Below are 72089 nucleotides of genomic sequence, written 5' to 3' on the forward strand. Positions count from 1 at the left end.
TGGTGGTTTTTCTTTTTATATTGGTCATTTCTCTCTTCTTTCTTTTTTTCTTAATCTGTCCAGCTTAGACATTTTCAGTTTTACTGGTCTTTACAAGGAACAGCTTTTGGTATTATTGGGTTTTATCTCTTTTTGCTCTTTTCTATTTTATTGATTTATACTTTTTATTCTTTCTTTTTACTTTGAGTTTATTTTACTCTTTTAGTTTCGAATGCAAAGTTTAGATGATTGAATTAAATGTATATTTTCTTTTCTACTATATGGCTTTAAGCTATAAATCTCTCCCTAAGAACTGCTTTAGATAGAGTCAACAGCTTTTGACAGGCTGTTATTATTATCAGTCATTAAAGATATATTCTAATTTATCTGGTTTGGTTTTTTTTTGTTTTTTTTTTGTTTTTGCGGTACACGGGCCTCTCACTGTTGTGGCCTCTCCCGTTGTGGAGCACAGGCTCCGGACACGCAGGCTCAGGGGCCATGGCTCATGGGGTCTAGCCACTCCGTGGCATGTGGGATCTTCCTGGACTGGGGCACGAACCCATGTCCCCTGCATTGGCAGGTGGACTCTCAACCACCGCGCTGCCAGGGAAGCCCCTACCTGGATTCTTTTAAAAATTGTGAGTTAAGTGTGTTTAAATATCAAATATTAGGGGATTTTCTAGATATTCTGTTATTGATTTTCAAGTTAATACCATTGTTATCAGAATGAGTTCAATAATTTTAAGTGTATTGAAACTTGTTTATGGAACAATATATGGTCTATCTTGAACAATGTTCAAGTTTGTCTTCTGCAGTGTGCAACTGCTGTTACACAGATGCAGTGAATTTCAAACAATGTATTTTTCAGCCCTACACATTCCATTTATTTTTATATTTTTCACTTCTCTCCTCATTGCGTTCATGTTTCCCTCAAATTCTTGAACATATTTACACTAGCTGTTTATATTTATTTCCTATTGCTGTGACACAACTACCACACATTTAGTGACTTAAAACAATACTCATTTATCTCACAGATCTTTAGGTACTCAAGGCGGCTTGGCTGGGATCTCTCCTGAGGCTCTTCTTACAGAACTGAAGTCAGAGTGTCAGCCAGGCTGAGCTGTTATCTGGAAGCTCTGGGAAAAATCCGTGTCCAAGGTTATTTAGCTTGTCAGTAGAATTCAGTTACTTACAACTGTAGGGACGACATCCTTGTCTTCTCTTGCCGTTATCCAGGGGCCAGACAGCTGCTAGGGCCACTCTCAGACCCTTCCAGATGGCTCCTTCCCTCTCAGCAATAGAGAACCTCCTTCATGTTGAATCCTTCTCACACTTAGGATCTCTCTGACATACTCTTTTGTGACCAGCCAAAGAAAAGTCTTATTTTAAGGACTTACGTGATTAGGTTAGGCTCACCTGGAGAATCTCTCTCAAAGGCAACCGATTAATAACCTCAACTACACCTGCAAAATCCCATTCACTATATAATTATGGGGGCTATTTTAGAATTCTGTCACACTGTTTTTTTTGTATTTGTGCTGATTCTAAAATCTGTCATTTCTAGATCTGTTTTTATTGACTAGTTTTTCCTCCTGCCTTTTCACATGCCTTATAATTTTTATTGGATTCTGTACAGTGTAAAAATAATGTGGTTGTGTCTTCATTTCACTGTCTTCCTTTAAAAAGCATTGAATCTTGTTTTAGCAGATGTTAGGTTACTTGCAGGTCAGCTAGAACCTTTCCAGGTTGGTTTTTAAGACTTTTTCCAGTGGGTATTTAGCCCTGCTGTTAAAGTGTAACGTTTCTGGGACTCTACTAATTTGTCCGAGTCCTCAGAAAGATTTCTCCCCTCCAGAGGGTTAGCACTTCAGTGTCTCCCAGTGCTGTGTGAGCTCTGTTACAGTTCCCTAATAGTTGTTATTTTCCTAGGGTCCCATATCCTCATCCTATGTTTTCCCAGTTTAGTGTTGAGCCAAAATTCAAGGGACTACCATACATATTTCTAGCCCTCTTTCTCTGTGTACCTCCTGTCTATCTTGTACTCTTGCCTGCAAGTTGCAGCTTCCTGAGTCTCTCTGAACTCTGATCTCTGTTTTCTCAAATTAGCCCATTGACCATGCTCAGCCTGGGTCTGAAAAGTGGCACCAGGCAGGAACATTCATAGGGCTTGCCTCATTTGTTCCCCCTCCTTTGGGGAACACAGTCCTGAGCTCTTAGCTGCCCAGTGTCTTAAAAGGGTTGTTTAAGTTATTCTAATTTTCTAATGATTAGCTTTGAGAGGAAAATTCTGGGGCCAATTACTCCATAATGGCTAGAAGCAGGAGTCCTCAACTGAGATTGATTGACTGAATGAATGTCTACAAGAGCTTACCTGCTACCTTCTCCCCACAGAAATGAGACTTGATCCCACTTCTGATTTTATTTTAATGGGGTGGAGGGTTGAGGAACTAAAGAATCAAAATCATTATAGGATAGGGACTTCCCTGGTGGTGCAGTGGTTAAGAACCCACCTGCCAATGCAGGGGACATGGGTTCAATCCCTGGTCCAGGAAGATCCCACATGCCCTGGAGCAACTAAGCCCGTGCGCCACAACTACTGAGCCTGTGCTCTAGAGCCCGTGAGCCACAACTACTGAAGCCCGCACGCGTAGAGCCCGTGCTCCACAACAAAAGAAGCCACCGCAGTGAGAAGCCAGCACACTGCAATGGAGGGTAGCCCCTGCTTGCCGTAACTAGAGAAAGCCTGCACACAGCAACGAAGACCCAACACAGTCAAAAATAAATAAAATAAAAAATAATTTTTAAAATGCTGTGAATTCACAACACAATGATAAAAAAATTTTTTTTAATCATTGTAAGATAAATAACTTGCATGGGGAAGATACTAGTATCAACTTACGTTAAATAATTTCAAAGCAGATACGATCTTGAGAAATGGGCCCACATCACAAAGAATCAAGATATGCAAAGAATATGAGTAATTACCCTGAGGAATATTGTTTGAATATTAAATGAGATGTGAATATTAAAAAATGATAGATGGTCTAAAATTCCATTTAATTCGATTAGTGGAATTAAGTATGGTAGATGGTCTCGTAAGACATTCCCCAGAGAGAACTTACCAATAATTTAAACATTTTATGTTCAGTTGTTCACCGGACATACCCAGAACGTGATTCATCCAAGAGGAATAGTTCTGGAAACACTGCTGATAGGGATTAGTGTCTAATACATAGACAGACAACAGATGAGCTCTGTTTCTGCACCCAAGAGCTAGGTGGCAGAGGGGTTGAAACATAGATTTTGAAGATAGAGTTCCTGACTTCAAATTGAGCTCTGTGCTTCCTAGCTTTATGTCCTTGGCAAGTCTCTTAAGAACACTGTACCTCAATTTCTTCATCTGAAAAATAGGGGTGATGAATAATAATACCTGCCGTTTATGTGTTGGGGATGAGATAAATCCTTAGTTTATTATGAGGATTAAATAAATCAACATGTGTAAACCATTCAAGCAGTACCTGGGGCATAGTAAGTTCCAGATAAGTGTTAGCTATTACAATAGCTATTGTATATATTACAATAGCTTCAGATACTGGATTACTTGAATATCATAAACATTTAGGGTTTAACAGATTTGTTACATATAGACGTTGTGTCATGGATTTAAAAGACCATAGCAAGCAGGCAGCGGCGGGCGGAGCGACCGAGGGGCGGCGAGGGCTGGGCGGCGGGTGCGGGGGTCCCTGCTTCCTCGCGGTAAAAGGCTGGGGTTCGCCAGAGACGCCAGGTTGCTCCGCGTTGCCAGGTTACCGAACGCGTGCCCCGCGCCCGCTCTTCCGCCCGGGCCTCCCTCGGCGCCGCCTGAGCCGCGATGCGGGCTGCGCGGGGCGCCGGGTCCGCGGAAGCCTGGGTCGGGGGCTGCGTGAGGGACTCTCGTCGCGCGTGGACGCTGCGCGAGCGCGCGGGGGACGTAGGGCGCCGAGCTGGGGCTCCCCGGCGCTCCGGCTCCGCTCAGGGCGCCCGCTCAGTGGCCTCCGGCGCGAGGCCCCCTTTGTGGTCAAGATGGCGGCGCCCAAGCGAGCTGCGTCGAGGTGAGCTGGAGCTGGGCCAGGAGAGGGCCGAGTCGGCCACGTCCAGGACTTGGACCCTGGGCTCGTCTCCCGTCTCCCGGGGAGCGGCGGGTGAGTGGGGGCGGCCGCGCGTAGGTTCCTCTCATGGGGTGGTCAGCTCTTCGTGCGTCCGCATACTTCTGTCGCCTGATAGTCAGATCTGGGGTGGCCCAGGCTGGAGGCGAGGGTGCTTGACTGCGGAAACCTGAGGGGTTTAAGGACTCTGTTGGGATCGTTTCAGACCCCAGCAAGAAGCTGAGCAAGTTTTCTCCTCTCTTCCCGGCTAAATTTTCTCCCTTCTCTAAAGACGCCAGCTTTTCTGAATCACCTTGTTACCCGGGGGATACAGTTGGTGGTTCTGACCGTGGAACGTAGGACCCGGCGCGGGGAAGCCTGAGCTGGTTCTAGTTACTTCGTTTGCAAAGCACTTGTCTTGTCTTTGGAATCTTTGTGTATGTAACCAACGTTGGGAAGAGCCAGCGTTTTCTCCTCCAAAACACTGCGAGGGGTAACTTTATACGTAAGAAACAAGTGGGCGTTCACATCCATCTCTTTTCCAAGCACTGAGTTTTGGTTGTGTTTCCTTTCTTTAAGTTTGTCTCGTTCTGAAGTGATAACAAAACAAACAAACAAAAAAAAGACCATAGCCAATTACACAAAGTATACTCTAGTCTCAGTCCTGCCATTAATTAGCTTAAGTCATTTAATTTTTCGAGGCCTCATTTTTCTCATGTGATGTTTTTTCTTTGAAAAAGTATAGTTTCTAGAAGTCTCTAATCTCTGTGTCATAGTTCAGCTTGGAGAAAACCTGTTCTTATCCAAACTCCATGACATTGTATTTCCAGCTCCAACTTTGGACTTTGAGTGAGTTGGGGGCAACTTTTTAAGGATATTTTCACACAGCTTTTTAAGTTAATATCAGTCTAGCTGACTTGTCATACTCAGACTTTCTCCCATATTCTTTTACCAGTGTGTTCCTTAGTCATATATATAAAGACTGTTGTGGGAAAAATGACCTCCTGGGTCAGCTTACTGCATGGTCATCGACACAGGGCAGGGAGTAAGATTCTGTGGATTTTACAGAAGCAGATACAGGTTTCATTATTCATGTCCTCCTTCCTTTCATCTTACAAAAACAGCAGGCTTTTCTTGGAGAACTGCCAGATAATGCCATCCTGCCTCCTCACGGGCCCCGGGGATGAGTCGCCCAGGGACTGAACTTCAGTAAAGCAGGTGATTGGCTCATGGGTAGGCATATGACCTCGGCTGAGTCTATCAGACTCCTCCCCAGGACTTTTCTCTCAGAGCAAAATGGAAGAATTGTCTTTTCTCTCTGGAATTTCTAAGCTGGGGAGATATGACTCTGGGACTCGCAGTGACCATCCAGCACAAGAAGAGACTTTCTGTAAAATAAAGTCTTGCAGAGGTAAGCAGGGCTGAGTGATGGAGAGAGAGCTGGAACCCTGCTGATACTCTGGAACTTCCAGATCCAGCTGTATCTGAATATTGGCTGCATCCCTGAATTTCTAGTACTTGTTTGTTGAGGTTGTTGTTGTTGTTTGGTTTTTGTTTTTAAATTTCCTTTGACTATTTTGAATTTGTTTTCAGCCATGTGCATTTGAAAGCATCATAGCTAAAAGAGCTAATTTCCTACATTAGTGTCAGGTTTGCTGACTGGCATTCCTTAAGTGAAAAATCATATCCGCTATTTTCTTTAAATAAAGTCCTTATAGCTCAGGTTTGAGATACTCAAAACTCTGCCTTCTACCCCCCTCTTTTCCAACATTTACTATATCACCTTGAAGCATTTGTGACCACATCTTTCCCATCTAGACGCAGTTGAGAGAGAGAGCAAAGACTTCTGATATAAACTGCAACCTATATGCCTCCTACCTGGAAGCTTTAGAGCATACTTGATTCTTGTCATTAAAGCAAATCTTTTGTTGTTGTCTCCAGGGCACAGAAGCATTTTCCTGGCATAATGGAGTACAAAGTACATTAAGCCTAACTCTACTTCTCACCCTCTTTTACTTTAAATAGGCAGAAAAGAACAATCTCAAACACATTTTCCCAACAAATAAAATACATATACGATTATGTTTAGAAGACTTTTATGCAACATATAGTTAGACTGATTAATTAATGGACCTTTCGCCAATTGGCACAGTAAATATATATGTTCAATGTGCTTAATTGAAAAGAAGACAATAACATATTTTTACAGGTTAATTATCTGAGAAGAGTATTGTGCCAGCACACTTGATACTACAGTATTTCATGTTTGACAAGTAACCTTCTTTCAGTTATATTTACTGCTAAATGTTTCCTGGATCAAGCTATTAAATTATAAGGTCAAAAGTAAAATGATATGAAAGTACAATGATAAAGGGACACATATCCCACTTTATGAGAATAGAAGTTCTGATTTCTTTTCAATACTACTAGTAGTGACCACAGTACTAATTTGAGCCCTTACTATGAGCCACTGTGCCCATATACATTTAGTTCTTACAGTAGTTCTGCAAAGGGCATATAATAATCCACACTGTAAAGCTGAAGAAAGAGATTCTCATAGCTGAAAGTCACACAGCTGGTGAGTGGCAAAGTCTAGATTCAAACTCAGAGTCGTCTGACAATGCCCAGGTTGTTGACCACTATGTACACTGCTCAATTGTTGCACCAATAAAGAAGTGCTTGAAATAATTATAGATTTGCCTACCCTGAAACTGCAGTGATTTAAAGACATCAGAGTTGCCAGTTGCTTAACCACATCTACTTACAGTAAGAAATTACATTTTATTTCATTTCTAAAACAAGATTAATTCTGCAGGCCCATCGAAACTTGAGCACACAAATCCTACCTCCAAATGAAAGATGCTTGTTTTCCGTTATTCAACAGATGGCCCTGTACAGAGGCAATAAATACATAGTAGAATTTTCATTCAAATAAATGAGAAGCAAGGTTTCTTCTTGTCCTGATTCAGTGCCCATCATTATGGATTATGATGGCTCTTCCCAAACTTTACTTCATTCATTCCACTCTTTCTACAAAACTCCAGTAATGGAATCCATCATTCAGATATATGTGCAAAGCGAAAGGACTGTATTAATACAGTTGCTGAAAGTCAAGTTGCTAGAGCACAGGAAATACATCCTAATAAATGCAACATTAATGTTTGTGTGGGCCTTGGAGTGAGGGGTAGAAGAATTTTCAGTTTAATGGAATATTTTGCCTCTTGCTATGAAAGTGTGACTTCATAGTCTTGTAATTGGTCATTTACAGAATCCTCCATCTCTGGGTTTCATGCTTTCTTTACTCTGCAGCTGTTGATTCCTTCTCATGTTCTGGATGGAAGATAGCAACGAAGCCACTTCGGGCTCAGCCTGCCTTTTTGTGTTATTGTTTAGATGAAGATATTTCCATTTATTAAAGCACACTATTTAAACATTTTTATCATGTTTCAAACTTGACTGTGTTCTGAAGGTATGAACACAGGCAGACATAATGGGGGATGTTTTCCAGGAGAGAACATACCCTTATCAAAGGAATTATCAGAATTTTCATGTATGGATTGAGAATCAAATTCTGGAGTTAGACCTGAATTTAAATTCATACTCACAACTTATTACCAGTCTCATCTTGATCAAACGGTTACCACACTTCTCATCAATTTCCTTGTCTTTGAAAGCGGAATAAGAGAAGTATGCCTGGTGGAGTTACACATAAAGCTCATCTGATAGAATATTCATAAGGATTTTGCACAAAATATACATGGAAATATTTTAGCACCGAGTTTAGCATGCGATTCGTCTTCAATACATTTAAGAGCTATTATTTTATTATTATTATGCTATCATTAAATATCACTATTACTTAAATGTCATTATTGCTAAAATTGCTGTAAAACTACCGCAATAACCCATGATGAATTCCCCTCTTCTGTTTCCTTTGTTTAAATGGAAAATATATATATAAATCTAGACAGAGAACACTTTAGTGATCCTATTCAGTGGAGTGAGAATTTCCATGGCACTGATTAAAACAAATCCTGAATTGCATGGACTTAAGATAGCAGAAAGGGGCTTCCCTGGTGGTGCAGTGGTTGAGAGTTCGTGACCCGATCCGGGAAGATCCCACATGCTGCGGAGCAGCTGGGCCTGTGAGCCATGGCTGCTGAGCCTGCGCGTCCGGAGCCTGTGCTCCACAACGGGAGAGGCTGCAACAGTGCGAGGCCCGCGTACCGCAAAGAAGAAAAAAAAGATAGCAGAGAGGCTAAGAGATTTGAAGTTAGACATCCCCAAGTATGAATTCTACTGTGACCCTCTTCTAGCTCTAGAACCTTGAGGAAGTTTCTTAAACTTTCTGAGCTTTACTACTAGTTTCCTCATCTGTATCTTTTTCAGGACTATTTATCAAGCATCTTCCTGTTCTCTATGCTTGGACGTATCAATGAATAAATTAGACAAGAGTGTTTGCCTGCATGCTCCTTGCATGCTTTCTCCCTCCTTACCCTCTCATGTGGAAACGGATGTTATAAATAAATTCTATGCTTTGCCACAGGTTGATGGGTGCTACGGGATAAGGAAAAGGATGTGAAGCTCACTGAAGAGGCTTGGGTTGGGAGTGCTGGAGGAGTGTACAGGTAGGTTCTGATTTTAGATAGGGTAGTCAGGGTGGATTTTATAAGTTGACGTTTGAGCAAAGACTTGAAGTGAGGGAGTTGTCAGAATGTATGATGGGGAGACCACTCCCTGGGAGCAAGAATAACCAGTCCCAAAACTCTAAGGCAGAAACAGGCCGGGCAGCTTGGAGGAATATCAAGGAGGCCACCCTGGCTGACTTAGTCAGTGGGGAGGAAGAGACAGCAGGAGGGCTGGAGGTCGGATATGTGATGGGATGGATTGGGTAAGTCCTGGGAGGCCATCACATGCATTGTGTCTTTTACTCTAAATGTAGGCAGCCAGGGGCAGGATTTTAGCCAAGGTGTGACATGAACTGTCTCTTGTTTGAAAAGCGTAACTCTATCTGTGGTCTTGAGGATGTGGGGAGAGAGTGGAGTCGGAGAATCTGGGGAGGCGACTACAGGATCCTCGAGGTCTATGTTGGTGGCCTGCACCAGGCTGCTAGCGGCTGGTAATTCTCAGAAGTGGCACATTGGGAAGGTTGTGACAGTATTTTGTGGTAGATTGAATGCAAGAATGGAAAGGAAGAGGGGGTCAAGGGTGAATTCGAGATTTAGGGCCTGGGGAACTGGAAAGGTGTGGTTACTGTCACCTAAGACGGAAAAAGTTGGGGGTAGAGCATATTTGGTGGATTAAAGACCAGTTTTGGAGGTATAAGATTTGAGATGTTTTCGTGACATCCAAGTAGAGATGCTGAGTACACAGTTGGATACACAAGTCTGCAGTTCTGAAGAAAGGTCTAAACTAGAGATACACTTTAATACAATGGAGATATTAAGAATAATTACATGGAAGCGCTATTTTAAAGATAAAATGAAGTAATGCAATTAGCACTCTGTCTTCTCAAAACATTTAATAACTGTTTTCTAAAATAATTACCTGAAATGAAAAAATACCTATAGTTTGTTTTGTTGTTTGCAGTAAAAGTGAATAAAATGTCACAATTATTTTAATAGTATTTGTGACACAGTAGTTTTAGTTAAGACACCATGACTACAAATATTTAAAATAAACCTTTCAGTCTCCTACTTTTCACTCTGATAGGGTACTTGGAACCATATTTTGTAAGGTTTAAGTTATTTGTCATAGGGTACCTCTTTAATTAGAAGTAATTCTGAACTGTCTAGTTCCATGCAGTTTTATATATATATATATATATGTATAATTATTATTTTATGATTTATCAAACTCAGTTGAAAATGTGCATCACTGATATACATTAGAATTTAAGCATTTACCCAGGTATTCAAGGAAAAAAATGTACTTGTAATTTCCATAGGGGTACGTACTTTCACATCTTCCCTTCACTTTGCAATTGAAAACATGGCAGGGGAAATACTATCTTACTGGTCTTTGAGTTCCCCTTAGCTATCTGCAAGTCCTTAAACAGCCTTTGTGGCTTAACCAAAATTCTCTTCCATCTTCATTCCGCTAACAGATATTGGTCTAAGCATGTACTTATACGAAAAAATGCATGACCACGTTGTCTCTACACATCTATAATTTTATGTTAACACTATCATTATGTAAGCTATACTTTAATTGTAATTATAACAGATTTTATGTCAACACACATCCATTTCTAGTGTTCATCTGGTGTTCAAGGGGAGAGCAGCATGCCGTAAATTTTATCAAAATATAACATCTGAAGAATAGAACAGAGGGTAATTGTGTAATTCTGTATTCACTCTAATTAAGTTCAGTGGAGTTGGCATAATAGAATTAAGATGAAAAAAAAAAAAGACATTGAGGTACCATGGCTCCCTCTCCTTAACACACCCTTTCGTATCCGAGAGCAGAGACTCAGCACCTTTCTGTACAGAAATGGAGACAGGAAGAGGCCAGCGGATGAATGACAGGCACGAATGAGGTGGAACTTTGAAGAGCAACATGGAAATGAAATACTTCTTTTGTATTTGGTAGGTGGGGAAAATGTACCAGCGTGTATGCCTACCGGGACCACGTTTTCCAGAACAGTTAGGCCCAGTGTCAACTATGCTGTCCCACCTTCCTCGTAAGTAGGAACATACTGTTACTTGAATCTTTGCTTCCTGTTTCTTGATACCTGGTTGAGAAGATTATCACAGGAACTGCATCTTGTTAGCAAACACACTGTTTTGAAATGATTGACACTCACTGAAGAGTGGCAACTCCAAGCTGCCTCTCTCTTGATCTTGGACTATTTAAGTCTGGAGTGCAGGAGTGGGTTATGGGGAAAGACCATTGGAATTCTTATGTCTTCAGCATAATGGTTATAGCATAATGGTTAGGAGTGTAGGTGCTGGTTCAAATCTCTGCTTTCCACTTGCTAACCATATGAGCTTGGGCAATTTACCTGATTACCTGAACCTCAATACTCCTGCCTATAAAATGATGTTAATAATATTTCATCCTCATAGACTTGTTTTCAATGTTAAAATGAAGTCACTTACACCAAGCACTTAATACAATGCCTAGAGCATAGTAAAGCCTATTATTATTACTATTACTACTACTACTACTGTTATTATTATTACTGTCACGATGCCAGGTGCTATTTTTCCTATGCCTTATTCCATTATCTTCTGCCCTGTCCCCCCATTTCTGTCTTGTTTCCATACAAGGGTAGGTTTGTCACAGAGCATTTTCTTTCCCTAGTGTCTGACTCTTAGTCATCAAGGTGACTGGTCCACGACCCGGCATTCATTGCTGCTCATTGAAGCAACCCATTTTGAGAAGGGGAGTTGGATATTGATGCCAAGTTGGGTCAAGGAGAGAGAATTTTCTCTCTTCTGCACTCAGAGAGCTAAGTGAAATATTCAGGCCTCAGAAGGAGAATCAGGCAAAGGGCAACATGCTTAATTTCATACCTTAGTGATTAAGAACAAGTCAGACAGGCTGGATTTGAACTCATTTCCGTCATGTACTGACAACGGGATCTTAGGTGCTTTTGTAACCCGTCTGAGGCTCAGTCAACATCTGAAAGAGACGAATAACATTATCAGGACCTAGCGTATAGCCTCGTTGTAATAAGTGAGTAAATCCTTTTAAAACGTTCAGCACGTTGTTTGGCATATAAACACGTAATAAAATTTAGCTTCTTTGACTACTACCGCTGCTAATATTATTAAGTAGCTGAGCAGATCCGAGGCCCATTTTTTTCTTAGATTGCACATAATCATTTGGACAACCAGCTCACATTGATCAACCGTTGCTTATATATAAACCCCCATGAACCCAAAGGTGCTTTAACTCTCTCCCAGTCAGAGCCTGTTCTGGGGGCAGAAGCAACACCAGCACTACCCCCGTCATCTTTGCCTTTATTGTCACTACACTCGCCTGCCGTACTGAGCACTTTCTGTTTGCCAGGCACCAAATTTAGCCCTGCGTATGCACTATATCATGTAGTTCTCACACTCAGGTGGGAGACATTATCATCATCCCCACTTTTCAGATAAAGACGCTGAGGTGTTGGAAAGGTGAGAAACTTGACCCACAGCAAGAGATGGAGCTGGAGTATTCAAACCCTTCTCTCTGACCTCAAGAACCCTTAAATACTAGCATACTACTACATCCTGGTAAGAAAATCTGCTTCCAGCCACTCTGGTGAGAGTAGAAATGATTCTCAGTCCCCACATTCCTCTATTGCCCATGCCACCCTAGCCTCAGGACTAGGGGGGAAAGGAAGTGATCTCTTCAAAGAGCAGCCAAAGGGAACCTACTCCCTTCTGCCTTTTCGTAATCAACTAACCCATATTTTATTTCCTTCTTAAGAGTCCCCACATGTTCCTTTTGGTACTTAGCTTGGCCTTTTAGAATTCTGACATTCTGTACATGACTCATCCACTGTATTTCAAGTTAATTTATTGAGGTCAAGTATAGGGTCTTACTCATCCTGAAGTTCAGTTATCCCCTGTCACATCTAACTCTGTTCTTTTCTTCTTGTAGGACATCTGCAGATATTTATTTGAATTTTGTTGAATTGTTCTCATCAATAGTACATTAAAAGTTATACAGAAAGTGCTTTCTTATAAGGAAAACCATCTAAATAGATTTCTAGCTCTTTACTTTTTATAGCACTGTTGTAGAGATTATAGATCTCCAGGTAATATTTTTTAGATTGAGTTCTTCATATCATCTTATTTTTACATATAATGATAAATCTGAATTTTCTCTATCAAAGCTCCGAGACTTCACTGGCTTGTAACTTAGCTTGTTGATTATGTGTTGTTGACTTTTCCATTTACAATGATATTTGATCCTGGTAAGGATGGGGCTGGGTGGGAAGGTACATCTTAGGGCCATGAATTGGTTTTGCAGAGAACTAACATAAAGATCTAAAGTCTCATCATATTTCTGCAGAACTCATGAATCATTTTATTATAATTCCATTCATTCAGGGAGTATAAAACCATTTTCAAATTGTTATTCCTAATTTGTTCATCTTCTCTTCCTTAGTCGTAGTGAGAAGAGAGCAGGCTGAATGGAAGAAAGTCATTATGACCACTGGGGCCACTAGGGTAGGCATCAGTCCCAGAGTTTTGTTATCATCTCTCCGCTATTAATATTGGCTAATGTCTTGAGTGCTACTTGGTGCCAGTTACTTAGCCGACCATGGCAAATGGATTGTGTCATTTCATCCGCTGATAGTCATACAATTAATGTATGTATTCTTATGATATCCCATAATGCGTACATGGAACAGAGCCTCAGAAGTGGTTATTTGCTCACAAAAATATGGTAGATGTGGAATTTGGACTCAGGTCTGATAGACTCCTAAATCACTCCTAGTGATTTTTACCACTAAATTAAAAGTTGTATACCTCTGGAGAGTAGATAGTTTCTAAAATTTCCTCAGCTCTAACGTTTTATAATTAACTTTTTGTCTGATGGCAAGCTTAACAGTTAAGATGGGTAGGAAGGAATGCCAGCCTGTTGAATGGAATTTCCCTGAAATAAGCCTGTTTTATGACACCAGTTCACTCATTCATTCACTCAGCATGTATTGAATGTTTGCTCTGTGCAAAGGCATTTTAGGCATCACAGTGGAGTGAGCGCCCCTTCCATAGACTCTCCTGCAGCACTCAGAGAAGTCTTGGACTGGTTTGCCTGTTATGGAATGGGGCTTGGTGATAGAAGCCTGGTTTGTCCTCCACTGATAAAACTAAGACATACTCATATGAGTTTATAGGTATCTTGAAGCTGTGGGATAGTAACACATGACTCTTACCATTTTTGCCTGGGATTAATGATATAAAGGCTTTGGATTTGGGTATGGAAAATGGGTGCAATTATGGGCGTGTTGGTTCTACATATATATGGACATCACGTGTCATGAGCCTGCAGCTACCTGCCATTCCTCACTACTCCTTCTTTTCACAAACCAAACAAGTACCTTCTTATCTGTCCTGTGGATAAGCTCTTGACAGTGGCACTAGGGCCTCCCTGAATAAGTACATCATTGGCTAAACCAGTGGTTTCTCAGATATGCTCATTGAACAACCCTTAAGGTGGATTGACATTCCACTGCCTAGAATAGAATATGGTGTTCTTTAGAAATCGGGGGGAAAAAATAGGCCACCAGATGTACTTTCTTTAATTTAAATTGTTTATATATATATATATATATCTATATATGGACAATTGTTATATATGTGCATGTATACTTGTTCATATATATGAATGATTTAAAATTGAAGAGATATATATATACACACATATATATATATGTATATTTAAATTTTGGCTTCTGTTAGCAAGTAGTAAATTAAATTATTAGCAGATCCATACTGCAGGGAAATAACCAAACAGATTTCATTCAATAGCTTGCTTTTTTGTAGATTTATGGTTGTGATTTTATATCTGCAGGTATGTTTGCTAAAGAAAACATTTCTACCACTTTACACAAAATTAAATTCATTTAATACCAATGCGGCATGTCTCAAATGTCTTAATACAGTTTTAATCTTGAATCGCATCAGAAGTATGAAATTAGAAACATACCCCAAAATCATTTGAAGATAAATTACTTTCATTTCCCTTATACTTTTGAGACTTTTGAAAAATAAGTATTTAGTTGTACTTATCTGTTTCTGTCTCTCTAAGGATAGCAAACACTGAAACACAATTCTTTTTAAAAGTCAATATTAAAAATATATTGTCCAAGATGATCAAAACTAAGGAAGTGGCAAAGAAATTCAAAAATTTAAACTTTCAAAGGGTGCTTTTTTTGTGAATGTGTAGTACTTGTTCTTGTGAAGGAATTAATCTTTTTAAAAATTTAATTAACTTATTTTTTATTGAAGTATACTTGGTTTACAGCGTTGTGTTAATTACTGCTATACAGCAAAGTGACTCTGTTATACATATGTATATACATTCTTTTTCATATTCTTTTCCATTATGGTTTATCACAGGATATTGAATATAGTTCCCTGTGCTATATAGTAGGACCTTGTTGTTTAGCCAATCTATATATACCAGTTTGCATCTGCTAATCCCAAACTCCCAGTTCATCCCTCTCCCACCTGCTTCCCCCTTGACAGCCACCAGTCTATTCTCTATGTCTCTGATTCTGTTTCTGTTTCATAGATAGGTTCATTTGTGTCATATTTTAGATTCCACATATAAGTGGTATCATGGTATTTGTCTTTCTCTTTCTGACTTACTTTGCTTAGTATGATAATCTCTAGTTGCATCCATGTTGCTGCTGCAAATGGCATTATTTCATTCTTTTTTTTATGGCTGAGTAGTATTTCATTGTATATATGTACCACATCGTCTTTATCCATTCATATGTTGATGGACATTTAGGTTGTTTCCATGTCTTGGCTATTGTGAATATCGCTGCTGTGAAGATCAGGGTGAATGTGTCTTTTTGAATTATAGTTTGGTCTGGATATATGCCCAGGAGTGGGATTGCTGGATCATATGGTAGGTCTATTTTTAGTTTTCTGAGGAACCTCCATACTGTTTTCCACAGTGGCTGCACCAACTTACATTCCCACCAACAGTGTTGTAGGAGGGTTCCCTTTTCTCCACACCCTCTCCAGCATATGTTATTTGTAGACTTTTTATTGATGGCCATTCTGACTGGTGTGAGGTGGTACCTCATGGTAGTTTTGATTTGCATTTCTTTAATAATTGGCAGTGTTGAGCATCTTTTCATGTGCCTATTGGCCATCTGTATTTCTTCTTTGGAGAAATGTCTCTTTAAGTCTTCTGCCTATTTTTTTGATTGGGTTGTTTGCTTTTATTGTCATCAAGTTGTATGAGCTGTTTGTATATTTTGGAAATTAAGCCCTTGCTGGCCGCATCATTTGCAAATATTTTCTCCCATTCTGTAGGTTGTCTTTTCATTTTGTTTATGGTTTCCTTTGCTGTGCAAAAGCTTGTAAGTTTGATTCGGTCCCCTTTGTTTATTTTCATTTTTATTTCTATTGTCTTGGGAGACTGACCTAAGAAAACATTGGTATGATTTATGTCAGAGAATATTTTGCCTGTGTTCTCTTCTAGAAGTTTTATGGTGTCAGGTCTTATGTTTAAGTCTTTAAGACATTTTGAGTTTATTTTCGTGTATGGTGAAAGGATGTGTTCTAACTTCACTGGTTTATATAAGGCTGTCCAACTTTACCAACACCACTTGCGGAAACGACTGTCTCTTTCCCATTATATATTCTTGCCTCCTTTGTCAAAGATTAAGTGAGGTGTGTGGGTTTATTTCTGGGCTCTGTATTCTGTTCCATTGATCCATATGTCTGTTTTTGTGCCAACACCACGCTGTTTTGATTACTGTGACTTTGGAGTACTGTCTGAGTCTGGGGTGGCTATGCCTCCAACGTTGTTCTTTTTCTTCAGGATTGCTTTGGCAATTCTGGGTCTTTTACGGTTCTGTATGAATTTTAGGATTATTTGTTCTAATTGCGTGAAAAATGTCATGGGTAATTTGATAGGGATCGCATTAAATCTGTAGATTGCTTTGGGTAGTATGAGCATTTTAACAATATTAATTCCTCCAACCCAAGAACATGAGATATCTTTCCATTTCTTTGAATCATCTTCACTTTCCTTTATTAATGTCTTACAGTTCTCAGCGTATAAGTCTTTTGCCTTCTTGGTGAGGTTTATTCCTAAGTATTTTACTTTTGGGGTTGTGATTTTAAAAGGCATTGTTTTTTTACATTCCCTTTCCGATATTTCATTGTTGGTATAAAGAAATGCAACCAATTTCTGTATGTTAATCTTGTATTCTGCTACCTTGCTGAATTCGTTTATCAGTTGTAGTAGTTTTCATGTAGAGTCTTTAGGGTTTTCTATATATAGTATCACATCATCCGCATCTAATGACAATTTTACCTCTTCCTGAAGGAATTAATCTTGAAGTTCTACTAAGACTTTTGGGATACCTGTTTTAATGAGGCACTACTTCCTGCCTGAGATTGCACTATGCACCAGAGATTCTAGAATTAGCATAATAAAACTAATAATGCAAACAACAACAGATCTTCACAAACCTTCCTTGCAAGGAAGTAAAGTCCACTGGAAAAACAGACAGGTGAAACACACATTCCAAATGGCAGTGATTCTCAAACATTTATGTGCTGAAAAATCATGACAAGCATGATAACCAGGGCAATCACTAGACCCCTTCTCCAGCTGGTCAGGTGTAAGGTCTTGTATCTCTATTTTTGGTGAATGCCTCCAGGAGAGTCTGAGACAGATGTTCTCAGTTGCCGTCAACCTTTAGTGTGCATCAGATTTGCCTGAGAATATTGTTAAAACACAGATTGCAGGGCTCCAGTGCCAGAGTTCTAACCAGTTCCCAGGTGTGGCTGATATTGCTGGCCCAGGGACCACATTTTGAGAACCACCTTTCAAAACTCTGCAGTATGCAGTTGTGTGTGTTGTGAATGCAGTATGCGGTTGTGTGTGTTGTGAATGAGCCGGGCCCAGAGAACCAAAGGAGGGCAAAGGGACTGCCCTAAATTAGTCAAAGGTAACAATAGCAGCTAGAATTGATTGACCCAAGAAAAAATTATAAGAACTTTACCTGCATTTGCTCATTTAATCCTTTCAGTAAGGTACATAGGTGCTACTTAGTGTTCCTCTTTTACAGGGGTGTCCAGAGAAGGTAACTACTTTGCCCACATCCTAAACTGGTAAGTAACAGATTAAGAATTCAAGTCTAGGAAGTCTGATTCCAGAGCCCACACCTCTACCCTTTCTGCATGTAGAGAGGAGTAAAGGGTTGTCAGTGAAGCCTTCCTGGGGGCCCTGGCCTCTGAGTGTAGATAGAAGGATGAGTGGACATAAAGCTCATTATTTGTGTGTGGTGGGGGTAGGGGAGGAAGTATGAGGGCTTCCAGAAGAGCCCGCCCTCCCCATACATCTGCTATAAGCAAGTCTGATGATCAGGAGTCCGGAACATGAGTATGACTATGGGAGACTGAGAAGGGTTCTAGAACCCTGAGGTTAGAGTTCTGGATCAGTTAGTAGGTAACAGAAAGTGAATGAGTGATCTACCTTACTTTCCACGGGTAGCAGGAAGTTTGGAGATAGTCCCTCTAGCGTTAGTCCAGCTGCTGAAGGGCATCACCAGGGGACTGGGTTGCTTCGCTCTTCCAGCTTCCACATCTCTAGCACGTCCACATAGCTTCAAAGTGACCCCAGAATCTCCAATAGTGTTCCAACAATTTGGGCAGGAAGAAAGAAAAGGAAAAAAAAAAAAGAAATTAAGTAAGAAAAAAAAGGCAGTGTCTAACTCAGAGAGCAAATTTTTTACCACAGATGGTCAGCAGACTTGCACTTAGATCTCATCAGCTCGGATTTTAAACTGGCCACCTTAGCCTTAAGGATAATGGAGTCTCCTAAACCAGGGCTCTGATAGTAAGGAATAAGGAGAGAGTGGTACTGATTAGCAGTGCCTGCTGTCCCAAACAAATATTATCCCCAAACTATTTTTTTGTATCCTATATTTTACTTTAAAGAATGGAGGGGAAACATTATGTATCTGTAAATAGCCTTTTAGAAAGGGTACAATTATATAGTTATACAACCCCCTGGAGGGCTCCTTTCTTCTAAAATCTCTTTAAAAACTGTTCAAGGTTAAGGACATTTTAATCTTAATTTAGTAACTTGCAGTCGGTTATCTTGGAATGACATCCTCTCTCTGCAGATGTTCTGTCAGGCTTTAGAAAATTCTAGAAGTGGGCAGAGAAGTGTTATGGTGCATGTATTTGCAATATGCACGTCTTTGAAATGAAATCCATTTAGGGACCAAAAGGCATTTCACGTCTTTGCTATACATTTTCACATATTTGCCTTTCCAGAATTCCTTTGAGCAAATCTGTTAGATGTAACCCATCCGTTTCTCCCATCTGAATTCTTTATTACTAAACATTCCTCAGTATGCTCTTACTCCCCTCTGTCAAAGGCGTTTCTCTGGTTCCTCACCCTTCTCATCTCATATGTGAATGCGTATCTTAAACTGAAGCAACAGTCTGCTATGACTTCTCCATAACTTGAAGAACCCATCTTTGTGGGAAAAAAAGTAAACTCACTAACTTAAAAGGTAAAATGTGCGCAGTGTTTCTGAGAATTAAAAGCTAAGATAAAAACATAAGCAATGGAAAAAACTTACAGTGGATCCTTTTCAAAGACTTTATTTTACAGAGAAGGCAACTGAGGTTTAAAGAAAAAATGCGTTAGTTAAACACTAAATAATAAACCTTAAACCTCAGTGGAGCAACACATGGACAGTTCATTTCTCACTCACTCAGGAGTGTAGTATGGACTTTGGTGGTCTGAGGGTCAGTTTTCTGCTCAGTTATTCAGGGACCCACCACCTTCATCAAGTGGCTCTACGTTTGTCCTAAAAAGGAAAGGAGAGAGGAAGCTGCAAGCTACAATTATCAACTCGTTATCCTTCAGACATAAACTCTTCAGGTCACCTCTGGTCACATTCTTTGGGATAGAACCATACCCAGATGCAAGCGGAGATGGAGAATGTTGTTCCTATCTTGGTCCTAGTGATGCCTCTACAGGCTGGAGGAGCTAATTAAAGTGTAGTCAACAGCTCGTTGTTTCTGCCACAATGAGTGATTAGCCTAAGACTGTGGATTAATTATGTGTGTGTGTCACATATACATATAATACACACAAACATATATGTGTGTGTATATATACATTTTTTAGCATGAGTTGGCACAGGGGGCTTCTGCCGTATCAAAAGAGTACAAACTGCCTCTTGTTGCTTTTTCTTAATTGAAGTTGACTACTACTATCTATTTCCCTTCATTTTGCTACCTCCCCCCCACCTTTCAGTATTATATGAAAATTCTGAAAGAAATAATTTCAAAGTTTCCAGTGCTTTTAAAGGTAATAGAATACTCAGACCTTAACAATTTTCCTGTGTGAAACTTTTGCCAGACTAAAATAGTTAACTTATGAAAAGTAAATTTAGATTGATACAAAAGAGAAAATAAGCTGTTTTTTTTTTTACACAAATGCCCTGAGCCAGGGTGGAAAATAAATGGAAAACTGGAGGAATTTAGATCCTTTTATTGTAAATTTAAATATTTTTCATTGTAAAAATAATACAGGCTCATTGCAGAAACTCCAAAATTGAAAGGATTTAAAGAAAAAAGGAAAAATAACTCAAAATCCCATTTCTGATAAATCATCTCTGTAACATTTTTGAGGGTATCTTTTGAAACTTTTTTGTGACGGGGTGCATATAAATACAATGCAAGTATAAAATACCTTTAATTATTATATCCAACTACAAAACAGTTCTATATCATTTTTATTTAGTAATAGAAGTATGATTACTCATCACCTAATAAAAATCTGCAGCATCATTTTTAATGGTTGAACAGCATTCTATTATTTATTTAATCAGTTCCCTACTGTTCAACATTTAGATTATTCCTGTTTTGCTTTGCTAAACAATGAGACAAGCATCCTTGTTCATATGTCTTTGAGCATTTGTTTATTTCCTTGGAATGGACTTCTAGAACTTGAATGGCTGGTTGTCAGTTCTGGTACATACTGACATCTTGTCTTCCAGAAAGGTTACCGTGCTTTTTATTTCTACCAAGAATTTAACCTCCAGTGTGGTTTCTTACACTCATCAGTACCAGTATTATCAATATCAATACCAGTATTATCAAGTTTTTTAAAACTTTGTCATTCTAGTCAGTAAAATATGACACCTGAATTATTTTATTTGTATTTCTTTGATTAATAGTAGCAAGGTTGAACATATTTTCCTATCTTTATTGGCTGTTAATACTTTTTAGTTGGTGACTTTATGACATCCATTTTTCATCGATGTATAACAACCTTTTATATATCAATGTGTTTATTTGTTTGTTGTAAATGCAATTTTTTTCTCTTCATTTATTAATTTTTATTTTGTGTGTGTTGAACTTCTTTAATACTGTCAAGTCTATTCAAAAACCCTTTAATGAACACGACAAATGTGGAAAATCAGTCATTCTCCTGCATTTTGTAATCAATGTATTTCCTTTTGGGCAGTATGGAAATGTAAGTTCTTACTTCATCTTATGGTTGGAAAGAAGCTATTCCCTCGGAAAGGGATTATAGTCTCCATGATGCAGTAATGGGAGATTTTATAGGGTAGGCAGGGTCTACAGAAGAAAAAACCCTAAATCACACTCCATTGGTGGTTGCCTTATTTATAAAAATGGCATTTGAGGTTGTGTGACTGCCATCAGGTAAGCAAAATTAATTTTTAGCATGAAATACTCCTATCAGCAAGAACAGCCTAGGATAGGCTAGCGGTAAGAAGTGAGGGGTTATGGGATTGGGGCATAGCCTCTGTTTCCTCCAATGCAGCTGGAAATTTAAACTCTGGGGCTCCTGCTTGATCCAATCAGCCCAGCTAGTATGTGTTGCCAGGTAGGGTGAATAGACTCAGAAGTACAAGAGCTCATCCTTGGTCCCCTCTGGAAATGAGCAGAGAATACTGTGTCAAGCAGAGGTGATCAGTCCATGGTCTGGAGACTTGGATCTCCTCACATAGTCCTTAAAGTCAGGGTGAGACAAAATGCCAATACAAATTATATTGATGACAGTATCAATGAGGTGACATTGAGTCCTTTGACCCAACGTGTGTCTGCAGTGTGCCATCCATTAGTAAATGGGCAAAGCCATTTGACAGATCTGATAAAATGAATGAATCTGACACTCATATTTTGAAAAACTGAAACTGTATCCATTTGTCAAGAACAGTGGCTACTTGTTCTGCTTTTTTCCCCCTGGTAGAACTAGGTAACATTGCAGGCAGTAAGACGTTCCGGCATTTCACCCTGGAGTAGCCCCAAAACTGAAGAAGCTGTCTTATCAGTAGTTAGCTCCTTGTCACCAAGAATATTAAAGTAGATTTGTATGATTAGCAAATTAAAGAGACTGTAGTGCCTACCACTACTGTATTCACTCAGGCACCCAAGTTATTCTAAAGAAATCCTAATAATACATTAGGACCGTTTTGAATATTTTTATTTGATTAGCCATAATCTTCTAGTTATAACATCCATCACCATTTTGACCACTGAAACTTGGCCTTCTTTTCTTACAGCCTAGCCCTGTGGTCTTGGGCTAATCACTAACCTGCTTAGATACAATTTTCTTCTCTATGAAATAGAAACAATATTATATGCTTTGAAGGGCTGCAGGAAGATGAGCTGTAATGTTTATCAAGTGCCTAGTAAGTAGCCTGGCCCATAATAAATACTTGGCTCATTGTAGATGTTATTTTCATTTTTAGTTTTATTTCCAAACATTGCTCTTTACTTTTGGAACTCTAAAATTTGTTTTGAGAGTGGAGGACTTGTTGTTTGGATTCCTCCAACACTCTGTATATTGTGTACTTCTCTCCCTACATCATTTATCTTAATGGAATAAATGATCTTTGGTCTGGTGATTCCAAGGTGAGGAGGAGCTAAGTGGAGGTTCAGTATACACCTGGAAGTATGGATTTTCATGCCCAGTGCAAATGTGAGAAAGGCATTATTCCCACATTATAAAGGGGGTAAAGACCTCCAACTTGAGGAGACTCTGGGTTGAGAGATGAGAGCTTTACAGGTACTGTGTTCATCCTACAGGGTACCACAGGGGCTTTTATGTTCTGTAGCAAGAATTTGCACCTTATACCCTTGTAGTTAGAAGTAAAGCATACCACATAACTAATACCTAGTAAGCATTAGAGTTAGAATAAATACCATTTATTGAACGTTTCCTTTGTGTTAAGCATTTTACAGTTACAACATATGGATGGATACTATATTGTAAAGGTTAAGAGTGTAGTTTTTTGAGCTGGATAATCCTGGATTGGAGTCTCATCTTTATTACCCCTTTTTTTTCCATTTTATTGAGGTATAATTGACAAAATGTAAGATAGTCAAAGAGTATATCATGATGATTTGATATACATACGCGTTGTAAAAGGATCCTTCCCATCACGTTAATTAATACATCTAACAGCTCATGACACCTTTTTGCTTTTTTTCTTTTTTTGGTGAGAACACTTAAGTTCTATTCTCTCCGAAAATGTTAGTTATACAATACAGTATTATTGACTGTAGTAACTATGTTATACAGTAGATCCTCAGACCTTATTCATCCTGCAGCTGAAAGTTTGTACCCTTTTACCAGTCTTCCCCTCTTTTCCCCACCCACACCCCAGCCCCTGGCAACCAGTTTTCTACTCTGTTTCTATGAGTGTGGCTTTTTTTCTTTTTAGATTCCATATATAGATGATATCATTCGTATTTATCCTGTCTGGCTTATTTCATCAGCATAATGTACTCCTGTTTCATCTATATTGTCACAAATGAAAGGATCTCCTTCATTTTTTTAAGGCTGAATAATATTCCATTACCTCTTAAATGGGAGACTTTTGGTACATTGTTTACACTTTCTAAGCCTCAGCGTTTCTTTTCTTCTGTCAAAAAAAAAAAAATATATATATATATATATATACTAACAGGTTATTTTCTGATATGTGGAATGTCTGTTGAATCAACAAATAATTAGTTGAGATCATAAATGTGACACTTAGCACTGTATTAACATTTATTAATACTCTCCCTGTTAATTTCTACAATAAATTGTATAATAAGTAACAATAATAATAGTACTACTAGTAGTTTTAGAAAATGTATAGGATGTGCCAAGCATCATATACTGTACTGTCCTCCTTCATGTGCACCACAAGTTACATGTGGATATCATCGTCCACATTGTTTCCTTTAAAGAAAATTGAAGCTCAGCAAGATTGAGTAGCTTGCTCCGGATGTGAACTCAGGTCTGAATCACTCCACATATAGGTTCTTAATGACTCCATGTCTTTAATTCCACATCTGCATTTGTTTGTTGTTGTTGTTGTTTTTAACTTTCCAAGCATGTGATGTGAAATTCCTTTCTCTTTGGGGAATTTTCCACTTTGTGGGTCTTGGTGAGAAACAGAGCCTTCCTCTCCTTATACAAGCTGAACATGTCAGATACGCTGTTTACTCACATGCTCAGTCTCCCTTACAGATGGAAAACAGTCGGGCGACCTCGGGTTGGCCAACTGCACCCCTCTCTTGGATTTTGAATTACAAATAAATGATGTAAAGAAGCAAGGCCAGCAGTGCTGGGTCAACCTCCTGTTTCCTGTTCCTGCTTGGTAGCAAGGCCAGCTAGGACTTATAACATCCCTTTGGCCTGATCCTATAATTGCAATAGCATAGCCTTGGCTTTCGGTTGTTTAGTCTGCTTCTAGTTACTGAGACCTAACCATAAACTTCCAGAAGTTTCCTTTTCTGCTCAAATTAGCCGTATCTGGTTCCTGATGATTACAAATAAGACCTTTCCTGATATACATCCAGGCAGATGTAACATCGTCCTGGCGGGGACAGAGGGCAGGCAAGTTCCTTGAACAGCTGAACAAGAAGAAAAAGACCTAAGAAGGAAGAATTGAAGCCAGTTCTGCTTGTCTTATAATTCTACCTGCAGCTGCCTCTGTTTCACAGACCACGTGCTAAGGACCACGTCCCTTCCCCTGTAACAGACGAGCAAAGTAGACCCAGGCCTTCCAACCCAGAGACCAGCTGAGTTGTGCCGTGGACAATCTAGGATGTGAAAGACTTCACTCAATGTCTTTGTCACTTGACACATTGTTCCTCTCTTTGGGAAGTAGCTTCTTTGTGTGACAAGAATATGCTAAACCAACACTTAAGTGGACAGAGGTAAAAGATGCCAAAATTAGCTACAGAAAAAAAGGTGTAAAGACTTGTATTTTCTGTTATTTGAAGGTGTTAAGACCCCACGTAGAATATGAGTCCTTTAAAGGAAAGTTGTGAATGGCCCAGGGAATGTTGAATTTCCATGTGGCAATATGTTCTTGATCGGTCATGATGATGATGATGGTAGCATCAGTAGCATTTATCAGTGTTTCCTGGGCGAGAGGCACTTTATCCTAATGACCTTTTATCCCCATGACGACCCTGTGAAGTAGGAAATACTGTTTCAGCATCTTCAGCGTTTTTCTTTTCTTTTTTTTTTTTTATCAGGAATTTACCCTAGATCACAGTTGGGTGGTAGAGCGACCAGAACTGGACACTAGCCTTTCCTGAATTCCCAGAGTGTGATCTTAGCAGTTGTATTGCCTGATGCAGAGCCATGTAAATGTTGCCAAAGCAATGAAACGTGTACCTATTTCTAACAGATTCTAACTCAGAAGCTCTGGGGTTTAAGTGCAGAGCAGTTGAGTGTGATTGTCTTTACAGACAGTAGATAACTTACGAGAAGTTGTTTAAAAGTATATTTGCATATTGCACTACACTGTCATATCTGTGATTGGTTAGCTATTGAGTAACTAACACAAATCCCAATCCCATCTCTAATCTCATTCATCTCTTGTATGATATTTGACCTAATTGAGGCAGTATTTTTTTTTGTTCTTTCCCACAAACACACATCGAACATCCAAGACATGCTTACCATTTGTGAGCATATTCTCTTAGTTATTTAGGAGTTGAGTAAGAGTGAGAGAGAAGGGCTTCCCTGGTGGCGCAGTGGTTGAGTGTTCTGCCTGCCGATGCAGGGGACGCGGGTTCGTGCCCCGGTCCGGGAAGATCCCACATGCCGCGGAGCGGCTGGGCCCGTGAGCCATGGCCGCTGAGCTTGCGCGTCCGGAGCCTGTGCTCCGCAACGGGAGAGGCCACAACAGTGAGAGGCCCGCGTACCGCAAAAAAAAAAAAAGTGAGAGAGAAAGACACATAAATATGAAATACGGTCATCATTTTTTTAATATCCTTTATGTTGTTAATCCCTCTTAGCATTTACTGCCATTCATTCATTTGTATTATTTGGGGTATAGCAGTTTATTCACACAGCATTCTTACATATGGCTTATCATTTGTATTCTATTTTAATAACACTAATAATTATAGACTATTGACAAACTCATCAGACCCTACATATTCATTTCAAAATCATGAAAATAAGGTGGAAAATGAGGTGTAAAGTGGAAAATCTATGTGTACGTTTTCATTGGTGGAATGAGGAGCTACCTGAATATCACTTTAGCTTTTCCTTCAAATGGTGCACTTTTTCCTCCATGCATAGGAGTCACTTCCATTAGGTAAACAGTAGTCTTGAGGGCAAACCTCAGAAGTAGAAACAGGAGAACTTTTCAGTTATGGTAAAATCAAACATATTTTTCTTCAGTAGTGAAAAAAAAATTCTTCATAGAAGTTCAACCGCCGTGAGTTCCATGGTGAAAAACTTTCCACTTATAGATGCAACTTCCCCCAGAATTCTGAGAAATGTCGGTAGTAGAGAGGGGTGTTGCATACACCTGTTTCATTTCCCTCTGACTTTTCCTTCTCCTTTCTCTATTGACATTAAAATCTATAGTGAAAGCACATAGTAAGCAGTCTAGGACAAAATCTAGAATTATTCTTAGGTGATCAAATGTACTAAAATAACAAAAGCAAATTTATTTCTAGCTAATAAAATAGCATTCCTTATATGATGTCATATTATGGCAGAAAAGAAATATATGCATCTATTTTCTTCTATATTAAGACTGCTAAGGAGTGGGGACCCATGAACTAAATCAATTGTTTTGGGTTCAAGTTGTAGTTTTTAGTAGCCATCTTTCTTAGCAAGTTTTCAGAAGCAAATGTAGTTCGTTTACTATCACCACTAAATGTGCAATTGTGTAGATTTTTGTAAAAAAGTATTATCAAATATATATTCTTTAAAATGATTTGTGTAAATTTATCTATTCATATTATTATTCTCCCCAAGTAAATCAAAATCTACTATATACTGTGTTTTTCTTCTATATCTTAAAAGGGGAATGTATGTTGAAACTTATTCAAATATTTATTAGGTGTCTACTAAGTGCCAGGCACTCTACTAGGCAGTAGAGCTGTTGTATTAGAGGTGGAAAATGTCCTTGACCTCCAGAACTGATACTCTTGTAAGAGAAATACTGGGTCAAACGAAGTCAACAGTTTCTTTGCTACAGAGCTTTTTACCAGTCTTGTGAATTATGAGTCTCTGATAAGGAGATGTAGTGGATAACAGATCCCAAATTTATTTGAAATCTTTTCCTTCATGGACTGTCTCATAGGATTTATGATCCACTGAACACACTTGAGAGACACTGGTATTCTGCAGTGGTTAGTTAATTGTTTTCTATTAAACAACTATATACTGAATCCATGATATTATTATCTGGAGTTTTTGGAGGATACAATGATGTACACGGCCACTGTGATGATAAGGGGGTCCAGTTTAGTTAAGAAGAGAAACCACAGGAGTTATAACTTAATGTAGCAAAGAAATACACACACATGTACATATATTTATATGTAAATTACTATTTATATAGTATACAATGTCTTCTGAAGAAGATAAGAGTTGTTTGTAACTTGGGATCTCACAGGAGGTTTCACAGAGAAGGTAGACCCTGAGCTGGGCAGAATTTCAGTAAGTTAATTTGGTTCTGACTGTACGATAAAATCAGGTATTTGCAACTGGTCAGTCTGACCTTGATGGAACAGCATTCCATTTGCAGGGAATAGTGTGATCAAACATGCAGTGGTGGAGATTGCCAGATTGTAATATTCCAGTACCTGGAAAGTGTTGGAACATCTGCTTTCTCCACGGTCTAGAAAAGTGAATCTCAAGTGAAATGCACGTATAATGGAGGCCAGTGCTCTTTGCTTTGTACACTGCTTTGATTCTACAACATGCAACAATGTAGTGATCTGTTTCAGATTGTCATTATTCGAGAGGGTTCTTAGTAACAGGAGTGGAAAAGGAAGACCTCTCTTCTGTGTTTCTGCCCTATGCTCTTAAGCCAGAAAAGGTACCAACATCACTGACCTGACCTTGTCTCAGGTATCTATCAGGATCTACTAGAATCATTCTAGTGAAAGGTAACTAGACGTCCAAAGGACTTAAAAGATACACTATAAGCTTTATATACTTTATATACCTGGTGAAACAAAAATGTCACCTGAGTGGTCCCCTTCCCTAGAAATACCAGTATGTTTTTCCAGTGCATGGCAGAACTTTGCAGGTAAAACTGGGATAAAGGTGAAGAACAGTCTTAAAATTCTAGTCCTTGAACAGCACCTAACACGCAACAGGTTTTCAATAATCTTAGCAACAGTATTCACAAATAATGACCATCAGCGTAACTGCTCTTTTGTGCCAAAATACATTACCATATTCCTTTTTTTCCTTCAGCTTTACAACTTGGGTTCTATTATTGTTTCCATTTTACAGATTAGGCAAGTGAGTCTCAGAGATGCTAAGTCACTTGGGCAAGGTCACAGAGCTTGTAGGAGATAAACCTGCACCCTTACTGTTGGATCCTACAAACCAGACCATAATTTAAGTCCTTCAAAATATACCTCAGAACATTTGAGTAAATTACTGAATAAATCCTCCTAGTCAGACTGACCAGATCATTATATTAGGTTCAGCTATAAGTGGAGGAAAGTCATAATCATAGTTGGACAGTTAATACAGTAATTTACTTGCTTTGAATTTTCTAAATGATGTTTAGCTGGTAGTTTCATGATGATAACCATCGAATAAAAACAGGCATATTTTGGTGTTTGGAATAAGATCTCATATTGAGTAAAATACATATTGATTCCTAGACCTATATGATGTGAGTAACAGATGACGTTGAGATGTCATCCAGAAGTACTCCTGTGCAGTTCATCGTGTCAACCCAGCTAATAATTTTAGAATGTTCAGAGTGAATAATATATGCAGCCATAAAGCATATTTCTAATCAATGCAAATAATATTTTTCCTATGCTAAACCCAGAGTTAAGTTATAACACGCATCATAAGATTAATGGGCCATTTTTTCTTCATCACTTTGCTAAATTTCTTAGTCTGGAAACCATTCAGAAGGTTGCGAATTGGAGCTGAGCAGTAGTAGTGAGACTGTGCCTCTGATGATGAAACTATTTCCACCCCGACCCCTACTGCTCCCTTCTTGGGAAAGAAGGCAACATGTCTCCTAGAAAAAGTCACAGGTTCATAAGCTGGCTTGTATAATACGTTTGGAGGAATAGTGTGTCTTTTAAGCAGAGCCTATCTCGGCATCTAATTTTTACCTGCCATTTAATGAAATTAACACTCACTTTGAGGCTCGGTCTTTTGCCATTTGACTCCTGGATCACGTCTATGGATATATTTTTTTCTTGAGACGAAGTGTGAACCCAATATAGTATCCATCATTCATTCTATCTAGCTGATGTACGTCCTCTGAAGCACAAGCTTCCTGAGGCCAGGCACTTTATCTGCTCTATCAGTGTAGCCCTGATGCCTAGTGTCTAGCTTTTGGAGATTCTTAATAAACATTTGTACTGAATAAGGTATGTATATGGTGAGCAAAAGTTGGCTTCCCATTTTACAGTCAAGAGTATCCCACTCATGTTTTGTGAACACTGGATAGCAGAATCTTACTGTTATTTTTCTGTTCCCTTTGCAAGATTCCTGAAAGGGCATTCCTGTCCTTAGAATGTCCATCTCCTCCCATCTTCCTGGAGAATAACTCTTCTTTCTTAAATATTTAGCCCCATTATTGACTCTTTATGATTGAATGTATTACCTTCTTACAAACAGGAAAATGCAGTGCTTTTTTTTTTTCAACATTTATCACCAGAAAACTATTCTAACACCTGAAATTCTGGACCTAAAATGCCTGGACTAGTGGTTCTCAAAGTCTGGTACCCAGACCAGCACATCAGCTGCACGTAGGAATTTTTAGAAGTGAAAGTCTTGGGCCCTGCTCTAGACCTGCAGACTCGGACACTCTGGGGGTGGGGCCCACTACCTGTTTCAGCAAGCTCTCTGGGTGATGCTGATGCATACTCAAGTTTGAGAGCCACTGCTTAGACCTAGAGCTTAAGGTTTAGGCTTTGGACAGATCTGAGTCCTAAACACTACTGAGACACTGGAGTGACCGTGAGCAAGTTACTTCTGGGAACCTCTTAGCATCTATGTGCCTTGCTTAGCTAATAGTGATTTTAATTAATTAGAATAATGCACACGGTGTACTCAAGAGAGTAACCAAAGCATACTTTATGTTCCATAAATTCTAGCTGTTTACCATTATCATCAATCAGAGCTTACTGACACATCCTGAAGACATTCTTCTAATAAGTGTAATAATGTGGTTTGTAAAATTAACAGCTTAGAAGAGCATATTACGAAGTTCATCAGACAGGGTCTCAGCAGGAAATCAGGGGTACATCAATAGGGATAAATTGAGCCCAATGTAGAGAATCAAGAGATAGTGTAGTGCCCTGGGTTCAGTAAAAGTGTGGCTACTTTATAGGAGATGAAAGAGAAAGGAAGCCTTGCTGGAGAGAGAGTCCTCCCCAAAGATGCTGTGATGCCCCACAGAGAAGCACTATACATTAGTTGGGGGATGCAGCCAACTCCCAGCAATTTGGCAAGAATTAATACCCTAACTTCACTCCCCTCCTTCATTCCCTACAATCTTCTCTTGGTACTCATCATTGGTGAGCCAAACAGAAGCCAGAGTAAGGACACTTACTAAGATAGGCCATGCAAGCCATCCAAATAGAGTTGGGTGGAGAAAGGATGTGGAAGGGCAAATAGGACATATTTCCCGCAGGTGGTGAGCGAGCTGTAAAATCACTCGCCCTTCTAACATCATTGCCATTGCAGGAGCACGGAGGAGCAAGTGGTTGGTTCTGACTTGGCAGATCCAGGAGACTGCAGGACGGAACTGGTATATGAGTTGGGCTTTAAAGGTAGATTTGAATTTTAATGGAGAATATGGAGTAAGAACTGGGGAAGAACCAAGGGAAAGGGAGATTCATTGCAAATGGGGAAAAGAAAAGTGGCATAAAGACAAGAAAAGTCAAGACTTATGGAAGAGATAGCAAATACTCTGCGTGTGACTTGAGCAGAGAAAGGGTAGACAAAGGCTGAAAGTTAAGATGAAGTCATCCTTGAATAACATTAAAGTTTCCTCCTTTAACCTCAATTTCCACCTTCTACTCCCTTCACTAACATTGGAAAATTAAAAGTGAATTTGACTGGGTTGGTGGCAATGGCAGTATGAAGCAAAGAGAGGAGAATAAGAGTAAAAAATTTAGTAGTACCTTGGTGAAGCTGGGTAAATGATGGGTGGTGGTGTCACGTCAAAGCATGGGCAAGTGATTGTGACAAATATAGGCTTATTTCTTGACTATATGACTTCAGTTAAGGTACTTAAGCCCTCTAGGCTGCAGTCTCCCAACCTTGTAAAACTGGGGATAAAACCTCGCTTCCTCCAAGGTTTCTGTGAGGATCTAATGAGCAATGGAAGTAAGAGTTGAGTCCAGTAATCAGTTTTTAATACATATAAACTAATGTGAGGATAAGGGTAAGAATACTTGCTATCATTTATTGAATACTTATTATGTGTCCAATATTGTGCTAGTCTATTTACATCTTTTCTCACTTAGCTTTCTTTTCTCTTATCTGCCTTTCTATAGGCAAGAGATAACTGATGGCTCAGTTATGAGGAAACGCAGTTGTGAGGAAAATGTCAGAGGGAAAATGTACCAGAAAGTTAATTCCTAATGGATCTGTCAGCCTTAAACAGAGCATGTCTGTGCTAAAATGTGTAAAATATCTGTGCTACAACTACTCAATTGGACAAGTTTTGATAAAGTATTAACTTAATGAATAGGCATAAACAGCTTGGAGCTTTTCGGAGGGTATGTGGTAATATTAGTATTGGTGTGATGACTTTTGAAAGTTCTATGGCGTATAGAAGTCAAAAAGAAGACCCGGAAAGGGGGAAAACTCTCTCTGAAAGTTATTGGGGAAGTCTGGCTAGTAAGACTCCAAAAGGGAGAATCAGTAAGAGGCCAAGTTATTCATAGGCCTTCTAAGAATGTGTCCATGAGAAATATTTACAATGATTGGATGCCGGAATAAAGGAGAACACTGGCTCCATAAATGGTAACTTATTTTACACAAACAGGCTGATGATAAAAATAATGAAAATCTGATGGATTTTTGAGAGTTTCATTGACCAAACTGAGACAAAAGTGCATACCAGCTAGATGCTCATAGTTTTAATCAGTTCCCTTTGGAGTCAAGCAAAGATAGCACCTGAAATGGTAAGGGATGTTTATGCAAGGTCACAAAGATTTTTGGTGGTGCATTTGGGATATAAACCCATTTCCATAAGAATTCTTTCAGAAGTCAAATGTTTGCTTGTCAAAAATAGCATGAACTTACTTCCAGGAAATGTTAAGAAAAAATAATTTGAGTAATGAAGAACACTGATGTAACAGTTAATTTAAGAACCCAGAAATAGAGGTAAAGAGTAAAGCAATTATGGGTTAAGAGTCTGCATAAATTCCCCTGGAAGGGGGATATGGTCAGAGATGGCAATTTGAAAACAGTGAGTCACCAAAAGTAAAAGTTTAAATTACAAGCTGTTTTGGGGGTCTTCAAGAGAGGTTTTATAGATTGAACAACAACAGCAGCAAGGATAAGATATAACGCTGTCATGTAGACTGCAGCCTGAAAAGAAAGCATTGCAGAAAAGCCACATCATCCTGAATTTATATTTCGGTGTATTTGAACAGATTGGAGAGCAGTAAAGTTGTTTTAAGAGCGAGTGATTTAAGTCAGCCAGCTTGTGAATAATATGAGATATTTTTGCATTTACATTAACTTATGTCCATAAATAACGAACTTTAACAATGAACAAAATCCATAATCCTGATAATTAATGCTAAGAAAACTGGAAAGATACCTTTACCTTGAAAAGACAGGATAAAGAAGACAGCATAGAAATTTAGGGAGATTGCAGTTTTGGAAAAATCATATTAACATTTATTAGCTGCTACAGCTTTGAAATGTGATGATTTAAAGAAAGAAGTAGACTGTTGATTTCTAAAAGGTAATGTGTTGGCTGAAAGAGAAGAGAATCTTGTTGAGACCTAAAGTGTTCTTTTAAGGATATATTTCAATGTCATTTCAAAAACTAAACGCATTTCCCATAACAAAACAGTGAGGTTAATGGAATAATGCAGGTGAAAGCTTTTTGGCCCGAAGGAGTTCCGTCCTTTGGAGCAAAGTTTTATTGTTGAACACACCATGACCCAGGCCTGTGAGTGCCAGCACAGTGGCTGTTTTTACAAGCTCTGGTACAATATTCACAGTAGTTCTGGCCTTAGCACTAGGCAAGGATCATTCTTTTTGTATCTTCCAGATTGCTTCCTCTACAGAAATGGGATAATCCCTCCTCTTCTAAACTGGAAAGTAGTTTCTTCCCTCCATAAAACTAGTTTCTTCTCCAGGTTGAGCTTTTCCAACTCTTAGAGGTCTAAAGTGAATGGTAGGAAACATACTATATTTGCATCTATTTTTATTTAAGAGTTATCTAAGGAGATTTATCTAATTAAATAGGAATTTCCTAACAGATGCCAAAATAAACAATCAACAAGTTTTCTTTAAAGATCATATATATTATATAACAAGATCCACCTAAGAGTTAAAATATAAGTAGGTATACAATTTAACTATTTGAAGATAATTTTTCTTCTTACCACTGAAGCAATAAGCAGGTAGTAGTACAATTTGGGGAAAACGATATTTCTGGCTTTTGTTTGTTTTATTTTAATTTGTGATATTCATGAGATCTTTTGTGAAGCCTTTGGGTATATAGTAAAATTCATGGGTTTTTAACTTTGTATTGACTCGTATTTTTGTAGGTTTTAAATTTTTCTTCTGGCTTTAATTTATACTATCTCCTTTTACTTCTTCATTTAGAAATAATGTATTTTTCTCAGGATTGCAATCTCAGTGCAGTCCTCTACTTTTCTATTTGTTGGACGTTCTCTTAGACATCTACATTTCTATCTAGTTAGTACATTTCTAGTTTTTTATACAATTGATAAGAACTCTTTAATCTTATGAATTCTTTATATTTTCTCTTTGGAGACAAGATTTATAGGGATTTCCTTGGGCTTAAACTAGAAAGAAAAACGAATTTGCATATGAAATGTTGAAGGCTTTGTTACAAAGTGGACTAACATTATATGTATGTTTGAAATAAACTGCTTCAACCAGAGCACCTAGCTGTTAACCTCCAGATTAATATCTATCATAAAATATGTGCATGCTTCCAACACATGGCATTGCCTCCTATTACTGTATGTCCAGAAGAAATTGTTTTGTCTTCTAGCAAAAGACATTAGCTCTTTGCACATTTTTTTTTTTTTTTAATGACAGCTATCCAAAAATCAAGCGTTCCCTTGTATGTGAGGACAGAAAAGGACAATTTTTAGACAGGTCTAATATCCAGTTGTACCTTTCAGTCACTTAGAGAGAAGGCTTAGACCCCTGAAGCCCAAAGTCACAGGTTTTTTAGGATTATGGTGGTATATACCTCCAGTTTATAGAAAAAAAATGCGTTGTAGAAAATCCAAGTTAAATTAGGACTAAAATCCAAGTTAAATCTAGAACTAAAGTTTTACTGCCCCCAATACTTGTAAACTCTAGGTTACTGCTCTGTTGTCCATTTCATCAGTTGCAGAATATTCAAGTTAGTCTTTCAGTGCTAACAAGAACATAAAAATGCATTATGTCTAAAAGCAGAACATGATTGCCAAGCCAGATCTGCGCATTACCTGAGAGTTTGGGGGGCCACCCAAGCGGCATCTACTTGTTTGCTACTGACCTTCAGTTAGACTTGCTCAAGAATTGTTACAATGTAATAACATAAACCCTTACGTACTCTTGAGTTTATTGAAAACACACAGCAAATGTGCACACACACACACACATACACAACAGCACACCAGCACACACCTACTCTAGAGCCTAGAATTTTAAGAGTCAGAACTTTTTACTTGCTTCTGGATTAAGATGGACCCTGTATTTCCTCAGCATGCTAATTAGAAACTCTATAAACAATTCAAAACCAGCTTCTTAAAATTCTGTTTTACAAAAAAAAATTGATGTTAAATATTATCCTCAGAGAGTTCTCCTCTGACTTTTCAAATTGTTTTTTTCTCCCTTCATGGGATAAACAGTTAGGGTTTCTTTTTCTTTGTTTTTTTATCTCTCATTGTAAAAAATTCTATCTTGAAAGCTGATTTATTATTTATTCCTTAGCACGGATGACATGGGAACAAAGATGATATTTCATCAGTCTTGTTTTTATTTAAGTTGAAAGGTTATATATTTCTACTATCTACTGCAATACTGCTAAATATTTTTATAGTGCTTGTAAATCTTATGACATTATTTTTTTAGTTTGTATTTAAGGCATTTACTCAAAAGAGACCATATGCCTCAGTTCATGTCACTCTATCATCAGTGTGTATGGTCACTCTATTTTCTAATACTTTTAAGATTGGTTTTGGCCCCGACGTTCCTCTGCCAGATTTATTTCCTTTATTTTCCCCTATATAGCACCATTTGGGCCATTTAATATGTAATCTCCCAACTCACCTTTATAGTTATTTGAAACATATGTATGTATTTGAAATACCGAATTGTTTTGTATTTTCTAATTTTTGCAAAAGTAGTAACGACTAAAAATCACATCCTATTCTTTTATTTTCTACTTTCATCTCTACACTTCCAGTGTCGAAGGCTGGACAGATCTGCCCACTTTAGTACTCTGGCAATTAAACAGAACCCTCTTCTGGCAGAAGCCTATTCGAATTTGGGGAATGTATACAAGGAATGAGGGCAGTTGCAGGAAGCAATTGAGCATTACCGGCATGCATTACGTCTCAAACCAGATTTCATCGATGGTCACATTAACCTGGCAGCCGCTTTGGTAGCAGCAGGCGACATGGAAGGGGCAGTACAAGCTTACGTCTCTGCTCTTCAGTACAATCCTGATTTGTACTGTGTTCGCAGTGACCTGGGGAACCTGCTCAAAGCCCTGGGTCGCTTGGAAGGAGCCAAGGCATGTTATTTGAAAGCAATGGAGACGCAACCGAACTTTGCAGTAGCTTGGAGTGATCTTGGCTGTGTTTTCAATGGACAAGGGGAGGTTTGGCTTGCAATTCATCACTTTGAAAAGGCTGTCACCCTTGACCCCAATTTTCTGGATGCTTATATCAATTTAGGAAATGTCTTGAAAGAGGCACGGATATTTGACAGAGCTGTGACAGCTTGCCTTTGTGCCCTAAGCTTGAGCCCAAATCATGCAGTGGTACGTGCCAACCTGGCTGGTGTATACTATGAGCAAGGCCTGATGGATCTGGCAATAGACACCTACAGGCGAGCTATTGAATTGCAACCACATTTCCCTGATGCTTACAGCAACCTAGCCAACGCTCTGGAAGAGAAGGGCCGTGTTGCCGAAGCAGAAGATTGTTATAACACAGCTCTGCGGCTGTGCCCCACCCATGCAGACTCTCTGAATAACCTAGCCAATATCAAAGGAGACCAGGGAAACATTGAAGAGGCAGTTCGCTTGTATCGTAAAGCATTAGAAGTCTTCCCAGAGTTTGCTGTTGCCCATTCAAATTTAGCAAGTGTATGGCAGCAGCATGGGATACTGCAGGAAGCTCTGATGCATTATAAGGAAGCTGTTCGAATCAGTCCTACCTCTGCTGACGCTTACTGTAATATGGGAAACACTCTAAAGGAGATGCAGGATGTTCAGGGAGCCTTGCCGTGTTATACTCGTGCCATTCAGATTAACCCTGCATTTGCGGATGCCCACAGCAATCTGGCTTCCATTCACAAGTATTCAGGGAATATTCCAGAAGCAATTGCTTCTTATCACGCTGCTCTGAAGCTTGAACCTGATTTTCCTGACGCTTATTGTGATTTGGCTCATTGCCTGCAGATTGTCTGTGATTGGACAGACTATGATGAGCGAATGAAGAAGTTGGTCAGCATTGTGGCTGACCAGCTGGAGAAGAATAGGTTGCCTTCTGTGCAGCTTCATCATAGTATGCTCTATCCTCTTTCTCATGGCTTCAGGAAGGCTATTGCTGAGAGCCATGGGAACCTCTGCTTGGATGAGATCAGTGTCCTTCGTAAACCACCGTATGAACATCGAAAAGACTTGAAGCTCAGTGATGGTCGACTGCGTGTAGGGTACGTGAGTTCTGACTTTGGGAATCATCCTACTTCTCATCTTATGCAGTCTATTCCAGGCACGCACAGTCCTGATAACTTTGAGGTATTCTGTTATGCCCTGAGCCCAGATGATGGCACAAACTTCCGAGCGAAGCTGATGGCAGAAGCCCATCATTTCACTGATTTTTCTCAGATTCCATGCAATGGGAAAGCAGCTGATCGCATCCATCAAGATGGTATACACTTCCTTGTAAATCTGAATGGTTATACCAGGGGTGCTCGAAATGAACTCTTTGCTCTCAGGCCAGCTCCTATTCAGGCAATGTGGCTGGGCTACCCTGGGACCAGTGGCGTGCTTTTCATGGATTATATCATCACTGATCAGGAAACTTCACCTGCTGAAGTTGCTGAGCAGTATTCTGAGAAACTGGCTTATATGCCGCATACTTTCTTTATTGGTGATCATGCTAATATGTTCCCTCACCTGAAGAAGAAAGCAGTCATCGATTTTAAGTTCAATGGGCACATTTATGACAGTCGGATTGTACTGAATGGCATCGACCTCAAAGCATTTCTTGATAGTCTCCCAGATGTGCAAATTGTCCAGATGAAATGTCCTGGTGGAAGAGACAATGCAGACAGCAGCAATACAGCTCTTAATATGCCTGTCATTCCTATGAATACTACTGCAGAGGCAGTTATTGAAATGATTAACAGAGGACAAATTCAGATAACAATTAATGGATTCAGTCTTAGCAATGGACTGGCAACTACCCAGATCAACGTTAAGGCTGCCACTGGAGAGGAGGTTCCCCGTACCATTATTGTAACCACACGTTCTCAGTACGGGTTACCGGAAGATGCCATCGTGTACTGTAACTTCAATCAGTTATATAAATTTGACCCATCTCCTTTGCAGATGTGGGCAAATATTCTGAAGCGTGTTCCCAATAGTGTACTGTGGCTGTTGCGTTTTCCAGCAGTAGGAGAACCTAATATTCAACAGTACGCACAAAATATGGGCCTTCCCCAGAACTGTATCATTTTTTCACCTGTTGCTCCTAAAGAGGAACATGTTCGGAGAGGCCAGCTGGCTGATGTCTGCTTGGACACTCCACTCTGTTATGGACACACCACAGGGATGGATGTCCTTTGGTCAGGGACACCCATGGTGACTATGCCAGGAGAGACTCTTGCTTCCCGAGTTGCAGCTTCCCAGCTCACTTGTTTAGGCTGTCTTGAGCTTATTGCTAAAAATAGACAAGAATATGAAGACATAGCTGTGAAACTGGGAACTGATCTAGAATACCTGAAGAAAATTCGTGGCAAAGTCTGGAAGCAGAGAACATCTAGCCCTCTGTTCAACACCAAACAATACACAATGGACCTAGAGCGGCTCTATCTACAGATGTGGGAGCATTACGCAGCTGGCAACAAACCTGATCACATGATTAAGCCTGTTGAAGTCACTGAGTCGGCCTAAATAATGACTGTGTGCACAGGAGAATTACCCCTGTACCTGAGCCTCAACCTTCTGGGGGAAAGGCAACTACTTTTTCCTTATCTGTACAATACCATGTTGCAGATGGGTGACAGACAATGATAAGAAATAGCAGAGCCGGACTTGCTTCCTGCATGATCATGATCATGATCGGGAGAGACACAAGAGATGGGAAACTGCTGTTCCACAAGGAGTCTCCGTAGAATTTTGCAGCAGCCAGGTGTCTGGAAGGTCTGGAAGGTAAGTCTGGAAGGTCTGATCTCCCTTGGTCTTCCATGGGATGGATGGTTAGTGTGGAAGGGAGATAGAGATTGCCCAGCCGTTTTGTGATTATCATGGATTGGTTGAGTGTTCTGGATTAATATTTTTCTTTATATTTTGGGTATTGGAGCTTTTAAAAATGTTTGGTTTCAGGTATTTTTATTCATGTGAAGTGTATATGATTCTCTTGAGATAAGGTTTTAACCTAAAATATTCCTTGTTTTAGTTTCTGAACTCTACAGATAAAAGGGGACTTTGCTGGTGTAGTCTTTTTATAGGTTTGATAAACCACTTGAGCCTATATCAGTCATTTTAGTTTCTGACATAATGTATGGAACTATCAGTGCTTTGTTGGCTTATAGATGATGACTTAAATTCTTTTTCTGGTCCGCTTCCTTCTTCCCTTCCCCCCACTTGAAAAATTCTCCTGTAACTTAGCTAACAAAAAACCAAGTCTGATTCAAAACCTCCCAGAGTGTTTCTCTTAAACACATCTTCTGATGCCAGTGTTTTACCGTTGACTGCCCCTCTGTGCTGCTTCCAAAAGTGATAGTGTGTGATAAGATTTTTACTTTCATTTATAAATTTTTTTTTTTTTTAGTGAGTTCTGTTCTTCCTTTTTCTTTCAGCAGAAATGAAATCCCAGGTAAGTATAAGTATTCAAATATTTGATCAGTAAGTCCCAGTTATCTCCAGTACATTAAATAACTTTCATCAAAAAACATGTTATAGGTAAAAAGCTCTGAAGGACCAGCTATGTATATGATAATTATGTTTCAGACCTTCTAGGGTATTAAGTATAATAACTTGTCTTCTGGGCGTGGTCTTGAAGTCTTTATGGATTCAGCCTCTGTAGTAGCGAAGTGCACTGCTACTTGGTTTGGAATACAAATTAGACTTTAGCCCTCCTGGAGGTTGAGTTTTTGGTATTGAAAACCATAGAAATGAAATTATTGTATTTCAACAAAGGATCGAGGGCTTGAGGCTTAAACAAGGCAACATATGTGTGGGAAGCAGTCAGCCTTGAGAGCAGGCTATGGACATGCCAGGCATGCTGCTCGAAGGGACTGTCCCTACTTGTTCCCCTCCTTGTTCCATTCCATGGGAGATAAATCACCAGGGCCCAGAAATCAGAAATAATGTAAAATAAGAAAAGCAAAGGTGTCTCCCTCCTGCACATGCAGGTTATTTTTGACATTTCTGGGTTTATGGGTTTTCTCCCAGGGAAGTTAACCTTGAGCCGAGAAAGTCTGTAGATAATGTAAACCACCATCTGGCAACCTTCCTTTTTCCAGTCTATATACTCTGCAACTGTAGCAGGAAGGTGTGAGTCTTCCTTTGGTTCCAGAGTGAAATGCGAGTTGGAGTTGGAGTTGGAAAAGAGGCCCACAACCAAGTGTTAGAGAAAGAAATGTGAAGTCATTAGTGAAAAACCATGTTAAAGTTAAGGTGAAGAGGCATGAGGAAATGGGCAACTGTTACAGTATTACAAAGATCATCAAGAAGCATATCCATGAATGTGGTTTGTATTGTAATCTGCTGAAAAAGAGACAAGTATCCTGGCCTGGCCTTCATGGAGATTATGTTTTATTGATTCTTATAATAGATTATTGTTGAAAAGGGCCTCCTATAAATTATAACCATGCAAAGGCAGCAAGATAATCTTTTTTCTTTATGTATGTGTTTCTCATTCCTACTCACTTCTCTCTTAGGGGAAGAGAAAATCACACACAAAAAAATGTCAACTCTCAGCTATTCATTTTCAAAATAATTTTTTTCCAAATTGCAGTGGAGGCAATAGGTTAACTGTTAAGATTTGTAAGGCTCAAAAAGCTAGATTTTTACAAAGTGTAGCCAAATTTTATTCTATAAATAATAGCTTTGGAAAGAATGTGTCGTGATGCAAAGTTGGAAAAAGCTGGTTTTTCTTCCGTGAATGACTTCAGTGTGTTGGGAGAAGAGGCAGAGAAGAAATCAAAGTAATTAAACATGGGGTGAGTTTTCCTGATAGGGGACTCTAGTGCTCTAAAATAGACTAGATAACCCTAGGGATAAGCTGAGGGTAGAACAGACCAATGCCTCATTTCCAATCTGGTACCCTGGAAGAAAACAGTGTATTTCCTTTGAGGTCTGGAGAGGTTTCTCTTCTGCTTTGTTTTGTTTTTGGTTCATTTTGTAATCAACATTATCAAGGTATCATTTACATACAATAAAATGCAGACATTTTTAGTCAACGGTTCAGTGACTTTTAATTATTGTATACATTTGTATAGCTACCACCCCCATAAAGATAGATAACAATTCTAAAATCCTAGAAAGTTTCCTCCTAGGCTTTTGCAAAAGTATCCCCATCTCCCACCCCAAGGCAACCACCGATCTGTATTTTATCTTTAGAGATGACTTGCCCAGTTTAGAATTTCATGTAAGTTGAATAATTCAGTAGGTGCCCTTTTGATCTGGCTTCACTTGCTCAGCGTATAGTTTTTGAGATTCGTTCATGTTGGGATGTTTTAAACCAGGACTTTAGCCTGGGTGGCTGATGTTGTCTGAAGGCACCTATAGGTACATCTGAGTCTCTGGCATTGTCACTGTCTGTTCTTGGCTCTGTACTTTCAACTTTACTAAGAAGCACAAGGTTGAAGTAAGGAAGATCATTGGTCAGTATAATGGAGGTGAAGTGGGTTCTGTTATATAATATTGTCAGCATAAATTGACCTGCTTGGAATCATTGTGTTGATAATTGACAAGGATACTCTTCCTCCAAAAACCTTGATACTATAAAACTTCTAAAGGACACTGTCCTAGGACTCTTTTAGTTTTCATTTTTTGGGAAACATTTCTGGAAAATTCAAATGCTCACAACCTGAAAGAAGCAATTATTCACCTGAAGGCTGACTCTGCTAAAGTTGAGTTGTCCGACCTTTCCATGCTGATAGAAACCTAAAAGCCTTGCAAAACAATGCTCTCTTATTGGATATAAGCATATAGATTGTTTAAGATGGACGTGTATATGCAGTAAAGTGAAAAAACAGAGAATCTTTGAGATTCCCTTGCTGGGTTTTTTTTACTTTTTCATTTAAGTTTCTATAGCGTATGCTAATAATTCAGGGTAACCTCAGGTTAGTTTTAGTTCCACTCTTTACATAAATGTTGAAGTACTCCATACCCACCTTTTCTCTACCTTCCTTCTTTTGTTCCATCTTTCCTTTCTAACTTCTTATAATCCATTATACTTCATCCTGCATTTGCTGAGGTGGCAATTAGTGTAGGAAAATACCGTGAAATTTTGCTGTTCAGAATGCATGTTGACCAAATTCTATATTGAGAAAAGGTCTGAATTTACCCAGAGTAACCCTTTCTCAGCGTCTTTGAATAAAGGCCATAGAAAGTGGGCTATATATAGTATCCTGACAGGTATGAAGAATTCATAGCAATTGCCCTCAAAGAGCTTACCTATCGTAGATGCATATCAATGCATTTAATGATTGCTTTGTTGGCAGCAGTGCCATCATACACGGTCTGTTTGGTTTTATATCATTCTCATTACCTGCTGATTACCACTGTATACATTGCAAATGGAGTGGTTTCTATGGCTTGTGAATTTCATGGCCAAATAATATGTAATTTATTGCACACTTTAGTGTAGAAGATGGAGACTCCATAACTTTTCATGTGTTCTTTGCCCCTTTGGAATGTATTACCCTGAGATCAGGCAAAGTAATAAATTTATTTCAAATGTGCGTGATAGCTAAACATCAATTAGGAATGGTGGGCAATATTTCTTCTTCCAGCAACATAACAGTGTTTAAAGACTAAGCCATTGAACGTGGAGTCACTGAACATGGGACTCAGTTCACTGGGATCCTTCTTAGAAAAATAAAGGACAACTTGAATTGGATTTGTGTGGCTTATTCAAGTAGTAACTTATCAGCTACATCTTGGTGAACTTAATTTGTCACAAACGTTTGGTATTTTATTAACTCTCTTCCCCTTCTTCCCCCGACTCTCACAAGAATGGATCATGAGTATCTTAAAACATACTAAGTCGTCTTCCATCCCTGTTAATCTAACTACAAAAGCACACTTTCCTTATCCAATGCAACTTACTGTCTTTTAGAGTAGCTGTGCTTTTAATTCTGTACAAAATTACAACCAGCAAAGAGAAACATTTTCAAGGAGCCACCACATTGTAGAGCTTTAGAAAGAAGACTTTAGAATTAAGGGCAAATGTATCAATTTATAGCTAAAGCACCTGAGGCCTAAAGTAGGCAGGTTACCATTGAGGTCAGGGAAAGGGGTGGAAGATCAGGTTTCAAGCTGAGGAAGAGTCTACAGGGACTCAATCTGAGCAGGTCAAACACTGAAAGGAGGCCACGAATGTTCTGGGAAGGCTGGCATGTGGCCTCTAGTGTGGGATTGAGACACGGAGTGGGCCCGGGGGGAACTGAGCTTCTGCAGTAGGCAGAGAAGTCCACCTCCTCTCCAGAAAGTGCCGATGACATCAGGGAGTTGAGGGGAAAGAGCAATGAGTTCCAGTCCACCTGAGAAAGCAGGCCAGTCTGATTAACTCTGAATTTAGGCTTATTTCAGATACTTCTTGAGAAAGAACTTGGACAAGAGCAAGTCCCACGCAGCCTCTTTTAAATCCATGCCCAGTATTTTCTGGTGGAGTTGCTTAAACCCTCCAAGTGACTACAGCATTTTAATTTCACTCTGTAAATAATTCCGACAGTTCTATGATTGATTATATAATGGGCAAATAAGTAGGGTCACAAAAGAGTGTGAATGTATTTTACAGAATGAGGCTGGGCGGAGTGGAGCAGTCTGGAATAGCACACCAATAAAAAGGGATCTTGGTAAAGAAGAATGTCTATTAGAAATGGAGAGGAATTCGCGAGGAAATTAGTGCCTGACTCCACGCCCTTCTCTCTGCATGTTTAAAAGCTAGTTTCTAATTTTATTTTCATAGGAGATGTCTCTGTGATGAATTGTCTTTTACCTCCACACTATTTATCACATGGACATATTGTGAAGTTTGTGTGAGAGAAAGCAAGTATTAGAATTTGTCTTGCAAGCAGCTATAAGCACTGCCTGGAACAATGTAGAAGGAAAAGGGAAGGAAGGTGGAAACAAAGGAGAAAGACAGCTGATGATGCTGGAGTCTCTCGCTGGGATTTGTGGTGTCTCTTTTTGAAAGTAAGTACAGAAAGTCAGAATTTTACTGATTGTTTCTTGATCACGGTTTGTTTTCATTTTTGCTTTTTCCGTGCTCTCTCATCAGTTATTTCAGCCAGTGCCATGTCATTTTCAGTTTCAGTAAGCATGCCTGTCTTGTTTCCATTTGCATTATTCATGCAAACGTTGATTGAACTGATGACCCCGAGTTATCACGGAAACATTAAATACACCAGTGGATGCATTTCTTAATTGTAGAAAAAAATTACCGAGTGAAGGTTAAAATAACTCCTCTTCATTTTGTCATTTTAAAAAAACTTCTCCTAACATACCTCATTGCCTAACAATGCCAGATAAATGAAGAATTCCTATGTATTCATGATTGCAGGCTAGTCTGTATATTTTTTGGCAGGTATGACCGTTACCGAGGGTAATGGCCTGGTTTGCTGGCCATGTCCTGTCTCCTAGAAAGTTGTACTTTCTGTTGTCTTTCAGTTGGTCCATTACATATCAGAGGTGAATTTATAAAACTATACTTCCCATTACACTTACTTTGTTTTGTTTTGTTTCCCTTGAAGTATAGTTGATTGACAATGTTGTGTTTCAGGTGTACAGCCAAGTGATTCAGATATATATATATTTCTTTTTCAGATCCTTTTCCTTTATAGGTTATTACAAGGTATTGAATATAGTTGCCTGTGCTATACAGCAGGACCTCGTAGTTTATTTACTTTATATATAGTACACACTTACTCTCTGTGATCCACGCTGGTCAGACCACATAATTATTTTCACTTCTGATATAATTTTTTCCGGTCCAACCTCAAATCTTTGATAAGAAGATATTTTAAAATAAGTTTCGCATGTGTGTGCTCTAAATCCAACAGTAGTTATTAGAGATATGATTTTGCACTAGGTATTCCTCCCTTTTTTGTTCTTGGCCGACCAATTGAAAATTAGTTTTTATTTTCTGGTTGATTTGCTAGATGTTTATGACTATAATAAAAGTCTTAAATTTTGTCTCATATCTTAAAACACAATCTGAATTAGCAATGGATATTGTGCTATACATAGGGGCTGTGATATAAATATAGTTTCTAACTTCAAAAACATATAACCTAGAGAGGCGCCGTCCGTTGCTACCTGCGTCCGGCGCCCTCCGGAGGCCGATTTGGCGGGCTCTGCGCCAGCAAAGGCCTGTCAGGAATTGAAGATTTACCAGTCCTACATGGCCAAGGAGTTTCGCAAATAACCCGCCAGCAAGTTTAAAAATAATTAGGCCCAACTCAGAGAAAGCAGAGTTGCTCTGGTTGCACAAAAAAGATGTCTAGCTGCTCCAGTGAAGTCGATGTGGTCATCTATTATGCTATTCAAAAACTGGATAAGAAGTTTGATGTTATGCATGCAAAGGTTACAAAAATCAACCGTCTTCGTGTGAAGTCATGGTTGCAAAATCGTAAGCCACTTGGATATACATTTAAAGATTATAATTACCTGCTTTCTAAAAAGATCAGATACCAGAAAATGAGGAAGAAGCGGTGTCTCTCTGCATCGCCTTGCCCTAAAAGTTATAGCCCCACTATTCCAGTACAAAGGCCGGAAAATGATTCCCAGAGCAACCCTCTAGAAGCACCTTTTGAGTCCCGGATGCCTCTGGATCTGGAGCAAGGCCTTAGCCTGAGCCCGACGGTCCCCTCCACCTACCGCAGGCATTCCTACCAGGAGTACTACTCGCCCGAGGACCCCACGCAGGGCTCCTCCAGTCCAGAGGCCCACAACACCTGCAGTCTTTTCTTAGACACCCAGTCCACTGCAGTCGAGCCTGCAACCGTGCTGACCCAGAGTGAACGCAGTCCAGCACATAGCCCTGACATGATGACCTACCCAGCTTTACTGGAAAACAATAGATTCAGCCAGGCTGGCTCACCTCTCTACGTCCCGACCAGCTTCGCTCCAAGTTCACCAGTTGGAAGTGACCCGGGTGTCCTCAAACAGAGCCTCCCTGATGACCCTTCAACCTGGTCTGTGGATGAAGTGATCCTGTTTCTGAAATACCTAGATCCTCAGTTATCAAGCGCCCTCGCCGACCTCTTCATGCAACATGACATTGATGGGAAAGCTCTGCTACTGCTCAAGAACGACATGATGATGAAGTACATGGGGCTTAAGCTGGGGACAGCTCTGAAGCTGTGCCACTACATTGAAATGCTTAAAGACAGACAGATACCTCAACAATTTAAAAAGTGTGTAGATTAGATTGGACTTAATTCTAGGGAGACCAATGCCACCTTTTCTCTCTGCCCTTAGAAGTTTTTGTTGTGTAGAAGGTTCCTCTAAAATACGGTGTATCCAAAATCACAGAACCCTGGGACAGTCCAGTCTACTCCTTTAGAAGCCATTTAACATGTTAGCACTAGCATAGTCAAACTGGTGGTTTGTTCTTTTCATTATTTTCCTTGCATAGTTTACAGATAGTTAGTTACACTTCATGCAGGAAAACAGAGAAACACCTTTGATTTTGGTTAATGTTTATATGTAAAACCAAAACAGCCAAATCCCAAAGGGGAAAGTAGTCAGGGAGGGATTGACGGGTTCTCTAATGAAAAAAATCATAAGGTAGATAGTCATTTTATGCAAGAGATATTACACTACAAGGGTGGGTTGGATGGAGTCTGACTATATTCTTTTCAATTAATATGTTTTATTTTTAAACTTCCTTATTTTGTCTAAGCTTCAACATTTAACTAGGCATTCATTGTTCACATCTCCATGAAGATGCCTGTGTCCAAGTTTTTTAAACATGTGTTTTATTATCTGTTTATTCCTCATATGGGTACTGTTTCATATTTATATTTTGTTCTGTATCTGAAGTATCCACACAAGTAAATCTTTTTTTTAATTTAAAATGGCACTTTACACTTCCACAGAGGTAAAGATCAACTCTACATATAGTGAGTTTTTTTATTCTGTAAAACATATGCACATCGTTTGACATCACTGGTACCTCTCAGCTCACACTTCAGGGTTTCCATACAGGGAAGTTCTGTCTTGTGCAATGTTTCTAGTTAATTTCCTTTCTGAGCCATTTATCCTACTAAACTTTGGAAGGTACATCAGTTCTGATTTGTCATTTTAAACTTTATTTTAAAAATCAGAACTTTCACATGGAACATGTTCATTGTTGTTTTATTTATTACATCATTATATTGTATAATATTTAGTGTAATGTTATAAGCTATGAGAAATGGTGCTAATTGTATTAGCCATTTGTTATAAATGCCAGTAAGATGTTCACCATGGGTAAGATTGTACGTTTTCTTTTTAGAAAACCAAGTGTACTTTATAAGCAAATGCAACTATTTACTGGGCGTATATGATTTAAAGGGCTTTTTCATCCATGTTATTTCTTTTGTCTTATAAGACAAGATTCTAATTTAAACTTGTCCTTCTTTCAAACTGTCAGCGTGAAGATGCTGTGCCACTTGAACAGTCCTCAGGTGTTTGTATAAACACTATGTTTTACAGTTTTTAGATTTTAAAATATAATAAAGTTTAATAACCGCAAAAAAAAAAAAAAACATATAACCTAGAAGGGAACACAGACACATATGCAGCAATTATGGTAACTGCATTTGTTTACTAAGTGAAATGGATAAAGTGCTAGCGAGCCTTGAACAGGCAAATCAGCTGCAAAAATAGATGCGCAGTTCTTTAAAAATATTTTTAACATTTTTCCAGGTACATGTAGAATATAACTTAGCATAAAAACGGTATGGGTTTGAGGATATGGGGAGGGGGAAGGTTAAGCTGTGACAAAGAGAGTGGCATGGACATATATACACTACCAAACGTAAAATAGATAGCTAGTGGGAAGCAGCCGCTTAGCACAGGGAGATCAGCTCGGTGCTTGGTGACCACCTGGATGGGTGGGATAGGGAGGGTGGGTGGGAGACAAAAGAGGGAGGGGTTATGGGGATGTATGTATATGTATAGGTGATTCACTTTGTTATAAAGCAGAAACTAACACACCATTGTAAAGCAATTATACTCCAATAAAGACGTTAAAAATAAATAAGTAAAAGAAAAAAAAATTAAAGAATTAATTAAATTAAAAAATTAAAAAAATAAAGAAATTCTCTCATCCTGGATTCAAGAGAAGGGATGAAGTAAAAGGATGAGGAAGAACAAGAGGAGGAAATGTGAGCGTGGAGAGGGTAGGAGGAAGAGCAGAAGGCAAATAAGTGTATGTGCTTCCCTTGCCATCCCTGACTTTTTTTTTTTTTTTTGGCGCTTCAGGAAAACCCAAAAGCCAGAGAAGAGCAGAGAGGTGCTCACCACTGCATGTGAACAAAAAGGTGAAGAGAAGAGAATGGTGGTAATCTGCGCAGGCAACTGGAGGATGACCTGAGTGCATCTCGCCAGGGAACAGTCCCCGTTCCATAGAATCCCTGAATATGCCAGGCTTTTATGTTTAGATGGGGGGCCGAAGGTGTCTGTGGGGTCCCCACATACATCACTCCTGGAGGTGTTGTTCCCATTGTGTTCTTTGTAAAGAGTGTCCCTGGTGAGGTTCAACATCTCCCTCTGCAGGACCCAGCCTTGCCCTCCCAACCCGCCAAGGTCAGCAGGCAACATCCCCAGTTAATCACCAGGTGTAGTGAGATATCTGGAGTGGCCCTGGTACCCCCCAGTTCAGGCCTCCTGGGGTAAGGGTGAGAAGGACAGAGGCACCGGGGCTTCTTCTCAAGCAAGCAGACAGCTCACCTGGCCCAGCGCTGCTGCATCCCTGTGGGCACGCAGTAGCCCTGGCATCCGGTAGGGGACACTGCAGGATCCACACCTGCCTGGGATTTGCCCAACCCCTGGGGACCCCTCAGCCTCTGTGGAGCCCCCCTGAAGGGCCTGGGTCACCTCATGGCACCATTTCTCAACCTGAGGTTCTATAGCTTTTTCATAGATGTGTAAAAATTGAATACAACACACACACAAAATGAAGGCAATTCAAAGCAATGCTAATTTAGGGTGAGTTAAAGGGCCAGGATTCCAAATTAATTATGACCTTAAAATTAGATAACAAATACATCTGGTTTTATTACACGCTGAAAAGCAGTGTCTTCTACAAACTTTTCATGTTGGGATGCAGCAAAGCTATAGAATTTATGATTCTATGACCACAGCATCAGGATATTTTTAAATTAAAAAGCACAGGCAAGTTTGGCTGGGGTGTTAAAGAAAGAAAAACGATTATTAGGGGGAAAGGGAACATTGCGGTTCTCTGCCCACTTCCACTGTGCTGGTCTCATGATGGGCCGTGTTGCGTGTAGGCTGGAGGGACAGGGTCACTACTGCCACCTGTGTCATCAGACCTCCCACTCCTCACAGCGCCCAGGTGGGAGGGACCCACACTTTTCACCCTGGAGCCCCAGAGCCTCCCCTTTCCTCTGCATCACTTTCACTGTTCAGGGGACCAGTCGCTTGAACGCCGCCCGGCCAAATGCCCAGGTTAAATCGCCCCTGTAGGACAGGTCTCTCTGCTACCAGAACACACTTGGCAAAGAGCAGCAAACAGGCCCCAGTGCCCTGGGGATGTGAGCCCTGGGGATGTCAGGGCCCAAAGTCACTTGCAGGGTCTGAGTAGCCCCCTGGGTCCCACACACCGACCCCAGGGAGCCCACCTCCCCACTGACTCCAGTCCCTGCCTTTGTGTGCTAGGTTTTGGTCTGACACCTGTGAAGACTGTGACCTGGAGGCCTCAGCCTGAGACTCAGAGGGGATGGAGCTTGTGCAGCGTCTGGCAGCTTAAATGAGACACGAGGCCAAGGAAGCAGGGCCGCCTCTCTGCTCCCCCTCCGCTCCTGAGTCAGCTAGTGAGTGCTGCCCTTCCTGTCGGAGCTGTACAGATTTAGCATAAATTTTAGATATATGTCTTATTTTTAACAATGAAAGGCTGTTACATCAAGCAAAATTGATCTCCTCTTTTTTTTTTTTAAACATTTCTATGTAAAATAACACACAAGTATAGAAAAGCACCCTCCGCAAAGGGAGGGCTCAGTGAATTACAATGGGCGCTCCACTCTGGGGAGCAGTAGTTTTTCCCTCTGGAAGCCCAGATGCTTCAGAGAAGCTCCTCTCAGCTTCCTTCCTCTGACCCGACCTCCACAGTGGAAATCCCAAAGGGACTGGGTTCTCCCAGCCCTCCAGCACCCTCCACTACTTTCTGGTTGTGCTGCCACACTCATTTTGAGTTGTTTGTTTGTAAATCACTGCACTTGGAATATACATGGAGTAACTGATTTCGTTCTTATAACCGAATAAGTTAGCACTTATTCTTCTCCCCTTCTACAGGGGGCAGCCAGGGTGCTGGGGACGTCCTGTATATTGAACTGGGTGTTGGTAACAGATGTGTTTATATTTACAAGAAACCCTAAAGCTCTATGCTTAAGACCTGTGCCCTGTACAATACACCAAGTAAACTTCAATTAGAAAGAGATGCCAAAAAAATTTCCCCACAAAACAAACTTCAGGGCCAGGTGGCTTCCTCTGATTTCTACCAAACATTGAAGACAGAAACGATGCCCGTCTCCTACACACTCTTCCAGAGAACAGATACAGAGGGAACACACCCGCACTGCTTTCATCGGACCAGAATACTGATGTCATACCAGCAGCAGATATTACAGGACAGGAGAAATGACAGGCTAAACACTTCTGAATGTCGATGTCAAAATCTAAAAGCAAATATTAGCAGTCTAAATCTAGAGGTTTTCAGAAAGGAAGGAAAGTGGGATTTCGTGGCGGTATTTGCAGTGGTTGATGTGGACAGGATCACTGGGTGTTTGGGCGCTGCCTGGGAACGTGGAGAGAAGGGACAATGCCATCGGGTTAGTGGAATGAACATTTGGTGACAGAGATTAGGAGGGCCTGGGTCATCCTCAGAGACAGTCCTGGGATGGGGTCTCTAGGCTGTGGCTATGGAGGGGTCCCTCTAGAAGGGCATGGGCCTCTCTCCTGTGCCACTGCAGGGTCTAGGGATGGCTGAGGAGTTTGTAGGGGCTGGATTTTGATGAGGAAGGATGAGCAGGGAAGGTGCGCCCTCAGAGCCAGTGCAGCCACGGCCCCTCCCCAGCCAGGCCGTAGCCCAGGCTACTCAGACAGTTGCTCACATCAATAGTCAGGTGACAGCGGGGCACGCCAGCTTCACCCACTAAACCACCAAGCACAGCCCAGCAGGCCACTGTCCTCATTAATCAGCACTAACTGTGCATCCAGGGCTGGTTGTTGAAGACCAAGCTAATTTGTTAGAGACGTGGCGTGTGGGCAACTGGCTTGGAGAGACCAGGGCTCTGAGCCACGTGGAGACAAGCCGACCACTGGTCAGACCACCAGGAGGCTCACCCAGTGTGTGAAGACGCTGAGGGAGGAGGGACGTAGATGGGACCCCCTGATCCTTCAAGGGACCTTCTTTCAGGGATGTTTAAGAGCTGTGGGGTCAGGGATCAACATGTAAGGGAGGCAGCAGGTCAGGCATGGGCCCTCCTGTTGGCTCAGACCCCTCCTGTCCTTGGAGCAACCATGGGGCAGGCAGGAGGATTGGGGGGATGGAGGGAGGGGAGCCCTGGGCTCAGGAGTCCAGAGCACCATCTAGAGGATTCAGGGGTTCAGGGATTTCGGTCCCAGGGAACCAACTACATTCCTGTCCCACATGCATCTGTCATCAGCTTTGCGACTCCGGGAAAGTCACTTAAAATCTCAACATTTTAGTGCCATGTACCATAAAATATGGCTCACAGCACCTGCCATGAGTTCCCCACGGGGCTGATGTGGGGATCACAGGAGATGATGACAGATATTCTTCACAAGCTCTAAAGCATCACACCCATAACCTTCCCCACTCCCCTGCCCTGTGGCATCCAGGTCCCCTCTCTGGAGGCAGCACTACCACATTTCTTGCTTATTCTTCCAGACATTTAATGTTTGAACACTTAGGTAGCACTTATGAAGTAACCATCATTTTTCATCAGGGTCTACCTGATTTGCTGGATTAAGCTTCATCATGTAATACTAATAAGTGGACCCTATTAACATTTCCACTATCACAGAACAAGGAACTGAGGACAGAGGGTCTGCATAACTTTCCCAGGTTCATGTGGCTTCTGGTATGATTTGAATCCAGACCATCAGGCCCCAGCCCCCACTCTGTCGGTCACTGTGCTGTGCTCCCTTTCTATATTATCTCACTAAATAAAGTCATGTCCCCGTGCAGTCAGCCTGCTGGCTATTTTAAGGGCACACCACATTGCAACACCCTCTTCTCAGCCCAGCTTCGATTCACTTGACTCCCCTAGACTCCCCTAGGAGGCTGGTGAACAAAGAGAACAGACGTGTGACCTGGGAATGAATTGACACCTCTGCATGGTCTTCTCCCAGCAACATATCAATAGTTCTCTCAGTTTTTGTTGTGTTTTCCAGGATCATGACTCGGGTACCAAGAAGAAAAGGAAGATTATAAAGGAATCGAACACAGGATGTACAAGAATGTCATCTGTGATCAAGATAATCTGCTGGCCATCCGCAGCGGTGGTTCAGGCACATCAGAATCAGCATCTGGCCAAACAACAGGGTAGGGACACAAATAGCACCCCCACTAACCACTCCATTGAAGGTACTGTGGAACTAATACCAGCAAGTAGATTCAGGAGCAGTGGCTGTAGTTTGTACAGCAGAGCCTGGATCTGGCTGAGGGAGGATTGGGCAGGGAAGGTGCCCACTCAGAGCCCGTGCAGCCACTGCCCGCTCTTTGCCAGGCCTTAGTCCAAGCTGCTCAGACGATTGGTCAGTCTCAAGTCAGTGAGACCCTGGGGGCCTGTAACCTTCATCTGTTAAGCCACCAAAACACCAGCCCAGTAGACCCTGTTCCCAGCTAATGAATATTAACTGCTCATCATCCGGGTTTGATCAGTTGAAGATGATGCTAATTCTCTGTGCAACTGTCATGTGGGCAGTTGGTTTGGAATGTCCTGCGTTTTGAGTCAGTTAGGGAGTCAAGTAGACTACTGGTCATTCAGGGTGGTCACCTGACCACCAGGAAGCCTCACTGCAAATCAGCTGCTAGAATCAAGTGCTGAGGGGGAAGGGAGGGGAGATGCACACATATTTGGATACCCCGGTCCATCAGGTGGTCTGCATTTGGGGGAAAGACACTGTATTTGGGGTCAGGGATTGAAACGTAGAGCCAGGAGGTGGGTCCAGATTTGAGCCCTTCTCTTGGGCCAGGCACCTCCTCCGAGTACCAGCTGTCTCCCTGCAGCAATCCTTGGGGCAGGAGGATGTGGGAAAGGGAGTGAGGAGAGCTCTTGGTTTGTGTATCCAGGGCATGATCTCATGTCCATGTGTTCAGGAATCTCTATCCCTCCCCTGCCTCAGACCCATCACTCATCAGTGTTGTGACGCTGGACAAGTTACTCAATCTGTCTAAATTTCAGTGCCCTGAACCATAAAATATGGGTCACAGCCCCTACTCTGCCCACCCCACGGTGCATCACAAGAAATAATATTCTTTCCATGAGCTCTAAAACTTCTTACTCATGTCATCAATGCGAAAAAGTAGGCTCTATCCTCCTATTTGTAGCCTCCTAGGTGCCCTTTCTGGAGACAACCTACTTATTCTTCCAGGCATTTAATACTTGAACATTTATGTAGGTAGCACTTATGAAGTACCCATCATTTTTCTTCAGGCTTTGTATTTACTAATTTTTCGCCTCAGAACATAATACGAATAAGCAGGTCCTACTACTATTTCCGTATCCCTGGCCAGGGAACTGAGAAACAGAAGGGCTAAGTAACTAACCTTCCCAGGTACACATGGCGTTCAAATAGGATTTGATTTCAGGCCATCAGGCACCAGCACCCATACTCTCCCTCATTGTGTTGTGCTGACTTTGTACTTGTCTCATGTAAATAAAGTTATTTTCCCCATGTGATCAGCCTGTTGGGTATTTTAAGTGCACGCTAAAATGCAAGGTCCATCTTCATAAGCCCCACTTTGATTCAGGGGACTCCCCGGGCAGCTAGTAATAAGGAGATCTGAAGTTTCACCTGTGAATAAGTTAAGACTTTTGCCAGGAAGATGTCAACACCTCTCACTATTGTGTATGTATTTCCTAGGAACTTGTTTCAGGACTATGAAGAGAAAAAGACAAGGATTCAAACCAAGGATACATATGGGGATTGATCCTCCGTGAAGAAAATATACTGGCTGGCCCTCACCGTCATTCAACAGCTCAAAATGAACATCTAGTCCCAAAGGGTTGAGCCTCAAATATCATCCCATACAAGCCACTCCATTGAAGTCACTGTGAGAATTCCATCCTGAAACTGATCAAGAGTAATGACTATAAAAATGTTGTCATATTATCTTTTGATTGAGATATAATTCACAGTCCATCAATTCACATTTTTTTTTAACTGTGTGATTCAGCTGCTTTTAGTGTACTCAGGTTTTGTAATCAACATCTCTAATTCCAGTACATTTTCATCATCCCCAAGAGAAACCTCATACCTAGTATCAGTCATTCTCATTCTGTCCTCCCCTTTCACCCCAGCCCTGGGTCTTTCTGTCTCTATTGATTTTCCTATGCTGGACCTTTCATATGAATAGAACCACACAATATGTGGACTTCTGTGTCTGACTTTTGCAGTAAGCAAAATGTATTCAAGGTGCATCCAGGTTGTAGCATGTATCTGTCCTTCACCCTTTTAATGGCTGAATAGTATTCATTGTATGGATATAACACATTTTATTTTTCCATTCCTCAGTTGGCGAATAGTTGGGTTGTTTCCACTCTTTGGCTATTATGAATAATGATACGACAACATAACACTCATGTACAAGTTTTTGTGTGAACATATGTTTTTTATTTCTCCTGGACATATACCTGGGAGTGGAGTTCCTGGGCCATATTGTATCTCTGTGTTGAACTTTTTGAGGAATGGCCAAACTATTTTCTTTTTCATATTTGCACCAGCAATGCTTGAAATTGCCAGTTTCCCCACATCATTGCCAACCCTTGTTTTTAAAAAAATTATATGGCACAATAGTGGGTATGAAGTGGTATCTCACTGTGGTTTCAGTTTGCATAATTTTGACTAATAATTTTGGACATGTTTTCATGTGCTTATTGGCAATTTGTGTCTTCTTTGGAGCAGTATCTATGCAGATTCTTTTTCTCATTTTTAAAATTTGGTTATTTGACATTTTATTGTTGAGTTGCCAGTGTTCTTTACATATTCTGAATACTAGGCTTTATCAGATATATGACTTGCAAACATTTTGCTTCATTCTGAAGGTTGTATTATGTCTTTCTTGATGGTGTTCTTTGAAACACAAAGGATTTTAATTTTGATAAAGTCCAATTTCTTTTTCCTTTTGTTGCCTGTGCTTTTGCTATCATATTTAAGAGTTCATTGCCAAATCCAAGACTATGAAGATTTATCCCTTTTTTTCTTCAGAAATTTGTATAGTTTAGCTCTTATATTTAACTCTTTGATCCATTTTAAATTCAAAGTCTATTTTGTCTGATATTGGTATAGACACTCCTGCTCTCTTGGTTACTATTTGAGTTTTCTCACTGAGTTTGGAATTCCCTTTTCTATCCTTTAACTTTCAACCTACTTGAGTCTTTTGATCTCAAGTAAGTCTCTTGTAGAGAGCATATAGTTGGATCATGTTTTTACCTATTCCGCCAATCTCTGTATTTTGATTGGAGAGTTTAATGCATTTACATTTAAAGTAATTGCTGATCAAAAAAAGACTTATTTCTGCTATTGTGCTGTTTCTTTTCCATCTGCCCAAAGCTTTTTTGCCCCTCATTTCCTGCATTCCTCTCTTTCGTTGTGTGTGTTTAGCTGATTTCTTACAATAAAATATTTAAATTACTTTCTCACTTCCTTTTGGGAATATTCTATAGCTATTTTCTTTGTGTTTACCATGGGGATTACCTTTAACATCCTAAAATTAAAACACTCTAATTTGAACTTATACCAGGTTAAACTCAACAACATCCAAGTTCTTGAAGCTAAAAGAGCATCCTACTGTCTCAATGCAAAAGACCTTCTCCAAGACACACTGCAGTTTCTGCCTGGCTGGGACATTGCCCCAGAGTGGCGTTAAGTTGAAGGAGTCGAAGGAGGCATACATTTCCATCCTCTGGGTCACTGCTCACCAAAAAATACATAATGCCAGGCACATATGTAATTTTGAATTTTCTAATGAACACACCAGGAAAATGAAAATGGTGAAGTCAATGTAAATAATAGACTTTTAATTCAGTATCTGCAAAGTGTTAGAATGTTTACATGTGGCACGAGAAATGTGGTCATATTACAAGGGCTTGAGAGCCGCATGGGGCAAGATAGAGGACAAACAGCATGCACTTGAAACTCTAAGAAGTGAACGCTAACAGGCAGATGGGGCCTGGAAGTCCAAAGTTGAATAACAGCTCCTAACAGGGTGATTATGGTGGGTTTTTTTCCTGCCTCTGTCTCCCAGCTTACGCAAGGCACGCAAAGTCCAGCAGCAGCTGAAAGTTAGAACCATGGGATCAACCTTTTATTTCTAGCCAGACAAGTGAGAAAGTGGGGGGCTTGCATGTTGAGGAGTGAGGGGGTCACCCCCATTGGTCTTTTTCTCCCCAGTTACCACATCTCCCCTGCAACCTCCGTGATGGCAGAGGCCTTCACTGAGAAATGGCCTGTGTCTCTGGACAAAGGAACAGGTTAAGAGGCTCCTATTGTCTGAAGAGTGTGGGGGCATGCCCGTTATTTTCCTTTCTTTTCTCTTGCTATTTCACCTGAAAGGTCTACCTGGTCATAGGGAACTGCATGACAGCATGGCGGCTTAAACACTTTAAGGAACATGTAGGAGGGGCCCCTGAAGCCTGAGAATGTGGGTAGAATTCCAAAGAGGAGAGAGCTAAAGGAGGAGACTATTTAGGTCTGTGTATGAGCCCACATAAGGCCTGGGATCCCCCTGAGCCTCATGCACAGACAGAGCCAACGAGGCAGAGTAGAGGCTTGCAGAAGTGAACTACAGTATAAGCTGCCACTCAATTCCGAGATGAACCCCTGAGTGGTACGTGCACCTTGTGGACACAAACAGCACAGCAGTGTCCTGAAAACTGCACCAAGACTGGAACAACTCAGAAGACAAGGCACAATACCTATTTGACCATAGGTTCATGAATTGCTTAATAAAAACCACAGAAAAAGAAAAAGTATCAATCTCCTGAGGATTTTAATAGGAACCAGAGTCTCGAAACATAATAAGCAAACTTTCCAGGATACCACCCAAAATCACACAACGGAGCATACAAAGAACCAGGAAAATGTGACAAATTCTCAAGAGAAAAATGCAATCAACAGACCCAGCCCTGAAATAACCCACATGGAGGAATTAGCAGACAAAGCATCCATTACAACCATGCTCAATGAGTTAAAGGTAAATCCTCTTGAAATTAATGGAAAGAAGTTCTTCACTGAGAAGTACAAACTATGAAAAAGAAGCAAATGGAAAGTTTAGAACTTAACATGCAATATCCAAAAGCAAACATTCACTGGATGGGCTGAATAACAGAACAGAGAAAACAGAAGAAAGATTCAGAAAACTTATGGATCAATAGAAATGGCACAATCTGAAAAACAAAGAGGATACATGACTGAACAAAAATTAAGTCTCAGAGACATGTGAAACAATATTGCAAGTTCTACCTTTTGTGCCGTTGGAGGGTCTGAAGGAAAGGTGCAGAAGAAAATATATGAGGAAAAGAATAGTTGAAAACGTCACTGATTTCGAGACACAGACCTAAGCTCAGAAAGCCTCACCCTGACACACAATCTGATAAAAAAGCCAAGGTGAAGAATAATCTTGAAAGCAGTCAAGGAAACCGACCTGTTATACATCACAGAATGTCAACTTGAAGGACTGTGATTTCTCATCAGAAAACAGAGACCAGAAAAGAATGGAATAACATCTTTAAAGTATTAAAGGAAAAGACCAAACCAGAATATGATATCCTTAAAGCAAGGATATCCTTAAAGACTGAAAGCCAAACAAAAGCCAAAATGAAGTCTGATGGAGATGAGAGAAAACTAAGAGAATTCATCACCAGACAGTTTGCTATAAAAATATTACATGAAAGGAACTTCTTCAGGCTGAAGTGAAATGACACAAGAAAGAAGTAAGCTTGCAACTTCAGGAACAAAGGAAGGGCAACAAAAATGGCAAGTATCTGGAAAAATTATCCTCTTACATTATTTTATATATGTATGACTTTTTTTTTTTTTTTTTGGGCCACGCCTGCGTGGGCTGTGGGATCTTAGTTCCTACCTACCAGGGACTGAACCCGGGGCCCCAGCAGTGAAAGGGCTGAGTCCTAACCACTGGACAGCCAGGGAATTCCCTGTATATGTGTGAAAAAAGGATACCACAGTCTCAGAGGGTGGCGTTGAAGTCATATAAAGGTGACACATATGACAGCTATAACAAAGAGTGGAAGGTAAAAGAATCTATATGGATGTAAGCCTTCTGAATTTTATTTAATTGGTAAAATATTAACTCTAGACTGTGAAACAATACGTATACATAGTGTTATTCCAAGAACAATTTAAAAATGACAAACTCAAGAAAATTGGATAACCTCAATAGTCCTATATTTAGGAATTGTGGACAAGATAGCTAAAACATTCACATATGTGTTTTGTGAAAAGTTTTTCTCTTGGTTAACTGCCTAGGAGTGGGTTTTGGGGTCATATGGTAAGTATGGCCCTCTCAGCCAGCCCTGGCCACCACTTCAGGTGTCACCCCAGCAGGATCTGGATGGTGTGGGCACTTCGTTCTTAGCGGCTCTCCCCTCCAGTGGCGCCAGGGGAACGCAGAGGCGCTGCTGCCAAAGCTGCCGCCTCTTGTGGGAGCTGCACAGCCAGCAACCTTGCTCCACGTTGCTGGGCGGGGATCCCGTCCAGTACAGTTAGTTACCCCGACAGCACTGGGGCGCGGCCAGGAGAGAAGGGCCAGCTGTCCTGCCAAGAAGCTCATCACCCTCAAGGCAAACACCTCCAGCCCTCAGACCCCCGGGAGATTCGGAAGCGGTAGACGGTCCAGGGGCGCGCATCCTCACCTGTGCGCCCCAGGGCTTGACGTGTACTCTGCGCATGCGCCACCCCTCCCTAAATTGTTGCGCCCTGCCAACGCACGCCCATTGTTCGCTCACAGGTTTCAGAGTATAAAAAGGCAACAGGCCAAAGAGAGCGCACTCCGCTTTTGGCCGAGTTGGCAGCTGAAGGAGAGTGCTCAGAGCCCAGCTCTCTATCCACGGACCGACCTCACCCAAGTTCTCTAGGAGCAGTTACTTAGGTAGGCCCTGCCCCTCACCCCCGCCCCGGGCACTGGGGGACCAGCAACCTGCCAGGAGGGCTCGGCTGCCCCCAGCCCGCTCCCCGCGCCCACCGACTTCCCGTGGCCGGCCCGGGTCACCCAGCTGTCTATGGCCGGCTATCCACTCGCAGGCCAGCCCACAAGTGTCCAGTGACTCTGCATCTGCGCTTTGCCACAGAGTCTCTGAGACCCCATTCTACCATCCCGCAGACGCTGCTCTCGTTATGGGGATCCTTTTCTCCATCTTCAGGCGAGACCATCAGAAGAAGGCAGTGATGGGTGCTCGCACCTCCACGACGTCCCGCTGCTCAGTGTCCGCAGTGGACACAGTCACTGTCAGTGTGGCGCGGGGGCAGCCAGTGCCGGCCACGACACCCAGCTGTGTCCCGAACTACAGCACCGAGAAGACAGTGTTTAGGGCCCTGGGAGAGCGCGGGCAAGGGATGGCCAAGCAGGAGGAAGTCCCCACAGTCACAGGGAGGAACGATGAACAGAGAAGCGGCCCCAATGACACCGGGGACGCACGATCTGCATTTAGGCCCCTGGGGGGCTCTTTCTTCGTGCCCAGGCCTGGACCTCTGCAGAGAGACCTCCACGCCAAGAGGGCAGAGGACAGATCTGCCAGGAAACAGCAGACCTCTTGTATGAGCTCCTGCCCCCGAAGAAACGCCATCACGAGCTCATATAGCTCCACCCGAGGTTTCCTGCCAGTGGAAAGAAGGAGGGGTCCCGCCATACCGCAAGGGCTGCCCCAGAAGTCTGCAAAGACAGGGGGCGAGGAGGGCCCTCCATCGCCCTCTGCAGCTCCACTCGTTTACCGGAGGAAAAGCCAGCCTGACAAAAATGCAGAGACAGCAAGAGGGCAGAAGGGGCCCTGGAGGACGGGCTCCCGCACATCTGACAGTCCCAGGCCCCGAAAACGCAGGATTCCTCTGCTGCCGCACAGGCGAGGGGAGCCTCTGAGGCTGCCCCCAGCCCCTGAGCCGGGTTTCCGGGTCACCGCCGAAGACCTAGACTCGGAGAAGCAAGCGGCCTTCCGGCGCATCAACAGTGCCCTGCGGGGTGAGACCTATGCCATCGGGGACCTGGGCAGCTCTCCCCAGAATAGGAAACCCATGTGTGTGGACTCTCCTGTCTTCACCCCAGAGAACCTCCCTCCCGTCGCCAGCCCTACTGTCCCCTCCCCAAGCCTGCCCATTACGTGTACTGTCAGTTCCAGACCCTCACCCGACACATCTGCGGGCCTGGCACCCCAGGCCGCTTCTGACCCTGAGGTCAACCCCATGGACACCACTCCACCCTCCCATCCTCTCCTCTTGGGGTCCGCCCCTGGCTCCAGTGGGAGCCTCTTCTCCTCGACCCAGGCCCGGCAGACGCCCCCCAGTGACGACAGCACATCCTCAGTCACAGTCACCACCAGCTTGCTTGCACTCAGGTTCTGCACCCAAACTCTGAGCTTTCCTCTTCAGCCTGGAGCCACTACCCAGCCCATCTCTGGGGCCCCTGATTGGCAGCAGCGAGGAACCACCGCCTGTGGCAGCTCTCCCCAGCGCAGGAAACGGAAAGCTCCAGGCTTTGCCTCTGCTCCAGGCCCCCCAGCTTCGGGCGGCCCCGCACAAGCAGCTTCTGGGGGTTCACCCTCCACCAATTCCACCGTGGGCACCCATGCCAGCACACAGCTGGGTTTTGGGAGCAGAGCGGCTGCCCGAGATCTGAGCTGCATGTTTGCAGCTCTCAACATTACAACACGAAAGAGGGGGCCCCCGAGCACCACACACAGCAATGAGGGCAGCGTGGGCCTGAACTCCTGGGGCCCTCCTCACCAGAGCCAACCCATGGTGACCACGGGACCCAGCTCTATGAAGAATCCTAGGTTTGGAGGCACTACTGCCTCCACCTTAAGTCACATCCCCGTGGGCGCACCCAGGCAGGGCCCCCCTACTTCCAGCAGAGGGCGCCGCCCATGCCCAGCCAAGGCTGACTTTAGGCGTGTGTCGGTTCCGGCCTCTACTCCTCTCAGCCTCAGCTCCGCAGTGGGCAGAGCAAGGTGCAGCCTTGCTGTTAGGGCCCCCTCATCACCTGCCCAGGGCTTGGCTGGACAAAAAACCACTGGGCCATCGACCAAGTCATTCTCCTCCAGGTCGCGATTCATTACCTTGGGGTTTAAGAGGAGGAAGTTGGCCTGAGCCAATAATTTTGGGGCGAGGCCATCAGTGTCCACCTCCTCCCAGGCTGGGCCTCGTGTGGACCCTGTTTCGATGTGAAACTTATAATAAAGCTTTGTTCTTTTGCATAATCCTCACGTGTCTGTGATCTGTAGATCAAGTGTGGAAAAGCACTGGCTTGTATGAGTGGTAACATGGAAAGCCAGACCTGTTTACAGTTTCCTGTGACCCTGCTCATGGGTTGTGAAGAGTAGCACAACAAGATGGCTACAAGGGCCCTATATTAAAAGTGTGTTTTGAGTTTAAACGATGCAGCCCGGAATAAAATGGGCCCAGAGGGAGGGATAAACAGCGAGGGTCATCCTTGTCTGTTGTAATTGCTGCTTCCCACCCACCTCTCTGGCCTGGAGGGGGCAGGGTCATCCCGAGCACACACCAGCCGCCCATACTCTACACGTTTAGTATTTTCTAATGTAGCAGTTTCTTTGACTTTTTTTTGTTTTGCTTTAATAAGTCTTAGGCAAATCATTTACATGCACATCTCACTCAGAGAGTAGATGTCCATACAACCTAAAGCAATCTACAGATCCAGTGCAATCCCTATCAAAATTCCAATGACATTTTTTACATAAATAGGAAAAACAATCCTAAGATTCGTATGGAACTGCAATAGACTTCAAAAGCCACAGCAATCCTGAGAAAGAAGAACAAAGCTGGAGGCAACACTTTTCCCGATTTCAAATTATACTACAAAGCTAGAGTAATCAAAATAGTATGGTACTGGCATGAAAACAGACACATACACCAATGCAACAGAATCAAGAGCCGAGAAATAAATCCACACACATACAGGCAACTAATTGACAGGGATCCAAGAATTACTCAACAGGGAAAAGATAGTCTCTTCAGTAAATGGTGTTGGGAAAACTGGATACCCACATGCAAAACAAAGAAAGTGGACCCCTATCTTACACCACTTGTAAAAATTAACTTGAAATGGATTAGACTTAAATGTAAGACCTGAAACTGTAAAACTCCTAGAAGAGAACATAAAGAGAAAGCTCTTTAACATTGGTCTTGGTGATGGTTTTTTGGGTATGACAACAAAACCACAAGCAACAAAAACAAAAAGCAACCAATGGGACTACATCAAACTAAAAAGCTCCTGGAGAGCAAAAGAAACAATCAACAAAATGAAAAGGCAACCTAGGAATGGGAAAAAATATTTGCAAACCACATGTATGATAAGAGGTTAATATCCAAAATCTATAAGGAATTCAAACAACTCCATAGCAACAAACAAACAAACAAACAAACCAAAACAAATAATCTGACTCTAAAATTGGCAAAGCAGGGGACTTCCCTGTTGGTCCAGTGGTTAAGACTCCACACTTCCACTGCAGGGGGCATGGGTTTGATCCCTGGTCAGGGAATTAAGGCCCGCATGTCATGCAGTGTGTGTAAAAAAATAAAATAAAATAGGTAAATCAAGACTAGGAAACAACTAAGTGTCCAACAGGTGAATGGATAAAGAAAATGTGACATATAGATATAGATAGATAGATAGATAGATATAGATAGATAGATGGATAATGGAATTTTATTCAGCCACATGAAAAGAAGGAAATCTGCCATTTGTGACAACACAGATAGACCTTGAGGGCATTATGCTAAGTGCATTAAGTCAGAGGGCGAAACATAAATACTGTATGAGATCACTTATATGTGGAATCTTTAAAAGCAAAGAAGAAACAAATCACAGATACATAGAATAGATTGGTTGCCAGAGGTGGGAGGTGGGTGAAATAGCTGAAAGTGGTCCAAAGGTACAAACTTCAAGTTATAAGATACATAAGTCCTGGGGATGTCATGTATAGTGTAGTGACTATAGCTAACAATATTGTTGTGTGTTTGAAAGTTGCTAAGAGAGTAGATCTTAAAAGCTCTCATCACAAGAAAAAAATAATTTGTTACTGTGAGTGGTGATGTATGAAAAGCCACGGAAGAAGCTTAAATGCATATTGCTAGTTGAAAGAAACCAGTCTGAAAAGACTACACACTGGATGATTCCAACCATATGACATTCTGGGAAAGGCAAAACTATGAAAACAAGAGGATATGTGGCCCCAGTGGACACCACTGTCTCTCCTTTCAGGAGCCTCCAGGTGCTGGAGACCTTCCCCCCTGAGATCCAGGTCTTCATGAAGGACTCCAGTGGCCAGGGCAAGCCTTACACCATTGACCCTGATGACTCCATCCACGACTTGAAAGAGAAGATTGAAGAGGCTGGAGGACCTTACATGGAGGATCAGATCCTCAGGTTCCGGGGCCAGAAACTGTGGAATCAATAGCTTCTCAGACTGCACATCAAGGATTGTGACACCATCATGCTCGTTAAGAGAGGCCCCACATCCCCACGAGTGCCAAGATCTGGCTGTTCATTTTGTAGACTTCTATGGTCATATGTCCCCCTAGCTCACCCCTTTCTACCCAGACCACTGTGCTCTTTCTGAAGCGTAAATAGAAACAGAATCCTCCCCTGCTTAAAATTCTCCAATGGCTCCTATTACCTACAGAATCAAGTTCAAGTTCCTTTGCTTGGCATTCAGGGTTCTTGACCATTTAGCTCTTGCTGACCTCTCAGTCTCTCCTCGTCACTCTCAAAACATACCAGACGTGGCCAAACACTTGCAATTCCAGAACACTGAATGCTGGCTCACAACTCCATGACTTTGAGTCAACTTTCCTTCTCCCCCATGTTGTCACCTTTCAAAGCTCAAACCTCTAAGTTATTGATTCTCAAAAGTAAGGACCCCAGACCAGCAGAATCAACATCATCTGGGAACCTCTTGGAAATAAAAATTCTCAGCAACTAGCCCAGAATTACCTGAGTTCGGTTCTCTGGAAGTGGGACTCAGCAATCTGTGTCTTAACAAGCCTTCCAAGTAATTCTGAGCAAATATGGAAGTTCCAGGGAGTTACCACCCCAGGGGGTAAGCCTTGGCGCATTGAAAGACAGGAACCAGCAAGTGCAGCGAGTGCACACTCCCCTCCTCCACCTCTCAGGGGGATAATTTTGAGGCACGTTCTGCATTGCTCCTTAGAGGGTCCCCAGTGGGATCAAAGCTCAGCTGCCCACAGTAGTGATCAATTTCATGATATTTCTTGGACTGTTTTTTCCTCCTTCTCAATCCCCCACACCTGTCCCTTGGGATCATTTTCCAAAACAAGTCTCATGCAGCTCCTTGTCTCAGGCTCTGCATTTGGAGGAACACAAGCTAAGAGAAAACCCATCTTTATGTATCTTCCTCTTCCTAAAACCCAGCCCACACCCTTCCTAACTACTAGCTCTTCCCCCACCGCCATAGAAATGTGCCCAACTACGTGGCATTTCTACAAACCATAAAACCAATACACAATCGACTGCATGTTCCCTTTTTTTTTTTTTTGCGGTACGCGGGCCTCTCACTGTTGTGGCCTCTCCTGTTGCAGAGCACAGGCTCCGGACGCGCAGTCTCAGCGGCCATGGCTCACGGGCCTAGCCACTCAGCGGCGTGTAGGGTCTTCCCAGACCGGGGCACGAACCCATGTCCCCTGCATCAGGGGACATGGTTTTATTTTTTTTTCTTTTTTTGGCCACTCTGCGAGGCCTGCAGGTTCCTAAATACCAGACCAGGGATTGAACCCTGGTCCCTGGCAGTGAAAGCCCAGAGTCCCAACCGCTGGACTGCCAGGGAATTCCCCCTTTCGAAATCTTGAAAGCTGCTGAACTCCCAGATATCTCATGAAAATGAATAATGAAATGAATCAAAACTAATATGTAAAGTCTATTGAGCAAAGTGGTGGCTACCAGTGGGGAGAGACAAAATAGGAGGACGGGATTAAGAGGTACAAACTACTGTGTATAAAATAGATAAGCTACAAGGACATATTGTACAGCACAGGGAATAGAGCCAATATGTTATAATAACTTTAGTTTTTCAAAGGTTTATTATTTATTTAATTTATTTTTGGCTGCATTGGGTCTTAGCTGCGAGACGCAGGATCTTCACTGAGGCGTGCAGGATCTTTCATTGCAGGACGTGGGCTCTTCGTTGTGGTGTGGAGGTTTCTCTCTAGTTGTGGCCTGCATGCTCCAGGGCACATGGGCTCAGTAGTTGTGGCACGCGGGCTTAGTTGCCCTGCCTCCTGTAGGATCTTAGTTCCCCGACCAGGGATCAGACCTGTGTCCCCTGAATTGGAAGGCAGATTCTTTACCACTGGATCACCAGGGAAGTGCCTATAATAACTTCAAATGGAGTATAACCTGTAAAAATATTGAATAACTATGTTGTACACCTGAAACCGATATAGTGTTGTAAATCAATTATACTTCAAAAAACGTTTTAAACTAAGATGTAAGGTCTGAATGTTTGAATAACTTTTGTTTGTATAACTTTTATATTGCCTTGAAGCTCATTATCTGTCATTATAAACATAGGACAAATGTTTGGAATCTCACTTTATTGTTGACTATGGTTTGCGAAATTGCCACTGCTCTTTAAACAGTTATAATATAGGACTGTCTAAAGACCGGGCACTACCAAACTTTGAAAATATGGAGACTTTTAGAATTTATGTAATTAAAAATGTGATTCTTTCCGTTTGGGGTTAGCCAGTTGGAAAGTTTAAATTGAAACGTGTCATGATTGAGGGTTTGTTTTTTCCCCCAAATGGTATTTAAGACAACAAACACCCTCCACCCCACCACTTCCTCCAGCTAACACCTGGTCTTTCTCCTCCCTTTCACGACAAAGTTCTTGAAAGTGTTATCTACACTCCTGGTCTCCATCCTCCTCACCCAACTTACTCTTCAACCCCGCACCTAAAATCTGGCTTCTGCTCCCAGCTCTCCCTTACATTTCACCCACAATGATCACCAGTAGCCTCTTGGGTGCTTCTCAGACCTATATTCCTGAACTTATCGGAAGCATCAGGCAATGTGGACAACTTTTTTAAGCTCTCTGGCTTAAACAGCTACCCTTGTAGACCTCCCCACTTCCCACTCCTCCTTTTATCTTCCTCCCTTTGTTAACAGTACCCTCCATCCATTACCCAGGTACCCAAGCCAGAGAGCTGATAGCCATCCTGTCTTTTCCCTCACCTCCTACCTGTAGTCCCCAAGTCCTGTTCACCCTTCCCCCAAGGTAGACCTAGAATCCCATCCCTTCTCCGGCCAAGTCCGGGTCACCTTCCCTCTCACCTGGATCACTGTACAGTGTCCTGACATGTCTCCCTACTTATCTACCCCTGGCCCCTGCAATCCATCCTCCCCACAGAAGCAGCCAGACCAATCTTTCCAGAATGGTCATTTCACCTCTGGTCGCTCCTCTGATTTGCCACTGCCCTCAGGACAAAGTCAGCGCAGATTCACCTGATATGTGACCCAGTGGATCACTTTCTCTTTCCTAGAACAATGTTTCCACTTGGCTATCAAAACACACTCCTGATTTTTCTTCCACCTCCCTGGCTACTCCTTCGCATTCTTGTTTGCCGGATGCTTGCCTCTCCCCAGTCACTTAATACTATTAAGTGTTTCAGGGCCCAGTCACTGGTCTTTTTCTTGCCTTGCTCTATACTCACTCCCTTGGTGAACCCATCCAGCCTCATGGCTTTAAATATATCTATGCTGGTAATTTGTATCTCAACCCCAGACTTCGTCCCTGAAATCCAGACTCAAATATGCAACTCCCTAGCCAACTTGGATCTCACTAGACACTCAAGTTCGCTTCCAAAGCCGAGCTCCCGACCTTCATGCCTACACTGTGCCCTGGCCCAGTCTTTCCCTTCTCAGTTAAGGACAATTCCATCCTTCCAGTGCTAAGACCAAAAGCCTTAGAGTGGTCCTTGACTCTAATTTTTCTCTCACATCACACTCTATCTTTTAGCAAGACCTGTTTATACTCAAAATATAGCCAGTGAAATGATATGAGGTCTGGAATTCACTTCCAAATAATACAGGAGGGGAGATGTGGATGGAGATATCATTGAAACAAGATTGTCTGTAGGTTGGGACTTCCCTGGTGGTCCAGTGGTTAGGACTCTGTGCTTCTACTGCAGGGGGCGTGGGTTCAATCCCTGGTTGGGGAACTAAGATCCCGCGTGCCGGGTGGCCAATAAAAATAAAAATGGGCAGAAGACCTGAATAAACATTTAAAACACTGTCTACAGGTTGATAATTGCTGAAGATGGGGAATGGTACATGGAGGTTCTTTGTATTATTCTACTTTTGTTCATGTTTGAAATTTTCCATAATAAGAAAGTTGAATCATACCACTTCTCCCTACCTTTCACTGCTACCATTCTGATCCAAGGCGCCACATCTCTTGCCTGGACTGTTGTAGTAACTTCTTCACTGAATTCCTGCTTCTGCTCTCACCTCCACTCCCCACCCTCTGCTTTTAATCCAATCTTCCCACGAACAGCCAGTGTGATACCGTTAAAATGAAAGTCCATTCATGTCCCTCTTCTGCTTGGAACTCCCCAGTGGCTCCCCATTTCAATCAGAGTAAAAGCCAAAGTCTTAGTAGTCTTCAAGATCCTACACAATTTGCCCCCTACACTTGTACTCAAACCTCATCCCCTCCCACTCTCCCCCTTTGATCATTCCATTCCAGTCACACTGCTATTCCTCAATCCCACCAGGCATACTGCCGCCACAGGGCCTTTGCACTTGCTGTTCCTTCTCCCATTCTTCTTTAATTTTTTAAATTTATTTTTAATTTTTGGCTGAGCCGGGTCTCAGTCGCGGCACACGGGATCTTTCGTTGGGGCGTGTGGACTTCTTAGTTGCCGCATGCAGACTCTTAGCTGCGGCATGCATGTGGAATTTAGTTCCCCGATCGGGGATCGAACCTGGGCCCCCTGCATTGGGAGAGTGGAGTCTTACCCACTGGACCACCAGGGAAGTCCCACTTTCTCTCATTCTTCCCTCTGACATACGTACCGCTCACTCTTCGCCTCCTTCATGTCTTTGCTCAAATGTCTCCTTTTCAAACCTTCCCTAGCCACCTTTCTTGAGACTGAACCCCTGAACATTGCCACTTCTCACCACCCCCCACACACGTAGTCAGTATCTTTTAACCTCTTTCCCTGCTTTATTTTCCTGATTAGCACTTATCACCGTCTTAATGATTATAATGTTACTTATTTATCCTGTTTATTATCTGTCTCCACCATTAGAGTGTTAGCTCTCTGCAGTCCGAGAATTTTGCCTATTCACGGCTGTATCCCCAGGACACCTGCCTGGCACATAGTGGGCACTCAACAAATGTCTGTTGAATGAATGGCATTCCGAGTTTCAATCCCTGCCCACCTGTCCAGGCACAGCTCTCACCTCTCCCCTCCCTGCCCTCCATGCCAACGTGGATCTGACAGCCGAGTCCTGGCACATACCAGGATGATTCACACTTCTCAGCCTTATCCTGTCTTGTGCCCTCTGTCTCCTGGCCGCATTCCCAGTCTTTGAAGACTCATCTCAAGCAGGTGTTCACTGACACCACAGGTGACCCCAAAGAAACTCTTCTGCCTGAATGTCCACCAAGTTTCTGTGCCCTCTTTTCTCCTAGTACACAGGACACTGGACTGTCTGTGTCTCCTCCGTCTCCCCCACTGCTCTGGGAGCCCCTGGGGCAGGAACCACGTCTTACATTGTCTTCTTAGCACAATGTCTGGCACCCAGCCAGCACTCAATAGATGTACAGTGAACGAAAAACAATACTTGCATTTACTGAATGTTTTCTCTGCTAAATGTTCTCTTGCTTAATCCACACAACCTATGGGGTAGGTATTATTCTTAAACCCATTTTAAGGATTATTTCTGTGAGGGTCAGAGAGGTTAAGAGTCTGGCAAAGGGCAGACTGGAATTCCAGAGTTTGTTCTGCGGAACCCTAGAATTCCCACTGTTCAGCCCAACCTCCAGCGAGTGCCTGCTCTTACTGAGCCTGTTTTGGGTGACAAGGTTGTGGGGATGGGATTGGTGGATACCATCCAAGTCCCATCTCCTGGGGGAGTTGCCTTTCCCAGGGCCATCCTCAAGCCAGTTTCAGTTTCCAAATTGTAAAAGGGAAACTAAGAGGTGAGAAAGGAAACCTACAGCAGAAAGGGTGACTAAAAGCCCCGCCTGTTAAGGTGGTTTCACCAAGTGCCCCTCGGCACCCCAGCTGCAGTGAATGGCCTCCAGGAAGAGGATCCCCTGGTCAGCCAGACACCCCTTGTTTCCCCTCCACTCTGGTCCTTTATTCCACAGGGTGCTGGAGGTCAGCTGAGGAGGAGTCCCCTTAAAGAAGAGTGTGTGTGCCAGGAGCTGGGTAGGTGTGTGGGTATATATCTAGCCACCAGTGGTACTCTCAAGACAGAGATGGCAGTGCCCCCGAAGCTCTTTGTCTCCCCAGCTTCCAGGCTGAACTCCTTCGTGGCTCACTGCCTGCATCCCAGCCAGAAGTGGAAAAAAGAGGTGTTGGAGACTGTGCAGACTGTGGAGCAGGTCCTGAGGGAGCAGAGCTTCCAGGGGGAGCATGGGCTGGACCAGGAATCGGGGGTGCTGAAGGTGGTCAAGGTGAGACTGGTTCCCTCCATCCCCAGGCCAGGGCTGGGCAAAATGCAGCTTGTGGGTCTACATCCCTGAGGTTGCTGGGACCTGTTGCCTCATTATCTCTAGCCCATGCTACTGACCTCTCAAGACACTCCATCCCAATGCACTGCTGCCTTGAGCAGAGCAAGTCCAGTAAGGAAGCTAATAATAATAGTGTACTTGTTTGGATGCACGAGCCTAACCCCTTAACATGTATTATGTCTAATTTGTGTACCCTGTGAGGTATGTATTATTCTTTTCCCATTTTACAGATGAGCAGAATGGAAACTCAGTGATTTAAGATCCACAATGACCAAATGCAATGCAAGGTCTCTGATTGGATCTTGGTGTGAATGGACCATCTGTAAAATATAATTTGGGGACAATTGGGGAACTTTCAATATGGCCAGAATATTAAATAATATATATATAAGGGAATTGTTTTTTTAATATTTATTTATTTAAATTATTTATTTTCTTGGCTGCGTCAGGTCTTAGTTGTGGCAATGCGGGATCTTTTGTTGCAGCGTGCGGGCTCGGGCTTCTCTCTAGTTGTGGCGTGCGGATTTTCTCTCCCTAGTTGTGGCGCGTGGGTTCCAGGGTGTGTGGGTTTTGTAGTTTGTGGCACACGGGCTCTCTAGTTGAGGCGTGGGAGCTCAGTAGTTGTGGCACGTGGGCTTAGTTGTCCTGCAGCATGTGGGATCTTTGTTCACTGACCAGGGATCGAACCCGAGTCCCCTGCATTGGAAGGTGGATTCTTTACCACCGGACCACCGGGGAAGTCCCAGGGAACTGTTTTATTGAGGCGTAATAGTTTTGTGGTTATGGGGGGAAATGTTCTCTTTTGTTGGACACAAATGCTAAAGTATTTAGGGACGATGGTCCTTAGTGTTTGTAATTTACTTTAAAGTGGCTTAGTTGAAGCAAATATGGCAGAGTTTAGACTTGTTGAATCTGGGCGGATGTATAAGTGTTCATTGTATTCTCTTTCTATTTTTCTGTTTAAAATTTTTGATAATGGAAATTTTTTTTTAATGGAAGTTCAGAGAGGTGAGGTCCCTTGCCCAAGGTCACACAGCTAGTGGTGAAGCTGGGATTTCGCCCAGGATCTACCTTACTCCACTCCAGGCTGCCCTCACTGGGCTTTTTCCCCAAGCCCTTCCTGTAGCCGCATCATGTCACCTGCTGTCCTAGCGGGATCATAATGCACGAGGGTCAAAACTAGAAAGGGGTGATGAGAGAAACAATACTTTGAGGGAAACGATTTTGTTTTTCTGAGTGGCTGCCAAGGCATTTTACAGTATGGTGACCCTACTAACACCAAAGTTCAGAGTCTGGACTTTTAGATAGGTTTAGGGTATCCCCACAGGTTCCTGCTTTGCCTTTCCCGGTGGAACCTTTTAATATAACCACTGAGTGGGCTTCCCTGGTGGTCCAGTGGTAATAAATCTTATGACTCTACTTCCTTTGTATGGGTGTGTTGAATTGAAACTGCACCTTTCCTCCAAATGACCCCGGGGGTTTCATTTCCCCACAGAGGGAGTTTGGATGCTATGGGAG

At 41.8% G+C, this 72089-nt stretch overlaps 1 protein-coding gene and 1 pseudogene across 1 annotated transcript; both read left to right on the forward strand.

The window, feature by feature from the left end:
* Positions 1-9082: 9082 nt before the first annotated feature.
* Positions 9083-38868, forward strand: LOC136118247 (UDP-N-acetylglucosamine--peptide N-acetylglucosaminyltransferase 110 kDa subunit pseudogene; annotated as a pseudogene).
* A 6777-nt stretch (positions 38869-45645) lies between these two features.
* LOC136118252 (sex comb on midleg-like protein 1) lies at positions 45646-46578 on the forward strand. The gene has a single exon (XM_065871528.1). It carries the CDS (start codon positions 45646-45648, stop codon positions 46576-46578), a length of 933 nt encoding a protein of 310 aa, XP_065727600.1.
* The last annotated feature ends 25511 nt before the right edge of the window (positions 46579-72089 follow it).

The sequence above is a fragment of the Phocoena phocoena genome, chromosome 1 (assembly GCF_963924675.1).
Source record: "Phocoena phocoena chromosome 1, mPhoPho1.1, whole genome shotgun sequence".
Classification (NCBI taxonomy): domain Eukaryota; kingdom Metazoa; phylum Chordata; class Mammalia; order Artiodactyla; family Phocoenidae; genus Phocoena; species Phocoena phocoena.

Bases quoted from the DNA above. Each gene is read 5' to 3' on its own strand.
- LOC136118252 (XM_065871528.1), top strand. From the start codon at position 45,646: ATGTCTAGCTGCTCCAGTGAAGTCGATGTGGTCATCTATTATGCTATT.